We start from the raw sequence: 72089 nt of genomic DNA, 5'->3' as shown, positions 1-72089 counted from the left end.
TCATTCACTCCGCATACTCAATCCTATAGACACCCTTTTAATTCTTCAATCATAGACGTAACTCGATTTCACAAAACAGTCAAGAATAATCAAACCCACTTCATTAAAAATCTCGATTCACCATTACAACACTGACTTCAGCAACGATTGCCTCAGTCTTCCCAAAATCCTATAAAGAAAAAAATCCAATTCTTTGTCTTTTTTCCCCTTCCCGAAGCATGAAGCTAACTCTTCGATCCTTCAAAACCCCATAAAAACTTCCTCTCTCCCCTCTCATTTCTTAACCTTAATTCTGAATTTCTTCAATCTTCCGTCTTGAATCCAAAATTGGCTCCGGCCGTCAGAGCTTAGATCCGAAACTGGCTCTCGTCGTCAGAGCTTTCTTCTCTGTTTTTACCTTTAAGAAATCTTTTTATCAAAAAGACGTTCTCGAAACGGCACAAAGGACGGAACAGCGTGAAACGGAATCAAAGCGTCATAATCGGGACCACATTGAGTCGCCTGACCAAGTCAGATCTCATATTGGATAAGAGTCTAGTAGTAAGACCTGAATATTCCCGAAATTCGATTAAATTGGTCCTTCGCATCAAATTGACTGAGGCCCATAGTAAAATCTGGATTTTCCTGTAATTAGACTGCATTGGGTTGCCCAACCAATTCAGGTCTAATATTGGGTAAGAGGACCAAGATTGGATGTCTTGAAATTGGATCCAATTGGCTCTTCGAACCAGGCTCATCCGTCGTTGAATTGGTCCTTTCCCTTTTTTGCTGACTCTCGTTATTGGAATCGAACAAAGCATTTCAGTATGCCCCGGCTGACTATAACGGGGTGACTGATCCTAACCTCCCAGTATTTGCACTGGAATTGGTCATTGCTCCCAATATTTGAGGTAACTAAACATTAATAAAAGTCCTCTCTCTTTATATTTTCACAGTATACTCATATTATAACACGACATCTACCCCCTCTGAACCTGTGCATCCTTTGGTATGCACCAATTTACCCAATTGTTGTTTGATTTAGAATATATTATCTACGTCTTTGTCCAGTTCGTCTTCGTCACCTTCATTATCCAAATCACTTTCATCTTCTTGCTGCGAAATCTCTATACCTTCATTAAGGTCTTCTATATTCATCTCTGCGTGTCTTCATTTAAATATTTTAACTCGCTTCCCTACAATTGGTATTTTCAATTTTGTACCATCTAACTCCCGTAATGAGTAAGTCGCATTATCATGAATAATTATTACCACATACGGTCTAAACCAACAATTTGAAAACTTCCATAAAGTGCTATATTAGTTGTCTAGACTACTATCATAAATAAGTACCCAATCACCTTCTTCAATTGCTTTAGGTCTCAATCGATGTTGCTTATCGAATCGCGCCTTGTTTTGTAACCTTGCTCTTTTTAACCTTTCCAATGCTATTTGTATATCTTCCGATCTTTGCTCCAATTGTCGAATCCTAATAGCCAGAAGTTCTTCTCTTGTCAATCCATCTTCCCATAGTAGCATACTCCAAGTAAGTACCTTTTCTTCAATCGGCATAATTGGTTATCGACCTGTCATAATTGGTTTTCGACCTGTTCTCACCCATGGGAAGATATAATACCTTGTTCAGCACCACCTCATCTATACCAATAATTCTGCCATGTGCCACACTGTTCCCGTCTTCCGGATCATAATTCGTCACATATTCCGTTACCAATGTTATGTCAATTGGTGGTAGCCTCTGCAAAAACTTCAGAAACCCATACATCTGTGCCGTGCAAAACTCTCTCTATCTCTTCTGCGACCAAAAGATGTCCATAGCTATCGGCCCCATATTAGTCACTATAACACACTCTATTGGTGGCATTTCGTCCTTCGACCTGATTGAACGCTATCTCTCATCTCTCGTAGCTGTCTTCTTCTTACGAATCACCATCTCTTCTACTCACAACAATACTCTAAACTCACACTCGGGAATACGGCTCACAAAAATTGCAATGTAAACAATGCAAAAATAGAGTCCCACTCCTAACTTCTACCATGTTTCTCCTCCTGAATTGATGTACTCTGACATGCTCTTGATGCCTAGCCTATTAGGATCTTCGTAACGGCCTCTGTATTGCACTTCCTGTCTTAATCGCATTATAACTCATGTTACAATTCCCATCATAACACTTGCGCCATCACTTCAGCACGTAATGACCACTCGTTCCTCCTCCCCACCAATATAGAAAAAATCTGTCCCGGGTTTATGTATTATACAGGCGTAATCAATTTCCTAAATTGCCGCATCATTGGCTTCTTCCGTTGATATTGGTGTGCCAGGCTTCAAATTGGTAACCTCCTCCTCCACTTCTTCATCTTCTATTTCAGTATTCAAGTCTTGATACTGGTGCATTGGTCTTCCCAATAATTGGAATTGGTTCTGGAATTGGCTTGATCCCATTTGTAAAATTGGTTCTCTTACGGGTTAAGACTGGCCACCCAAATTGGTTGAAATTGGCTCCTTAAAATTGGTGAATAATCCAATATACTGGTCGAATTGGTTAATAAAATTGAACCTGCTATTGGTTCTGGTATCGGACTTTCTTTTTTAAACAGTATTGGAGTACCTTCGCCATGTATTGGTTCTTGCTGATTTTCAATAATTGAGTCTGTTCCAATATTTGAATTGGTCCTTCGTCTTTCAATATTTAAATTAGGTCTTTTCCAATCTGAAATTGGGTATTTTCCAATTTAATTGGGTCATTTCCATCTTTGAATTGGGTCATTTCTAATCTAAATTGGATCTTTATCAATCTGAATTGGCTTGTTGATTACCATTAGACTAGATTTCCCATTTATAAACTGATTTATATCTTTATTTTTTTCAGCGCATGAATTTCTTTCCTTTCAAATATGCCAGGATCCCATATTTTTTCATTACTTGACACTTGTAGAAACAAATTCTTCAAACTGCCATTTGATGCAATAATATTGCTTGAAAATAATATATGATAATACTTTGAATTCATTGCACACATACTTTGCTTAATGTTTGGAAAACATCCTTCATAAGATTTTGTAAATCTTAAACCACCAATATTGAGTATAGTCGTACAGTTATCAATTAAACATGTCATAGATCCATAATTATTTTATTAATTTTGAGATTAAAGGTTTGAGAATATAAAATTTCCTTCACACCTTCCAAATTTGAATGAAAATTCTCATAAAGAAACGCTGATATTTTAGTTTTCACAATTGATTTTTGAGTTGCAAAAGTTTTTCTTTTCCACATGTTGAAATCCATTGTCCTTTTTAAAATAATTTTTTTCAACAGCTTTGGTTCTTGCTTATCTACTTTAAGCAAATTTGACATGGTTTCATTCTTCAATTTAAAATTTGGTAAATAATGATGCCTCCAAGTACTAAAGATTGTAAATTTGTTGAATTTGACTTCAAAATATTTTATTAAGCAACCTTCATTGGCTTGATTGCAAAATAATGGCTTAACTTTTAATTTTGCTAAAGCTTCAACTCTTTGTCTAGCTAGAAATAAAATTTCTTTATTCTTTAAAATCTTTGATTGCAAATTTTCTTCAACTCCTTTTGACAAAACTTTGTTTGCAATGGCCTCAACTTCCTTAATTTTGAATCTTGATTTTTCTTCATTTACTTGTGAAACTAAATTACTATTATTATCAATTAATATAGTAATCTCAATTTCTAATTTTATATTCTTATCTTTATATTCCAAATTGTCATAATTCATATCCTCATGCAATTGTTTGAATGTTGCTTCTTTCCTTTCCATACATTCAAGGTTTCTTTCTTCTAATTGTTGAAATTTTTCATGCTCATGTTACAATTTACTTTTCAAATTATAAATAATCTTTTTTTGATTTGAAGTTTCTTCCAATAAATCATCTTTTTCTTCTAATGAATTGATCAAGTCATTTGTTTTTGTGCATAATTCAGTTTTTTAAAGATTCAATACACAATTCATAATTCTTTTTATTTTTCTGCGCATTATGACTAAATTTGGTAAGATTATCCTCAGCCATATCACGTTGTGCTGTAATTGTATCACAAGAACTTTGAAGCATTTCCAAATTTTTTTCCATAACTTCAATATTTAATTGATAATTTTGCTTCTTGTAGTCATTATCAAGGTTAATTTTTTTCATTTCTTCCAATTGACTACTTAATTCTTCATTTTGTTGAGTCAATTTTGAAATATCAGTTTTCAATTGTAAAGTTTTACTTTCAAATGTAGAATATACCTTTAACAATTCTTCTCTTTGATATTTCATATCGAACTCTTGTTGTTTCATATCACTAAATATCCTTTCTTCTTGCAATTGATTTTCCCGAATTTGAAAAGTTTCATGTTCTTCTCACAATTCCAATTTCTAAATCATTGATCATTTCATCTCTTATTAAAATTTGATCAATTAAATCTTTTCTTTCACCTTGGAATTTTTCAAGTTCATACAAAAATTGCAAGCTATTTTCATGGAGATAACTTTCTCTTCATGACCTTGGCCAAAAATTCTCAAAGTCTAAATCAAACATTCTTATAATCTTTTTATTCAACTTCCAATATTTTTATTATTAGAATTATTTTCTTTTTCCATTTTACATTCAATTTTTAATACTTCGTACTGTTGTTCTTTTTCCGGCAGCGGCGCCAAAAATGTAATCGTCGTTTGACTCGGACTCAAAACACCAAGATATTTGATCAGTATAGGTGGGTTCGATCTCGGGGAAAGACTCGTTGTATGAATTGGATATGTTATGTCACAATTGATTATGTATTAATTATCTAAAACTTCCAAAGTTCTCTTCCTCATCTCAATTCAATCCCTTCACAATCTCTATAATTGTTCACTGCCCTGCAGCTACTAAATATCACTGACATTCCTGACATCTACAGGATGTTTAATCTCTTTCCACAGTACTTCAATTCTCAATTCCTTTACTTTTACTCAATCTTCCAGTGCTACTAACACAATGCAATAATCTCTATTATCACAATCACACTTTCTTTCTCCAAATTAATTAATTCGAATTCATAATTTTCAATATCTCAATCACAGTTTTAGCAATCCTTTTCTTAAATCCAATACTAAAGAAAAACACAAAAGTAAAGAAAACAAAAGGGTAGCTCCAAGCTTTACCCTGACTCACGACTATCACAGTCTGGCCCGGAGGTCATCTTCCTCAACCCACTTATCCTACTCAACTGACATGGCAGTTAACAGATTCCAAAAGGTACGTATTTTGGCTTGTTAACCGCTTTTTCCGCTAACTACCAATTCCTACCAATACCAATTGGTAACCATCCGACCAATTCCAGATTTTACCAACAAAGAATTGGTACGGGGTTTCGAAGACCAATTACCAATTCTACAATTCTATTCAAGTCTTGCCAATTTGATTTGAAGATCTCGCATTCCTCGTATAATTTCTTCCATCCCCATATCTGCTTTCTTTGATAAGGATGTCGAAGGTTGAACTGTAGGCATTGTTGGTGGTCTTTTACGTACTCAAGCTTTGGATGCTTATACTATTTTCGGAATATTGCTCCTATCCTTCCTCCTTTTTCTTTTTGTAAGCAACCCCACCGCATCTTCAATGTTCTTCAACTTTGTTGTCAATCCTTCATCTTCTTCTTTATCTTCAAGAAAGAATTCTAATTTTCCTTGCAATTCTCCATCAGCAGCTTGAAGAAATAGATCAACTTTGTTCGGCTCCAATGTCAATTTTTCTACCTTCAACAATTGAGAGTACTGCCTCTCAAATTCCCTTAGTAGCTCTGTTGCTTGCAAATTCTTATTGGGCCGTTCAATCCATTCCAGAAACAACTTCTTAGTAACGCGATCAGCATCTTCTAAGAAATATTCGTCTTTTAATGCATGTGAAAAAACCTCCCATGAATTCCCATAACGATCCATAATCGATATAATTTGGTCTCTTATCTCCGATATCGTGGCAAGTCCAAATAATTCAACCATTTTCTTCTCAAAAACCCGATTTAATTCCATTTCACGAACATAACATCTTAAATACCTTGAAATATTCCTCCCATCAAATTGATCAATTTTATTGACCACTGCTTGCAATGCTTTGGTTGCCAAAGCTTCCTTTCGATAATTACATTGTTGTTGCTGCATTGATAATGAGAAGGCTTGAAACATACTAGCAATAGATGGATCCATGTGCATACCTTGTCCTTTAGAAGAACCTCCACCAGAAACTCCTCCCAAAGATCCTTCAAAATTTTTATTTTTGTTCTCCATAAAAATAAAAATAAAATCAAACGAAATCCAATACCTTCCACCTCAAGCTTTCATGTCGGATTCACCACTTTTGTTGTATTACGTGCTTTCCTGCTCGAGAACGTGTCGGGCGTCTATATGTAGAAGGTAGTATGGAGATTCGCCAATAGTCAAGAAATCTATCTATTTTTGACTGATGGAATATAAACGACTGCAAGAATACACCGTAAATCTATACGAATGCCCTTCGACTGCTCGCCAAAGTCCTTTTTGTCCCAGCCGGTAGGTCTCTAGACATTACAGAGAACCCCGAACAACCCAATTTGCTAATCTCCGATACCGCTTTATATTCACAATCTTGTATCCACTGACTTTCTTGTTAGATTAACTCAAAAAAATTTATTCACTGTGCATATTCAATCCTATAGACACCCTTTTAATTCTTCAATCACAGACGTAACTCGATTTTATAAAACAGGCAAGAGTAATCAAACCCACTTCATTAAAAATCCCGATTCACCATTACAACACTGACTTCAGCAATGATTGCCTCAGTCTTTCCAAAACCCTATGAAGAAAAAAGTCCAATTCTTTGTCTTTTTTCCCCTTCCCGAAGCATGAAGCTAGCTCTCCAATCCTTCAAAACCCCATAAAAACTTCCTCTCTCCCCTCTCATTTCTTAACCTTAATTCTGATTTTCTTCAATCTTCCGTCTTGGATCCAAAATTGGCTCCCGCCGTCAGAGCTTAGATCCGAAACTGGCTCTCGCCATCAGAGCTTTCTCCTCCATTTTTACCTTTAAGAAATCCTTTTATCGAAAGGACGTTCCCGGAATGGCACAAAGGATGGAACAACCTGAAACGGAATTAGGGCCCCGTAATCAGGACCACATTGAGTCGCCCGACCAATTTAGATCTCATATTGGGTAAGAGTCCAGTAGTAAGACCTGGATGTTCCCATAATTGGATCAAATTGGCCCTTCGCATCAAATTGACTAAGGCCCGTAGTTAGACCTAGATTTTCCCGTAATTGGACTGCATTGGGTTGCCCAACCAATTCAGGTCTCATATTGGATAAGAGGACCAGGATTGGATGTCTTGAAATTGGATCCAATTGGCTCTTCGAACCAGGCTCACCCGTCGTTGAATTGGTCCTTTTCCTTTTTTGCTGACTCCCATTATTGGAATCGAACGGAGCATTTCAGTATGCCCCGACTGACTATAACGGGGTGACTACCCTGGCCTCCCAGTATTTGCACTGGAATTGGTCGTTGCTCTCAATATTCGAGGTAATTGAATATTAATAAAAGTTCTCTATCTTAATATTTTCACAATATACTCGTGTTACAACACGACAACGTTTCAAATCTATTACTTAGCAAGAAAAGACTTATCGTCGTTAGAAAAGATTATGCTTATATCTTGGAAAACCTAAGCATACTGTTCAATATTCATTAAAGAAGCGACGCAACCATAAAATGAAGAGTACGGCTATCAAAGAAGTTAGTATGTTGGAAAATAAGTTTATCCAGCTAGAATAGGGACTGTGCGGGTAGAACCTTATACAATACCTAGTGAAGGTCCTATTCTCTCCTCAAAACCCTCTCCTGGTTTTACAATAAATGTTATTCTAGAACCTAAACATCACAAAGCCTCTGCCTTATTACATTCAGGAGCCTCAACATGTTTCTTAGATGAAAAATTTGCTAAAAGATATAGCATTCTTTTAGTAAAGAAAACTAAACCTGTTCATATAGAAGTCATAGATGGTCATCCATTGTCTTCAAGAGATGTTACTCATGAAACCCATCCTATAGAAATAGTAACTAATGGTCATAGTAGCTTTGTAATATTTAATATAATTAGATCTCTTTCTAATCCAGTCATTTTAAGTTTATCATGGTTAAAAAAATATAATCCTAAAATAGATTAAACTTCTCGTAGTCTTGACTTTTTTGAAAGTATAACTAAGAGTGTAGTTAATCAAGTAGAAAGTCATAAGTCTAGTATAATTAAACCTATATTTGTAAGTGCAAGAGCTTTCTTGCATGCTACAAAAGGAAGATCACCTTGTGTCATTTATGCCACACCTATTTCTATTGATGGAAAGACTTCAAGTGGCATTCCAAGCCAATATCAAGATTTTTAAGATATATTTGAGAAGAAGAATGTGGATACTCTTTCGGAATATCATTTCTATGACTGCTCAATTGACCTTCAAGGAGCACAACCGCCATTTGGACCAATTTACAATTTATCTCAAAATGAGTTGGCTGAACTCAAGGAGTATATTGAAGAGAATATGGCCAAGAACTTCATACGCCATTCCAAATCTCTAGCAGGAGCTCTAATTTTATTTGTAAAGAAAAAAGATGAATCTTTGTAGATAAGTGTCGATTATCAAAGACTCAATAAAATCACCATTTAGAACAGGTACCTATTACTTTTGATATTGGACTCCTTCATCAATTGGATCAAGCTTAGATCTATAAAAAAATAGATCTATGAGGAGCATACAATCTGATACGCATCAAAGAAAGAGATGAATAGAAGACTGCATTGTTGTAATACGTGAAGTCTTGCTTGAGAATGCTCTGGGTACCTGGCTGTGGAAGGTAGAATGGAAATTGCAACAATAAAATCCTAACTATAATAAAATACTAACTAAACTCTAATTAGACTATAATTATCGAAGAAAAGAAGTGTAAAAGCTACAAGTACTTAGCATCAGCAAGGATTGTAGTCTAAGAGAAGTGAGGAGAAAGATAATTCTTACTTCCAACAGTCTTTACTTATAGGTGGTGGTTTGCTCACCAATGAGGCAACTTCCATCGTTTTGATACTACATCCATTTCTACCTCATCCAACTAAATCCTTGATGCCACCACAATAACTTACTTTAACTCTTTGCTATTTTTCTATTATTAGTAATATATTATGCTTAATTTCTATGTGATTGTAATTAAGCAAGTACTTACTCATCTTCAATACTCTCACTTTGCTAATATTCAAAAGGCTTTTAATCCTAATCTCTGAATCAAGTCATGATGTCTATCCTTCACTAATGCCTTTGTAAGTACATCAACAAGCATGTCATTTGTAGCACAATACTTCATACCTATTACTCCTTATCAATCTTCTCTTGTATGAAATGATGTTGAACAACAATGTGTTTGGTCCTTGAGTGGTATTTTGGATTCTTAGCAAATGCAAGACATCCTTGATTGTCACACATAATTAGAGTTGTTTCTAATTATACTAGACCAATGTCTTCTAAGAGTTGTCTTATCCAACATGCGTCCATTGTATAATGACTTGCTGCCATGTACTCTGCCTCCATTGTTGATCTTGCAATCATAGGTTGTCTCTTGAAATTCCGTGAAATAGCTCCCACTCCAATGAAGAACATTTATCATGTTGTGAATCTTCTATCATTTGCATCTCCAATCCAATCCGCATCACAATAACCTTGTAAATCAATATTCTTACCACCAAGGCACAATTTGAAGTCTTTTGTACCTTTTAAGTACTTCAATATCCTCTTTACTATTTTCCAATGCATTGGTCCAGTCTTAGACATGTGTTGGCTAACAACACTCACCGCATATGTAAGATCCACTCTTGTAGCCACCATTGCATACATGAGTGAGCCTATTGCTGTCTTGTATGGAACACTTTGCATCTCACCTTTAACTTGTACAAATTCCTCATCCATGAGCTTTATCAACTTCAAATTTGCCTCCAAGGGTGTTCCAATAGGCTTACACTCCTCTATGTTCAATCGTTTCAAGACTTCTTTAATGTACTTGGTTTGGCTCATTGTAATGGTCTTGTTACCACGATCTCTTACAAATTCCACTCCCATGCAATAGTGCAACTCTCTCCCATCACTCATCTCATATTCTTTCTCTAATTTGGCCTTCATCCAATCCATCTTTTCCATATTGTTAGCCAAGATGATCAAATCATCAACATAAAGGATTACAATCAGCAAGAACTCTCTAGATTGCATCACGTACAATGAATGATCAGCTTCACTCCTCACAAATCCTTCATTGACAAAGAAGGTGTCAATTCATTGGTACCATGCCTTTGGTGATTGTTTCAATCCATACAAGGATTTCTTCAATTTGCACACAAGATGTTCTTTGCTTTGTTGTACAAATCCTTGAGGTTGATCTAAGTAGATGTCTTCTTACAATTTTCCATTCAAAAAGGCCGTCTTCACATCCACTTGTTGTATTTCCAAATCCATTGCTATCCCAATTACTACAATCGTCCTAATGGTGGTGAATTTGGCAACAGATGCATAAATCTCATTGAAATAAACTCTAACAACTTGTGAGTATCCTTTTGCAACTAATCTTGTCTTGTGCCTCACCACAACACCCATTGCATCTCTTTTAGTCCTAAACACCCACTTACAACAAACACTAGATTGATTTATTGGAAGAAGTGCCAATTTCCATGTACCATTGTCTATAAGAAATTGATATTCTTCTTTCATAGCCTTCTCCCACTTGATTACATCTTCATACTTCATAGCATCACACAAAGATAATGGATCAACAAGAAGAGCAACATTTGCATGTTCTTCACTTACTTGAAGAAAGATGTGATCTTTTCACCATTCGCCATGTTGCCTTCTTTCTCTCAAAGGATATTTCTTTTCACTTGTAGAAGAACATTCACCTTCTTACACTCCTTGTTCTTTTCCAACTCTTAAACCTTGTCGTTTTTCATTCAATGGTTGGTACTCTTCATCATTATCATCATTCCAATCTTCAACATCTTCATTTCTTTCATTGCTGGTCCCAGAAAATGTAGAAGCCTTCATCTTTTCAACCTTCTTTGGCTTTTCATCTTCATCATCTTCATTGTCTTCATCTTCTTGTTTCTTTGCTGAATTCAAAGATGTATTCAAAAACACACCATTACTCCTACTTCGATACATTTCCAAGTGCTCAAAAGCCCTCTTGTACTCCAAAAACTCAACATCAAGACTTTTGATGATCTTCTTGGTTTCTAAGCACATTAGCCTATATGTCCAAGTACCTTGACAATAACCAAGAAACACACACTGTGTACCTTTTGCATCAAGTTTGGACTTCATACAATCTGGTGTTTTTGCACATACAATGCAATCAAAGGTCCTCATATGGAAAATACAAGATTGTCTCTCACTCCAAGCTTCTTGTGGTGTCATAGATGCAAGAGCACTTGTTGGATACCTATTTCTTATATACACTGCATTCACCATAGCTTCTACCCAAAACTCATAGCCAAGGTTTTGAGCATAAAACATGCTCCTTGCCATCTCTACAATGGTTCGATTTGCCCTTTCAGCAACACCATTTTGTTGTAGAATGTATGGAGTTGTGATTTGTCTAGCAATTCCTTCATTCTTCAAATAAATATCAAATTGCTTAGAGATGTACTCACTTCTATTGTCCGTATGCAGCACCTTGATCTTGCATTTACTTTATTTTTCAACAAGTGCTTTAAACTCCTTAAACCTCCAAAAGCATTCACTCTTGACTTTAAGAATGTAGAACCAAATCTTTCTTAAATAATCATCAATGAAGGTAAGAAAATACCTTGATCCTCCAATTCTTGTGTTCTTCATAGGTCCACATACATCCGAATGGACAATCTCCAACAACTTGGTAGCACGTGTTGCTACACTCCTTGGAAATGAGGCCCTTTGTTGTTTGCCTTGTATGCATCCTTCACATCTAAGTTGTTTTGCATTATGGCTAATATTGCCAAGATCTAAGCCAGTTACCATGGTCTTGAGTTCTCTCATGGTCTTCACATTCAAATGGCTAAGGTGACGATGCTGTATATTCAACTTGTCTTGGTTTGATGTAAACTCAGTAAATGCGGCTACCTCTACTCCATTCACCTTCTTACAAATGAGGTAGTATAAATTTTCTTCTTTTAAGCTTTTGAAGATCTTGTCTCCACTCAATGTTCTTACAAAACATCCATTCATGTCAAATTGAACTTTAAAACCTTCTATTACAAGTTTACTCACTGAAAGCAGGTTTTGCTTCATCTTAGGCATATGAAGGACGTTTTTGAGTCTGATCCTATTGATTTCTCCATTCACAACCACCTCAACTATAATAGAACCAATTCCAATGGCTTCACATATACCACTATTTGCCAACACCACGTTTGATGCTAGAATAGCCTCATAAGTGTAAAATAAATACTTATAAGGTATCATATGCTTGGAACAATATGAATCCACAATCCATCTTGACATTGCAGCCATAGAGGTCCCATTTGTTGCCGTGAATACATAATCTTGTCCTCCAAACTCATCTTACATACTATTTGTATTTTCCTTCTTCATCTTTTTGCCTTTCTAGCAATTTCGAGCAAAATGGCCTACTTTGCCACAAATGAAGCAAGATTTAACATTACCTTGTTGATTTGAATAGTTGCCTTTGCCTTGATGTGAATAGAGTACTGAATCTTCACTTTGAGGCTCCTTTTCTTTCTTCTTGGTTACTTCAAAGATAAGTCTTGCCATCACATAATCCATTGTAACCTCTTTTAACTTGATGGACTCCAATGCCACAATAAGGTAGTTGTAGGATTCGAGAAGGCTCATTAGCAAGGTCATGATAATATCACTTTCTTCTAAAGGCTTGTCAACAATTGTTAGTTGGTTTGCAAGAGCCTTTACCTTATTGACATGAGCCATGAGGTCTTCACCTTCTTCCATCTTGCAAGTGAAGAACTTCTTCCTTATATAGATGATGTTGGATAAGTTTTTACTCTCATAGATGTTACAAAGAGTCTTCCATGCTTCCGCTGTTATGATGTAACATAATTAATAGGTGAAAGAGTGTGGAGATTATTATAATTTAGGAGATCTTAGTTCAAAGTATTAGAACAAATTATCTTAGAAATATAATTAATAGTCAAAGGGGTAGAAAAATTAAAAGGTACCAATGCAGCCTTTTAGAAAGGTGACTTCTACTTACTTTGTAGTACCATAAGTAAGGCAAATCAAAGTAGATTTGGAAAATAAATGATATAGGAATCTTTAGAAGAAAGTTAAGAGTAAATTCTAGAAAAGAGTTACTTAGAAAAATTAGATATTAATCCCCGGAGAGGGCCGGTTATGAACCTGGGTTGAAATTAGACCTTGGGGTACAAAACCTAGTCTCAACGACGACTCGGGGGTTTTTTTGGAGTTCGAAGAATGAGGTTTGAAAGCAGACTGAATAAGATTTCTAAGAGCATTGAGTTTGGGTGATTTGGAGTTGATATGACTTTGTAAGAGCTTTGCAAAGTCAAGGTTTATTTTGGATGACTTAGATTTTATGAAATAAAATAGGTTTTACGTTTTGGATGATTTCAAATGTTTGGTAATAGATCTATAAGTGAAAAATTTTGGATTTATGGTTATAGTTGTGTTTAATATGTATCATGAATTTGAGCTTGATTCAACGGTTGAATTAAGGAATATTGAGGTTTAAGTGGGTCAAGGTCTCAGAAAGTAGAATTTTTTATTTAGTAGGATTTTTTGGGATTTCTTGCAATGTATTGGTTGGATTGGAGTGAAACTTATATGAGGGGATATAAGACTTGTTTTCTATGTGTATGAGAATTTTGAGATCAATCTAATAGTGCAAAGGAGAGATATTGGCTCTGGAAGATTGGCATCAAGATTGGAGAAGAAGGCCAGCCAATACTTGAGCACATTTTTGAAGATATTGTCAACTTGATAACTCAGATCCTTATCAATTTTTTTGTGCTTGTTTTTAACTTATATGATTAGAAGTATGCAAAATTTGAGTTAAGATCAACGGTTTATTCATTAGTTATTGAGGTTTAAATCTGTTGTACGAATTATTAGGGTTTGGTTTAGGATTTGGTTAGGATTTGGTTTGGGGTTTAGGATTTGGATTAGGGTTTCATTTAGGATTTAGGATTTGGTTTAATGTTTGGTTAGGATTTGATTTAGGATTTAGTTGGGATTTGATTTAGGATTTAGGATATTATTAAGATTTAAGATTCAATTAGTTTTGGCCTTAAGTTTGAATGAAGTTCAATAAGATTTTAACTATCCTAAACAGTCAAGAGTACTAGCCTTTAGATTATTGCAAAAATCCAATTCACCAATACAAATGTTGACTTTGAGCAATGATTGCAAAGTCCTCCCAAACCTTATGAAATCCAATTCTATACCTTTCGAAGGAGCTTGAAGGTAGCTCTTCGATCCCAAAATTCCGATCTCCAAATGCCTTCTTCTTTTTCCTCTCCTTTCCTTTAACTCTGTGAGGCCCCCTATTCTTCTACCTTGAATTCTGAATTGGAACAGCAGACCCGCCTCCATGGAATTTCCATCTCTAAAAGGATCTTTCCACAGAAAGGACGTTTTCTTGAAATGGCAGAGAACGGAACAGCTAGAAATGGAACTGAAGCCTCCATATTCGGGACCTCATTGTGTTGCCAAACCGAGTCAGGTCTCATATTGGATAAGATTCCTATACTAGGACCTGAATTTGGATGTCCCCGTAATTGGGTCAAATTAGCCCTTCGCATTAAACTCACCTGAATATGAAATTAGTCCTTTCCTCTTTTGCCGACTTTTGCTAAGAACGGCTCGGACTCATTTCACCTGATTTACCGTAGAATCTTGAGGACCTTGATTTATCCCCTCAATTTTTTCGTGGCTTTGGATCTGCTGATCCTGATTATTGAAATTGAATGGAGCATTACATTGCTAATAAGTATGCCCCGACTGCTTCTTATTCCCACACATTGGAGCGTAATTGTCACTAGCTTTGGGATTGGGACATTTACTAGCATAATGATCAATCTCTCTACAACAAAAACAACGAAGTGGTCTTCTTGTACCTCCATCAGACATATTGGGTGTCTCTACCGATATATATGTACTAGGCTTGTTCCATGTAGGGTTTGAAAATGATCCTGGTCATCCCGTTGGTATGGAGGGTACTTGGTTTGATGATGCCGGTGGAACATACATTGTTTTCATGTTCGGTGGTACAGCTTGCAATGGGGTGATATTAACTGGCCTCTGAATATTGGCAATGGAATTGGCCACTACTTCTAACATCCAAGATGACTAAATATTAATAAATCTTTTCTATTTATATTTTCACCATATAGTCATGTTGCAACACGACAATGGGACTTGTACACCTTCCTTCCTACAAGGACTAGACTAGCTGCTAGTCCTCCTATTTTCTACTAATAAAACTCATTTTTTTGAATTTTTGACTATACTATGGTATTTAAAAATACCTTAGTAGCTTAGGAACTTAATGTGGCCTTCAAATCTTACTCCTTTTCTTCATAATGGCTTCCAAAGTGGTAAAACTCATCTTTATCAAGATCTTAAATATTGCTCTAAAAAATCCTAAAAAATTATAAATAAATTCTAAATAAATTTTAGAAAATCCTATATTATTTCTATAATTCTAATATCTATATAAGGCTATATTTTCTTACCTTTGTGATTTTTGATAATAATAAACATCAATTAAAATCTACTATAAATCCTATTTTTTATATCAATAACTAAAATCACATGAGGTTCTTTTTTATGCCTCTTCTAACTACTGGTATTTATATTTTTTATAAATAGTACATATAGATAGTAGACCAATATAAATATTGGTCTTATTAAATAATCCTTAATACTCAATGATGAATAAAAATACTAAATCAAAAAAGATAATTGCCTCCAAGACTTACTAAGACTCCATTTCCACCACTAACATTCTAATTTTTTATTTCTCAAAGGATTTGTATGCTACTTACTATATATTATGATTTAAAGTATTCTAAATACATATTTTTATCCTAAAATAATAAGCGAGTCAATTTGATGACTCTCAAGATCTACCACCAAATTTACAAAATTCTCCAAAATATAATATCTTTTTTATTTTATAAATTTTAGAATCATCCAAAATAATTGTGATGTTGCAAAGCTCTTACAATGTCATTACACTTTTAAATCACTCAAAATCAATGCTCAAAGAAATCCTATCAAGTCTACTCTAAAATTTTGCTTTCTAATGAGCAAAAAAATCCAAAGTTGTAGTAGGTGCCTTATTTTGTGCCTTATGGTCTGATTTCGACTTAAGTTAATAACTTTTTTCTTAAAGCATCAAATTTTACCCTTTTAAGTTAGTTTTTACTAAAATCAACTCTTTATTTTTTCTTACATATGTTTATATTTTTTATGTCTTTAATTTATCTTATTTTGCTTTATTTATGGTCTTTCAAATTAAATAGAAGCCTACTTTGTAAAAAAGATAGCATTTATATTTTTAGTTTTATTTTCTTTTGGATTATTTTCTATTTTTTAAGATAATTTGCTAGAATATTTGAAATAAGATCTTCTATAATATAATAATTTCTTCACCATTTTTACCCATTAGTTGTGTTATATCATTACAACATAGATGACAAGGTATAGTTACTTTATTGCAATATCAAGACTATCCATCCTTATTACAAATTGAATTACCATAAGCTTGGATCTTTTTCTATTAGTGAATAAGTCAATCTTGTTGCTTATCAATTATATCTACCAAAGTCTATGAAGATCTATCTCATATTTCATGAGTCTTTTTTTGAGCCATATAAGATAGTAAATATCTTGAAAAGAAAACAAATAAAACATCTTCATATAGAAGTAGATAATAATCAAGATAGAAGAAGTCTTAAATTCAAGGCGATGCCAAAATAAGTTAAAATATCTTATTTATTAGTATAGATATGATCTTAATAAATACACATGGAAGCCAGCAAAAAATCTTGTAAATATAGCAAAGAGAGTTGAAGCTTTTCATTGATGACATCTATCAAAACTAAGATGAAGAATAGCAAATCTTTACTCTAAAAGAAATAAAATCAAAAATACATAACACTCTATCTTCTATCTTTTTTGTAGCTTTTGTGTATTTGTGCCCTCATAGAAATGGAGAATTAACAACTAGCAGATTTAACTTAAGAGCTTTCATTTATTGTCTTATCAGATAAAATATTGCAATTGTCACAACCTTCAAGATGATGTAATCGAGATGAAGATTTTCATGAACGACATGTCTTTCTTTAAATGAATGATTAGATACAATGTGTTTGATATGACAACTTTGGAAGAGAGTCTCAATGTTTGGTGATTTTATTCGAATTATGAACAATTCTTGATGATGTTCTAAATATTTTATTCAAAAAAAATTATAAAGACCTCAAAAACAATCAAATAATAGGGTGGTCTTTTTACTTTGGTATGTGATGGTATCAATGGTTGAGAGGACCTATCAACCATCTTTGAAGAGAACAAAAATTAATATATATAACAAATATAATTTTTTTCATCTTGAATTTCATCAATACATGATGACCACTTCTCATAAAATTCATTCCTTAAAAGAGGGATAATGTCACATATATACATAGATATTTAAGTAAATACCTATATAATTAGATAGAAATAAGTAAAAGTACATAAAAGTAGGTTAATTTCACAATACCTTCTAAAAAAGCTTTTTAGAAGCTTCATAAATATTGCTTTGACTTTACATGTATTTGTAATTGATTGATAGGTTTGAAACTTAGTCAACAAGTTAATCTCGTGTTAGTAGCTTACGGAACAAGCTAACTATGTAGTACACATATAAAAAACTTATCTTGTAAATTAAGATACATGTCTTGCAAAGTCAATATGTTTTGGAGGTCCTACAAGACATTGCTACATAGCTCCTAATTAAGAGTATATATAGAGGCAAAAGTGAAGCCTTTTTTATTCTTGTCAATGCCTTTCTAGTCCTTAGTCTTATTTCTAAACTTTCTATTTTTTTTTTTTTGACAATAGCCATTCTAATTCAATAGTATATCATCTTTCAGTGACTTTTTAGTTCTTTTTAGTGTCAAAAGAGTGTATTGAGGATTTCTTTCTTTAAAATTTATATCCTTGATAATCATAGATATTGCACCAATTGCATAAATTAGCAAAGAGTGTTATCTCTAATTTTATTGTATAAATTTTAGATCACCAATATAAACCCTGATTTTGAATAATGATTACAAAGTTTTTCTAATATCTAAGAAAATAAGCCTTATGCCTCTAAAACAAACTTGTTGCTAGTTCTTGAATTTGCCAATTTACCTTCTATTAATATTTTAATAACTAGAGGTTTGATTTTAATTTGAATTCACAAATGGTCATCTTTTGGATATCAATTCAATCTATCTTAAGGATTTTCAAATACAATCCTATCTTCATTTTTATCTTAATAGAAACCATATTAATTATTTATTTCATCTATCTTATTTTTACTAATTTATGGCTTTTTTAAGATAATAAAAGAGTTTTTATAGCCTAAAAGAAAAAATTGATAATTAAATTTTATCTACTAGCTATTAAAATAAGAAAATAATCTAAGAAACTTTCATAAAGTATTTTTTAATTGTCTTGAGTTCTTATTGAACTAAGATGGTTGAATATTAATTAAAAACAAATTTTATTTATATTTTCACCAAATAGTTGTATTTCAATATAATATCACCATGATTATATAGAACTATCTAATATCTTTCAAAATAAATAAAAGAAAGAACTAGAAAATAAAAGAAATTCTAAGAAGAATATTAAGTTAGAAGTAGGTAATCTACAACTTTTAATATGCTTTTATCTTATAAAAAAATCAATAATCCATTGTTAATGTCAAAGACAAGAACATGATAAAGACAAATAAACAAGTGAAACTTCTCTCAAAGAAAGATGACAAAATAGAAATAACTTGATATGTATATTAACAAAGAAATTGAAATGGCTATTGCCAAAAGCAAAGAAAACTAGAGACCTTTGAAACTAGACTGGAAGCAAGAGAGGATTTGATAAGAGTGAAGAAGGCTTCACTCTTATCTCTATATATACAATCTAACTAGGGGCTATGTGGCGACATTCTATAGGACCTCCAATATGTATTGTCTTTGTAGGACACATGCCTTGACTTACAAGGCAAGTTTTTCTACATGTGGGCCATACAGTTAGCTTGGTCTTCAAGCTAACAACATGTGTGGCACATGGCCAACTTTATGACCATGTTTCTAATCCAAAAAATCAATTAAAGACACACATAAAGTCAAAGCAATGTCTGTAAAGCTTCTAAGAAGCTTTCAGACTAAATAATATAGAATTAACTTACTTTTATCTACTTTTACTTACTTCTACCTATTTATACATATAATTATTGACTTACATGTGTATGTCCCTATTATTACCCCCCTCCCTTCTACAAACGAGTTCCACAAAGAGCGGTAATCATATGTTGAGGAAATCTATGATGCAACAAATTGTATTCACCACATACTTTGATCTTTGTTCTCTTCGAAGATGATTGATAGGGCCTCTCAACCATTGATAGTGTCCCATACCAAGGCAGGAAGACCATCCAATTATTTGATCATTGTTGAGGCCTTCATAACTTCCTTTGAATAAAACATTTGGAACACCATCAAGAGTTGTTCTTACCTCTAGTAAATCACCAAACATTGAGAGTTCTTTCAAGGTCGTGATACCAAACACGTTGTCATACTTTATTTGTTTATAGTATATAAAAATTAATTAAAACATATAATATGTTTGTAAGTCTTGATGTAGATTAGAGTGGTTAGTAAATAAATTTAAAGAGAATTGATATAAGAAAATTTATTTGGAAATTTATCTATTTTGATTATAGTGTTTATATTATGTAGGATTTAGATATTTTGTATAAAGCTTAAGAGAAGGTTGGGGCCTAAAGAAAAAAATCTTTACTAATAGGAGGGTTATTGGAAGGGATGAAAGCAAGGTATGGTTGGATGAAGGCAAAGAATAGAAAACTTCATTTCTATTGGTCGAAGGCCATGCCCAATGGACTTCAAGGAGGCTGCCCAAGGCCTTATTAGGGATTAGGATTTTTCTTTCGAATTCATTTGAACTTTGGAGGCTAACATCAATAAGTTTAGGATTTTGGGTATAATTTGGATGAAGAGTTTGTATAATTTCAAGTTTTTGTAAAAGAGATATAGGTGTTCAAAGTTAAGGTGTTAATTTAAGATATATTGTTACTCTTTTGAGGATACAAGGAGCTATACGATAGCTTTTGAAGATCAAAAGATGAAATTAGAACGGCGATTTTAAGGCCTATATCTTTTATAAAAGAATTGTTGCTTTTGAAGTTTATGTAAATGAGTTATAAGGAGTTAAAGGCGGCACTTCCAAATCAAAGGTAGTAAGTGAGTGGTTTTATTTATAGTAATGGTTGGAGCCATAACTTGAGTTTTCGGACAAATTTTTGGCTCAAACATTTTTGGAAAATATAAAATTTTGTGTTAAGAAGCTATACATATAAATTTCGTAGCATTTAAGCTTATATTTTGTGCAATATAAAAAAAATTGCACGTGGATGTATAAAGACAAGGGTTTGAAGCGATTGTTAGGGTTTTCAAGATATCTCAAGATCCGCAACAAATTTGTAGTTGAAATTTGTTGTAGAAGTTAATAAGAATACATCAGTATCTCATGTAAAATTTGAATTTGTTTGGACGGTCGGATTAAGAGATATGAAGTGTTGAAGTTTGAAAAAACTTCCATATAAGGATATACAAGGTTTTAGAGGATTTTAGCATATTTTGGATGTTGTTGGTTACTTGAAGCTTCTGAATTTGGTATAATTGCTCAAAAAAGAAAATTTATATGTAAAATTAGAGCTTCCCTTATTTTGAAGCTTGATTGAATGATTAGTAATAGCCAGAAGCTCATCGTTTTCTTGAGGCAAATTTTCTCTACCCTGACAGCATTATATCTCGCCATCTAATCGAGGAAGAACATATCATTCTTGAAGATCTTCATCTCGATTGCATTGTCTTGAAGGTTGTGACAATATTCCAATTTATTTTGGCACCAACTTAAATCTAAGACTTCTTCCACTTCAAACTCTTTATTATTGTCCACTTCTATAGGAAGAGGTGGAACTTATCTTCTCTTTGGTATATCCACTGTCTTGTATGGTTCAAGGAGAGACACATGGAATACTGGATGGATTTTCATTGAATCCGATAGGTGTAAATGATATACAATTGGATTGATTTGTACAGAAATAGAAAATGGTCGAAGCCTTTGATAGTGCAACTTGTCACAAGGATAAGTGATCTTGATATTGCGATAAAGTAACTATACCTTATCACCCATATAGAATGGTAGTTGTTCTTTTCAATAGACATCCGCATTGATCTTTTGTTGTTTTTGAGCTTCTTTTAACTGCACCTTCATCGTTGCATGTAGCTCTGACAAATGAATTGCGATATCTTTTGCAGTAGGATTATCAACTTTTGAAAAGTCAAAAGTATCAAGTCATGGATGATAACCATAATTAGCAAAGAAAGGTGTTTTTTTTATAGAAGAATGTACCATGTTATTGTAAGGAAATTCTGCCAATGGTAAAAGAGTTGTCCAATCATCTTATTGGTAGTTAATAGTATATCTTAAATACTACTCCAAAACTTGATTAATATGCTCTGTTTGTCCATCAGTTTGAGGATGGAATGCCAAAGATAGTTTTATATCCACTTTTAGAATCTTGAAAATAATCTGCCAAAATCTTGATACAAATTGAGTTCTCTTATCTGATATAATATCCTTGGATAATCCATGATAGCGATAAATATTATCAAGAAAGAACTTAGCTGTTTCTTCACCTATGATAGATTTTGTACATGATACAAAATATGCCATCTTAGTAAAACGATCTACTATCACGAATATAAAGTCATAAGAACTTGAGATTGGAAGATCTGTGATGAAATCCATAGAAATAGAAGACCATGGTTGTTTTGGAATGAGTAATGGCTGAAGAAGTCCGTAAGGTCGATGACGAGGATTTTTTAATCTCGAGCAAACATCACAAGATTGTACAAAATCTTTGATTGCTTTCCACATTTGAGGCCACCAAAAGTCCTTAGATATTAGTTCCAAAGTTTTATTGTACCCAAAATGTCTTGCTGCTGGAAAGTCATGATGAACTTGAAGAATACGTAATCAAGCTTCACCTTTTGAAACATATAGGCGTCCCTCAAAATATACTATATTCTTCTTGAGTTCAAACTTGGAAGTATCATGAGACTTTGAAGGATTTTCCTTAATATCATGAATAAGAGGATCAGAAGACACACTTGACTGAACTTGCTTAATAAAAGTTGAATCAATAGTTAGTGTTGATTTCATTACTCAAAGATGAAGATGCTCTAGCTTCAAGAGAATTATTGGTTGTTGATCAAAAGAAGCATTTCCTTCCTTTGGTACAAAGTAAGATCGTCTAGAGAGTGCATCTCATAAATCTTGTTGTTTTTTTAGTGAATAAGTAATCTTGAATTCGAATCTTGACAAAAATATACTCCAATGAGCTTGGCAACAATTACAAATACATACTGACATAAAATATTCAAGGTTCTTATGATCCATATACACTATGAGTAGACTAGAAGCACCTTCTCGATAATGGCACTATTCTTGAAACAAATCCACGATTGCAAGAAGTTCTTTATCGTGGATCTCATAATTCATCTCGGCTGTTGAAAACTTTTTCAAATGAAAAGCTATTGGGTGAAGTTTATTATCTATTTCCATTTGTGACAATACGACATCCAAAGCAAAGTTTAATGCGTCTATTTTCATAAAAAATGGCTTAAAAAAATTGATGCGATATAAGTTTGGTGCAAAAACAAAGATTGTCTTCAAAGCTTCAAATGCTACTTCTGCTTCTTAATTCTATTGAAGTTTGTCTTTGCAAGACAAACGTGTAAGTAGATCTGGAACTTGAGAAAAGTCTTTGATGAAGATTTCATAATAGTTGACAAATCCCAAAAACCATTAGACATCTCTTACCATTTTTGAGATCTTCCAATCCATAATAGTTTGAACTTTCTTAGGGTCCATCATAAGTCCATCATTTGAAATGATGTATCCTAAGAAGTCGACTTGAGTAGTATAAAATACACACTTTTTTATCTTGGCATAGAGTCTCGCATCTCTTAGTTTTTGCAATACATGGCAAACATGAAGTTCATGTTCTTTTGAGTTCTTAGAATAGATTAAGATGTTGTCTAGGTAACAGACAACAAAATCATCTAAAAACTCCTGGAAGTCATCATTCATTAGATGTTGGAATGCTGCAAGTGCATTCGTAAGTCCAAAAGGCATGACGTTGTATTTGAAATTTCCATTCTTTGTTCGAAACGCAATCTTCCATTCATCTCCTTCTTTGATGCGTACCAAATTATATGCTCTCTATATATCTATTTTTGTGTAGATCTTAGCTTGATTCAACTGATCAAGAAGTCCATATATCAAAGGTAGTGGGTATCTATTTTTGATAGTGATTTTGTTGAGTCCTCGATAATCAACACACATCTATAATGATCAATCTTTTTTCTTCACAAATAAAATTGGAGCTTCTTCTAGTGATTTGGAATGGCATATGAAGTTCTTGGCCAAATTCTCTTCAATATACTCCTTGAGTTCAGCCAACTCATTTTAAAATAAATTGTAGTTGATCCAAATGGTAGTTGTGCTCCTTCTTGAAGGTCAATTGAGTAGTCATAGGAACAATGTTCTGAAAGAGTATCCGCATTCTTTTTTTCAAATACATCTTAAAAATCTTGATATTAGCTTGGAATGCGACTTGAAGTCTTTCCACCAGTAGAAACTGGTATGGCATAAATGACACAAGGTTATCCTTCTTTTGCAGCATCCAAGAAAGCACTTGCACCTACAAATATAGGTTTAATTAGACTAGACTTATGACTTTCTACTTGATTAACTACACTCTTAGTTATATTTTCAAAAAAGTCAAGACTATAAGAAATCCAATCTATTTTAGGGCTATATTTTTCTAGCCATGATAAACCTAAAATGATTGGATTAAAAAGAGAGTTAATGATATTAAATATTATAAAGATACTATGACCATTAGTTGTTATTTCTATAAGAAGGGTTTCATGAGTAACATCTCGTGAAGACAACAAACGACCATCTATGACTTCTACATGAACAGGTTTAGTTTTCTTTACTGAAAATATGCTATGTCTTTTAGCAAATTTTTCATCTAAGAAACATGCTGAGGCTCCTAAATGTAGCAATATAGAGGCTTTGTGATATTTAGGTCTTAGAATAATATTTATCGTAAAACATGGAGAGGGTTCTAAGGAGAGGATAGGACCTTCACTAGACGTTGTACAAGATTCCAGCCACATAATACATATTGTAGGTGGACAAATTTGTTTTCCAACATACTATCTCCTTTGATCGCCGTACTCCTCATTTTATGGTTGCATCACTTCTATGGACAATGTTGAGTAGTGTGTTTAGATTCTCTACAATATAAGCACAATCCTTCCTGATGATGACGAGTCTTTTCTTGCTTAGTAAGAGATTTGAAATGTACTACATCAATTTGCATATCCTCTACTTCCAAATGTATGTGTTGAAGAGATATTGGTGTTGCTATTGAATTATAGTAACGTTGAGGTTTACTTGTACGATTCTTAGATCGAAATTCAAAAAGGCGATTGTTGCACTTTATATCAAAGTCAATTGCTTGACTCAATGTTTGAGGATCACATAAGTTAAGCATTAATTTTTTTACCTCATATTATAATCTATAGAGAAAATGGCTTATAAATGTAGTATCATCCTACTTGATATCAGTTGTAAGTTATCAAAATTATGAAGCATACAACGTTACTGATCGATTACCTTGTCATAAAATATGGATCTTATTGGTTGCAACACAAATTACATCATGTTCTCCATACATGGATCGAAACTCCACTAAAAAAGCTTCTAGATTATCTAATATTGGATCTCGTCATTCAAGAAAAGATGAAAACCATGATAATGCTGAACCTGAAAGAAGCGTAACAATGAATCTAACTTGCAATCCTTGAGTTGAATAGCTTTGGGATTGAAGTTCAATCAGAAGTTGTACTTGATTGATAAATCCTCTAAACTTTGATCTGGTACCATCAAACTTCTCGAGTAGGGCAATTCTTGATTCTCTACCACTGGAAGGACGTTCCACCATAGGAGAAGGGACATAATTTGGTATAGATATTGAAGCAGCTCCAATCATTTCTATATCTTCACTTCTTGCTAATCTTTTTTCTCCTTGTGGTAGTAAATTGAGTTTATGCATCGCAAGCATTAATTTCCTCAATTGCTCTTGCATTTGTACCATTACACTCTTCATATCAGGAAGTTCTGCCATGATAACACTTAAAAAAGAGAAGATGTCTAATATCACTCAAGACAAATAGAAGAGAAGACTTGAGAACAAAGAAAATACTAAGGACAATATTAGTTTAGAAGAGGGTAATCCGCAACTTCTAATATGCTTATGTCTTATCAAGAGAAAGGAATAATCCACTCTTAATCAAGATTAGACAAAGCTTTGATATTGTAAATATACTCTTGTCAATCTGTCAAGGACAAGAACATTATAAAAATAAATAAACAAGTGAGACTTCTCTCAAAGAAAGATGAAAAAATAGAACTTGATATGTATATTAATAAAGAAACTGGAATGGCTATTGCCAAAAGCCAAGAAAACTAGAGATCCTTGAAACTAGACTCGAAGCAAGAAATGAGTTGACAAGAGTGAAGAAGGCTTCACTCTTGTCTCTATATATACTATCTAACTAGGGGCTATGTGGTGACATTCTATAAGACCTCTAATATGTGTTGACTTTGTAAGACACATGTCTTGACTTACAAGGTAAGTTTTTCTACGTGTGGGCTACATAGTTAGCTTGGTCTTCAAGCTAACAACATGTGTGGCACATGGCCAACTTTATGACCATGTTTCTAATCCAAAAAGTCAATTAAAGACACCTATAAAGTCAAAACAGTGTCTATGAAGCTTCTAAGAAGCTTTCGTACTAAATACTATAGAATTAATTTACTTTTACTTATTTTTACTTACTTCTACCTATTTATACATGTAATTACTAACTTACATGCATATGTCCGTGACAGTTAATCAAATAGAGATAAAATTCTAATATTATAAATGTAATCCTATTAATTTATTTAGAACAAGAACTTGATGAAAGTGAAAAAATAAGTAAGATTTTTTTCAAAGAAGGATGAAAAAATAGAAATAAATAAAAAAAAATCATGTATATTCAAAAGAAATTAAAATGGTTATTGCCAAAAGATGAAAAAATTAGAGATCCTTAAAACCAAACTAGAAGCAAAAAAAGAATTGATAAGAGTGAAGAAGGCTTCATTCTTGCTTCTATATATACTATCTATTTAAGAACTTCATGGCAATGTTCTACATGACCTCCTACACATGTCCAATTTGCAAGACATGTGGTTTAACTTACAAGACAAGCTTTTTATATATATGCCACATTATTAGCTTATACCACAAGCTACCAACACATGTGACATGTCATGAACTTGTTGACCAAGTTTCTAATCTATTAATAACTTGTAGATATGTATGAAAATGAAATTGCATCCATATAGCTTCTTGAAAGCTTTTCTATAAGATATTATCAAATTAACCTATTTTTATCTATTCATATTACTTAAGTAACCATTGGAATAAATATGTATGTCTATGATACTCATAGTAGCCCAACTGTAATATGCCACATTGTTAGCTTAATCAATTTAGAGTATGTACAGAATATTATACAAGGCATTGTATCCATGTAATTGTAGTTGAATTGTGCTCACTCAAGTGTATCGAACTTTGATTTAATTCATAGAAACGGTTTTTTGATCGTTCATGCAATGGGTTAGTCCAACCTGTAGGTAGCATGTGAAAAAACGAGATGGTTGAAAGTTAAAGAATTCCGATTGAAGTTCATGAAGTAGCCTTCTAGCTTTGACAGAACTTACGGATTTTCTGGCCAGGGCGTGGGTCCTGAGTCGGAGAGAAGAGTAGGAAGTCCTCAGTGCGGCCTCATTGAGGCGAAGAAGTGGCTGCTGAAGCTGTGGGTCCGAATGTGGATGCTAGCGCATCGACAGTGTTCGACAGGAGTTTGAGTAAAGAAATCCCTGCAATGATCGAGAATGAGAATGAGAAGGTAGTGGCGTTCAAGGATATTAATTCACAAGTTTTGCACGGAGACCAGCTATGCGCTCAATTGCCAAAGCCTCTCCTCATGAGTGTGGATTTTCTGGCGGCGTCGACTTGGAACAACCTTATCGTAGATGATCTGTAGCTTTCGTCCTCACAAATGTGCTCGTACAGCAACTTCTTTCGGCCATTCAACCATGTTTCTCTCACCCCGAGCTGCAGCACTACGACCAAGCTAGCATCATCTTCAAAAGACAGATTCACTGCCCGTCTCGAAGTAACATTGCACATACGCATCAGCTCTGCCACGATCTATTTAAGACCCAGACTGCAGCGCTCCTGCCGCTTCGTCGCTCACCGTTAGTGGAGATTCTTCACAAGCTCCGCAAGTGTGGTTGGAAATGCCCTCACAAACTGAAAAAAGTTTGCCACTACACTCGTGAACGTATACTGTCAAAGAAGAATTTTGATTTTAGCAATGTGGAACTTTTTGTTCATAAAGTCCTCTTGTTCATAAAGTCCTCCTGTAGGCATAGGATCTTTTCAATTCTATCTACATTGACATCCGTCATGTTATGAAAACTGTCAAATATCTCAATACTTAGACATGTAGTGAATCTAGTTCTTATTGAAAATGTTTTTAGATTATCGAAGTTTCTTTACGTAATCTGGTTTCGATTTTATGAAATTCATTAAATTCATTAACATTTGCGCACTTGAAGTTACTTAAGTCACGTTGTTCTTTGATGAAGTTTATTTTAAGAAATGCAATTTACATGTACCAGTGTTGGATTACAACTGTGATATATAGATACCTAATTGGACATACCACCTAAAAAAGAAGTTGCACCATGGCAATAGCTACAAGTCGATTTACATATTATAAAAATTGTTTTGTATATATTTTTTTAGTATAAGATAGTCACTTTCCTCAATGCTCTAAATTTATTAATCCATCCCATTCTTTGTTCTTAACCTTCTCAAGGCTTGTAAGTTACTTTAGTTTCAACTTGACAAGCAAAGGATAATGCAACACCACTGTAATATCTATCAAGAAACATCAATGAGGACTGTTGAGCAGACAAAACACAACCCACGTCAGAAATCCCCCAAGAGAAAGTTACGAAAAAGAGAAAGGTGAGCAGAAAGGCCTTTTTCACTGGACGAAGCACGGGGTAACCAATCTGCGAGGGAGTGGTGCCACAGTGTGAATGGGGCCAGGGCATGGCGGGGGAGCACGCCTCGTGGAGTGAGTGGGCTCTAGAAACGGTCTCTGATTCCGAGCCATTGCCAGAGTACTGGCTATGGCGACTGACTGACTGCGTGAGTGCGTATGTGCGTGCGTCTCTTGGCACAGTGCTCCTGGCTCCGCCGCTGCACGCCCCATCTGAGCGCTCGACTCAATCCCCTGCTCTGCCTTCGCTCCCACAGGACCCGTACCCGCGATCCATTCCCATGGTGGAGTCCTTGTCGTCCCTTTTGAAATCTGTGAGGTCTGTTTCTGTCCTGATTCGGCTAAGTTCGTAATTTGAAGCTGTTCTTGGCTCGTAGTGGCGTTGGTGACGGGAATTGCAATTGGCGGGAATTGTGTTTGGATTCTTGCTCTTGATTTTTTTTGTTCAAGGAGCGCTTGATTGTGCGCTGAAGTGAAGTCGATGATCAGAGGGAGTGTCGATTTGGTTGTAGGTTGCGGGGAGCGTAGTGTTTTGGAGAGGGGATATTTGGCTTAAAAGTGGAGGGTATGGAGGCTGCTAATCGCAGGACATGTGGTTCGATCGGCCTCGATGATCGATTCGATCGTGGCGTTTTCACGGGAGGCGTGGCGTAGATTACATAGTTTAGTAATTGAGGGAGTTTTGCAGTAATGCTCTTGGAATACAGGCCAAATGAATCAACGTTTCCAAAAGGTGCTTGTTTCAATAAAATCTTTCACCAAATTCGAGGGAATAAAACTCCTCCAAGTCGCACAACCGTGTAATGCTTTCCGGATGGCATGGACAGGACAGACCGTGCGGAATTATTAATGTTGCGTTTGAGTTCTTGACCTTTGCACGAGTGATAACTCACTTAATTGATGAAGGTCTAGCTCTTTATCAGGGTTAATGTTTTGGACTTACCGATCATGGAAAAGATGCCCATAGAAAATTGGATCAGCTCTAGACTGCGTGCAGCAGAGGCCATGATCAGGAGCATGGAAACGCATGTGCGCCTTCTTGAGAAACAGAGGGATTATCTGAAGGTGTGGAAAAACGATCAGCTCCAAATTTTGGAAGAGCAAGTGAAACACTTGGAACGTCAACGTTGCTTCTTGACCCTCTGGAAGCCGGATGTGCATTTTGGCCTGGACTCCAAGAGTTCACATGTTGATGTCCAGCTGGTGGCAAAGGATGAGGGGCGTGTCCATGCACACAAGGCTATCCTGGTTAGGCTTGTCTGCTCCTGTTTGTTAGGCTTCAGTTGCAGTTTGTTTTTCTCGCATTTGTCTATCGTGGTACGATCGCATTGGTGTGATTGTCGAGGCCTTTGTTTTGAATTTTACATTTTAATATGCTTGTGTTAAACTTATTATATTTGAGCTTGGTAGAGGGATTGCCAAATTCCTATGCTCTAGTGTAAGCATTAAATGGGATCTCTGCGGCGACCAATTCTTGATGTATGCTTGTAAACTCGGTTTGGTTGTCTCTGAAGATTCAGCTGCGTGTTTTGTGCAGGCGGCTAGATCTCAAGAGTTTGAAAAGCTCTTTCGTGCTGAAATCAAAGACGGCATTATTGAAATTGCTGATATGTCCTATGAGGAGCTGAGCGCATTTGTTAGGTTTTTCTACACAGCTTCAATTGATTCTAAGTTATTGGTGAAGCATTCTTCATCCCTTCTGCAAGCAGCTGATAGATATAAGGTTAATTTTCTTCGGACAGTCTGCGAGGAGGCTTTAGTGACCAATATTTGCAAGGAAAATGCTATCTCTATATTTGTAGTTGCAAAGAAACATTGCTCTGAGGCCACCTTAGAAGCCCTGCTAAACGAAGCGACAAGCATGGGGGAGTTATCAACGTTCAACGAGTATAAACAGTACTGTCAAACGGATGCCAAATTGTTGTTGGAGCTATACGAGAAGTTCTTAGAAGTGAAGAAGGCCAGTAGTTCCAAAAAACGCCGCACCGCTGTTGCCAAAGGGTGTTCAGAAGCGAATGCAGGTGTTTATTTACCTTCCCGCAAGTCTGGTGAAGTGTCACGACCTGCCGAGAACGTCGCCGGGGAGCCTTATGTTGAGATATTTGGGTCCAATATATTTGAGACAATGAATGAAAAAGTGGAGGCAGATGGACCAGTAGAAGACAACGAGAAGGGTAAGGACAAAGTAAAGGGATCTAATTCGGATGGTGGGAGGAAGAAAATGAAAGATAACAGAATCCCTGGTACGTTGAAGTACGAACACGGCATGTCTTTTACGAATGTATTATACTGAAGCAGGTTATAATCTTGTACGGAACTTGATAATATTTATGTTCGATGAATATCATGCTTAGAGGGTTACATTGCCTGACTTTGGTTATGTATTTCTTAAATTTTGAATTGATATGGCGCATTCTTGGGACAGGGAGGACACCTATGCCTTTTGATACGCCCATGGTGCAAGGCTCGCCTTATGGATCACCCCACTTCATGCCTTTCTTCATGCCTCCTTGTATGCCAGCTATGTACCCAGGCAATCCAATGCTTGCGTGAGTACATGATTTCCTCCTGGTTGTGGGCCAATTTTTTTTGAGTTTTTTTCCTGATTGATGTGAATCTATGCAGGTTACATATGTTTCTGTACATTAATGTTGTTCTTTCTACTTTGTCAAAATAGTTTGTGGTGCCTTGACACTTCGTGCAAAGTATGTACTTTCAATCGTTATTCGTATCTTCACTTTCCTCACACCAAACCTGGCGACGAATTATCATCTTGTTCCAGGTTTTTCAGTGGGCAGAGGCCTCCAATGTTAATGCCTTCAGAACCATCTAGCAATTTTCTAAAGCCATTAGCGTTGAAAAAAGGTATGCTGTATCGATGCTGTTTTTTCTGAGTTTACGATGCTTTTTTTAGTAACACGGTTGAATTGGTTTAATCTGCAATTTTACATTTGTACTGTAGAGTGTTTCATCATTTGTTGATCACTGTTTGGATGAGTTTAAAAAAACGCTATTACCGTACACATCTAGTAGATTCTTTTGTTTTCACATCGCACATTCTAACACAATTTCAACAGAGTATCAAACTAAGAAGGTGCCATCACTAAATAAGAAGTCGAAGGAAGCCAACGTCGTATCCACTCTACCACAGGGGATCGTCTGGAAGAAGAAACAATACAGAGCTTCAATAGTTGTGAATGGGAAAACTCATGTCTTAGGCAATAGCAAGAGTTTAGAAGAGGCAACACACATGTATGACCGGTAATCTTCTCTTTCATCATCATTCTTTCACCTTGTTTTAGGAAAACTGCCAAACATTAGATTCCTAGATTTTTATTATGACTTGTTCATGTTTCGGAGTATCAAGTTAATTGGTTCAATCATCTATCTGGTTTCTGGAGATGGAGATGAACTGCAATATTCTGCTCTGAGCGTATGCTGTCAAGATGGGAGTGCGGATTTCGTCATGTTCTTGGTTTCACTCAATCTCTATTCGTTCTGTTTTGTTTAGTTTTGTTTTTCTTCCTCCTGATGTCAGGGCTGCATATGTGTGCGGAAGGGGAACGAATCACGAACTTCCAGAGAAAGAAAAACAAGAGCTGGAGGGATTATTATGGGAGGAGTTTTTGGATTTTCCCAGAGAGTCACAGAGTAAGCTGGGTGTCCTAGGCTCCCTCTGAATTTCTCTTCCGAAATCTTACCATTTTAATGAACGTGGTCTGGTATCATGATATGAGGTAGGAGTACCTATTCCCTGACTTTTCCTAGTTCCGTCACATGTACTGATCGCATTCCTCCTAGGATGCAAAGCTAGGCATCCACATGTATAGGAATTGGGAGGGTAACACTTTTGCTAATGCCTACCTTGTGTGTAATTTTGAGTTCTCATTTTCAATGAAGGGAATTAGTCGAGGTTGTGCCGGAATAGCTGTCTCTATCCTTGTGAATGTCGTCAGATTCTAGTGGCTCTGTATATCCTGTGGCGAGTACAACTCATTTGTAGAACGTACATCTTGCAGATGAGCAAAAGCAGGGTAACTCTGGCGTTGGTGAACTATCGTCAATTCTACCTCAATCCTGGTTAGAGGAATACTAGCTACACTCCATTTCAAGCATGGTAATCGGCACTGTTTTTCAGGTAATTTAGTTATAAAATGCCTTTTCATTTCAGATTTTTTTGGTTTTTTCAATACTGGATCAAGGTAGTAGAATCAATGTTGATGAGATTGTATGCCTCAATATGCTCTTTGAGAGAGGAAGCTGTCTTGGTTGCATTTTGTCCATCTAGGTCAATTTCCTGATCAATTTTGGTTCACTGAACATATTTTAAGAGCATGTTCTACCTCTAGAACAATTTGCCCTTCGGAACAATCTTGTCAGCATTCATTCAATCATTTTGATAAGATTGCGTTGATTTAGCGTCCAATTCGCATTTATTGTGTAAGGTGCACCTGCTGTGATGTTTTTGTTGAGCTCTTTGCTTCAAGTATTTCTTGTACTCGCCAGCTATAATCTTGAGTCAAGTCTTTCCTTTTGTCTGTATGCACCCAATTATCCTGAACGGAAACACAAAATGTTCCCGTGGAAAAGCCAGAGAATTTGAGCTCCCAAATGGTTCTCTGAAACTTTTGCAGAATTGTTTTGGCGGAGATATTGTACTTGGACAATGGGGGACTATCATGACAAGGGGGCCTGCAAAATACGAAAGCTGTAAATGCCCTTGACAGGTGTTGTAACATCACCCACTAAGTAAGATTGCATTTCTGATGCATTATCTGCAAACAAATGTGAAATGTTGATGCGATTCTCCTCGGGGTGTTGCACTGGCATGGTTGGTGGCAGGCACTGTACCAATATTGCACTCTTTATCCGTAGAGATGAAATGAAGAGCTTTACAGGAAAAGCATGGATAGAAACAAGCGGGTAAGATGCTCCTTAAACAAATTGATCATTTCTGGTAATTTTTTTTTGCGATTTTATAGTGTTGTCGCATTTTGAGTACATGTTAATAGAGACAAAGTTCTCCGTATTCTCCACGATTAACTCCTGCAAAGGTTCTTTAGTATTTTTTCTTCATGAATTCTGTGAGATTAAATTGAAAGGTGATGCATTTAAGGACTAACATCCCCCAATGTCGTTACACTAATGTTTTGTTGGATAGACTCAAATAAAAACTGCTCTCTATTCACTATTCTTTTATCGGATGCAAACTGTGAAGAAGAATTTGAAAAGGTCCTTATTTTCCAGACTTTGGCTGTGGGTTCAAGAAGAGCGTAGCCTGAAAATTCTGTGAGGAAAATGAAAGCATTGTGTCGAATATCCAATGGTGTGAGAGTTTCAGTCTCATGAATCCAACCTCTGTAGACTTCAGCTATCTTGCGGAATGTTTAATTGTGCACAATGTTGCATTTAATTTTTCTCAATCTGTTCGGACTTGAGGATGTTGCACGTGCTATCTGATCATCTTCATTGTCAAAAATGCGCTTTTTCTTTCTTTTTTCTTTTTTTTTTTTTTTTTTTTTTCTTACGATGGATTTCCGTTCTGAATGCAGAGCTTATTTTGTCCTCTCTAGAATCAAAATGTATTGTTGGTTCTAAACGGATACGAAGAATATTTTGTTGAAGGGCAAAATTCTATCAATTCGTGGTTCTAAGGTTTTGCACCCTTTCATATTTAGATTTAACATTAAGACTCCTTTATATGTGTAGAGGTGCACAATGAGGTGTTTCAGACCTTGGGATGTCAAGTTAACCCACTAACGGCATTTAGGAGCTGGATTGGGGTAACAGATATTGACCTTGAAGCATTGTCTTAATCAATGTATTATACACAGTTTTGGATGTATAGCATTTAGATGTTTCATTTCCTTATTGTTGTAAAGTTATTAAAAGCTTTCGTTGTATCAAAAGCAGTATTATTGTTCTTCTATAAAGATTATAATTATAAACAATGACTTTTGTAAAATTCATAACATAGTTTGAATTTAAGATTGGGAGATTAGAGTCATTTGGTAGTATTTTTAATAAAAATGATTTTAGATTTTTCTTAGAATAACATCTTTAAAAATATGATTTTAAAAGTAATAATAAAAAAAAAAGTATGCTTTTATTTGTAATAAAAATTTTATGAAACAATTTCCAGGTGAAAGACATTATGCAGTTTCAAACCTATATAGTAATATACTAATTATATATCACTGCTCATAGTCAAAAATCAGTGATGTTTGTTTACACTCACATATTTATTTGAGTTTTGATAAGATGATAGAGTTTTGATATATATATATATATATATATATATATATATATGATCATGAATTTATGAGAATTTTTAATCCTAATTAAAAAAATATATTTAATAATTAATAAACCTATTTATTAGTATAATTAACATATGACTATGATCAGTGATATATAATTTTAAACATTGTTAGGATTTAAAATTATAGGATACATTTTGATATGACCGACGATTCATCTACATTTCATCCACGATTTTTGACCGACGACCTCAATTCTGTATTCATTCATTCAAAGCTACAAACGAAGTTTGTGCCTAACAGAGGGTGAAACAACATTCATTCATTCTTAAGCTTTAATTTGCGATGCTGCCATCGTGCAAGCTCTCCTCAAGTTTGGTTGCTTCAACGTCGGCTTGATTGAATGCTGGGCGACGTCGCGAGGGAGAGCGAGCGGGAAGTTGGAGATTTTCTAGAGCTCGTACATTGTGAAAGATGGGCAAATCAGAATTTTATTGGTTGTCATGTACAGATTAGGAATTGATTTGCGGCGTTAAGTTGAGGATTTGTTTTTTGTTTTTTTTTTTTTTTTTTTTGATGTTGTTGTAGTTGTTGTTGTTGTTGTTTGTTTGTTTGTTTGTTTGTTTTGTTTTTTTTTTTTTTTTTTTTTTTTCTGCTGAGGTTTCACTTTCAATTGGAGTGGATCTTGCTTTGCAGACGGTGTTTCATAAGAAATCTGCAGCAATTGGAATGACATGTATTCTTTGGCAGGGTGTATTGATATTAGCTTTAGTTTTGGCTGAAAACCTTCAAATCGTCTCTCTCAAATTATTACCAGTTTTGGACAGGTTTACAGCCGAGCGAAGTGCATGATTGATTGGATTCTTTAGAATTATATGTTGCGGGGTGTCCTAATTCTATGGAAAATGCACATCATTATGAATAAATCGACATCACGGTGACATGAAATGCTCGGAACTTGCGTGAATTGATGGTAAAGAACTCAATACAGCCAACTCATTCACTGCTGAATACATCTGAACGAATCGATTGTAAAATAATACATGGTGGTTTGTAAGAACCTATTAGTCAAGCCTAGAATCTAGTTCATATCCTCTCTTGGTGCAACGCACATATAAGCTTGGTAATCATTACAGTTTTAAGCATTTTACCTGGAAGGTGTATCTCTCCAAGCTAATTGTGTACTTGTCTCTACCGTTGGAGCAGTCTCGTAGTTGTTGCTGCATCTGTACCGTTTTGTTTTCTGTCTAATCACGGGCGATTAATCTCTTCCTCTTTGTTACCATCCTGATTCATTGTATCTCTATATTGCTCAGACAATGAATCAGGATGGTAACAAAGAGGAAGACATGATTCTTGTATTGCCCGATTTTCGCACCATGGTCAGGATGGCGCTCACCGCCTCTTTGATATCGCTGATTCTTGTCGTGGCGCTACTCTGTGTTCAGGTCAGTTCTTTCTCCACTCTCTTACTGTTCGCTAATGGTTGTTTTCGATATGATTAAATCCTGTTTTTATAATTCAGAACTTTTATATTAGTAGCTAGGGGGTGAACACATTGTTCTGAAGTATGAATTGAGGATAATTTTGCCTTAGGTAGGTGAGCTCTGGATTCTTGACTTTTAAATGTGTCTGTTTGAAGTTACTGTATTGGTTTGATTTTGCAAGTCATGGAAGATTTTACTTAATGTACCTTGATTTTGTGAGATTCGGCACATGATTTTCATTGTCATGCTTAGATTTTTGTGTTTCTATGTACCATCTAGTAAGAGTTCTGGTGATGAAATTCTTGCTGGACTTTCAAAACTTATCCAGTCTTTGAGATGCTGTGCGCTATTGCTTAAAGCTTTGAATTTAAGAGGTTTTTGATGTCATGTTGAATTGGGATTCGTTCACAGTCCCCATATTTTACAAGGACAACCTCCTAGTACGCCTAACAGACTATAGGTAGCTCATTCGGTTCAAGTAGCTGATATGAATCTGAAACGAATTATATAATTGCATGAAATGGAGAGGTGGCTCGTGATGGAAAACCATGTTTGCAGTGCGGATTGCATTTTGACATGCATTATGCGCACGCTGGCAGGCTATGTCCCCGAAGGAGTTGGACGAGGTCACACACAAGGTTTACTTTAATATCGAGGTTGATACTGTACCAGTTGGTCGAGTGGTGATTGGTCTTTATGGCAAGGCTGCTCCCAAGACAGTTGAGAACTTCCGCGCGCTTTGCACTGGGGAGAAGGGAAATGGTCAGGGCGGAAAGCCTCTAGACTTCAAGGGCAGCATCTTTCACCGCATTATCCCCGGCTTCATGATTCAAGGTGGAGATATTACTCATGGCAATGGTTATGGAGGAGAGTCAATCTATGGAGCTAAGTTTGCCGACGAAAAATTTACCTTGAAGCATTCCGGTCCAGGCATTGTGTCAATGGCAAATGCTGGACCGAACACTAACGGATCGCAGTTTTTCATCTATACTGTGAAAACCAGCCGGTTGGGCGGCAAGCATGTCGTCTTTGGGAAGGTATTAAGAGGTCTTGATGTCGTGTATAAAGTAGAGGCCGAAGGATCATCAAGCGGAACACCCGAAAGGAAAGTAGTTATTGCTGATAGTGGTGGGATTCCTGTTTGATGTGGCTTCTTTTATTTTTGATCGTGAGAGTAGGGTAGTGGTACTGTGATGCATACAAGATTTGTAAAACCAAAATGGATGCCCATCCTGGGTCACAAAGACACATGTTACAAAAACAGTGAATTGAAACTTTCATGATTCTAACTTTTTGTCTCTATGTCATTGATTTTCTCATCTGAAGGTACAAAACAAAGTGCCTGTGCAAGTTTATTCTAACTTTCTATAACCTTTTCCATGTTTGCAAAATAGGATGCTAAATGTGACTCCCGCGAAGCTACACCTGATAGGTTCTTAAAATTCTGACTTTGACATCCATTACCGCTTGGGTTTTAGTGGCTAGCTGTGTTAAGATTTTCCTTCCTTCCCATCAAATCAAGGAGCTTATAGACGATAGGTCACGATTAGAAGTTGGGCATAGGTATCCTCGGTAGGAACGTGCTCTGATGGTGGAAGTAGGACGTTCTGCGATTATTAAACTGAAGGACCTTGACCAGTGCGTGCAAAGGTGCTCTCTGTTGCCATCCGGCATCGCAGCTACTATCAAAGATTCAACAAAGACAAGAATAGTTACAGCAGCATCAGTAAACCAGGCTCGAGAGAAAATCCATTGCTGGAGACCTCTGACGTCCAAGGGGTTACCCGAGCAAATTGAGGGATGACGCGGCGAGCAGTGCTCCAAATTGAGCAGTCACTCACAGGACCCACCTTCACCTTTCGTCTCTCTTTATGGAACACAGTTAGGCAATCACAAATATGTTTTTTCTGAACATTTGACCACCCTTGATTTGATATTTTTTTTCGAGATCCTTTCTATTCACAAAAGAAATCAATGAGCAAAAACTGCTTTCTTCTCTCTGCACTATTTTTTTTGTTATTGTGCTACAAAAGTGGCGATAAAACCATGTATAATTTCCAATGCAGCTTTTTCTTCCTCAAAGTGAGACAAAATTAGAGGACAGTATATGTAAAATTTATCCGTTTGACACTTGAAACTTCCTTTGCTTATTGTTGTGGTGGTTCTCCTCTACGACTACATGAAGCAAGTAACTCTCTGCTACTATTGAACTTATTTCTCAAGTCCATACCTTCATCGTACGCTGAATAGCGATAGTTCATAGCTTCTTGGGCCGGATATGAAATACGTATTATATGCACAGAAATGCTTCATGGTCGACAAGTTACCGCAACAAAGCCCTTGATGCGGGAGCTTGAGTTTATCACATCATTCAAACCACTTAGTGGCTCGCCAGGCTGGCCATTATTGACACCATGAGGCAAAAGCATCATATCCCGCCTCGAGGAGTTGGGCGTAAATACCTTCACGACTAGGACATGGGCAGAAAATTCCCGCTAATAAGTGGTTTACAATGCGCATAGAGAAGGCGCTCGGAATGTGAAGACAAGTATCCCCCCTCAAGAAAGGCTACCGTACTCTAAAATAATATGCCAATGTCTAGAGATAGCGCGAAAAAAGAACCATATCCCGCCCCGAGAAGTTACAACCGGACAAAAATCCCCCATCGAGGAGGGGAAACTCGGCATCTGCCCAAGTTCCAGGAGTAAACCATCTTCTACAAGTAAACCATTCTCAACTACTGGAACTAACATCTACCGCTATATGCGCTCTTTGAGATACTTGTTACGCTGTGTTCTCACTCCTCCTGAATGTTACGCATTCCAGCTTCTGTCCTGGAAGAATTGGTTTCGGGTGCTACCAGCAGCTCGCACAGCCGTGCTCAGCTAAATGATCGACAGACCAGATGTGGGAAACCCAGCTGCTAATAAACGTTCATTGGGTATCCCCCAAGTGAGGGAAAGTGGACCAATGGCACAGTGGGGCTTTGTCATGGTTTCTAACAAAACGAAGCTCTAGTACATGCGCGGCAGTTAATCAATACAACTCGGGAATTCCTCTACTTTCTCATGCGCTGGGGATGTAGATTCCGAATGCTGATCAGTAACATTCTTCCATCAAGCTATTTGGCAAGACTGCCATCGAATATTCACACCCAAGTGGTCGCTGTAGCTGCATGATGAATTGCTGGAGAATGATGACTGTCGAAATTCGATCTGTGGTAGAAACGATTCTCACAACTCTGTTACTGCGGAGCTTCGCATGGTGAACTGGAAAATGCTCTGTTTGGGCCTCCACAATATATAATGGGCTGCTACTGGGTCTTCATCTTCAGTTTTCTACGTTCTTCTTCGTCTTAGTGGTCTGGGCTTCTCCAGTTCTTTTCTTTATTTCCTTTATCGAGGCTCTTCTTCAGCACGCCGGGTTCTTTCCCAGAGGTGAGTGGCGAATCACGTTTCCGAGGCTTTCATCTCGCGGAGAAACTTTCGGTCACGGTAGGATGCTTGCTAGAATTCTCATCCTTTGTTGCACCAACAGCCGCCGGTGACGGTGGCGGTGACGTTGAAGACATGTACCGAGCAAAATGCATGGTTTGTTTGTTCTGAAACCATATCGTTGTGGACACTTTTGATGTGGAGATTTTGTGGTGCAGGACTATCACGATGGGTTACCCATCTGCAGGTACGAACGCTACGCCGAAGGAGCTGGGCTACACCATGCCAGGTGAACTCGGTCACCTTCACATATGGCTTTCTGGTACCGACGGTGGACGCAAAGATCACTGAAGATGGTTTAAGCTGTGTAGAAGGAGAATCTGGCGCTAATTTGGGTTGAAATTGTGGGAGGTGCAGGCGAGTTTGAAAAGCATGCAGGATGCTGGATGGGATGGCCTTACGACGGCAACCTGTGGCGGGAGAATGCCAAGCCCGCCCAGGCACAGTACGCCGCCATCGCAAAGGCCATCTCGGAATTCGAACCGCTGACAATGTTCGCACACCCTGGCGAGGTGAGGAGCTCGTTGCCACCTTAACCATCTCTCAAATCTCTTTCAATCTGCCATGCGCCTGATATAATTCTCTTATCGGGAATTTCACCGACTAGTTCTGCATTGGTACCCTTGTTGTGCGATCGTGCAGCCTGCAGAAGTAGCGCGCGAGTATTTCGAGGACGCACCTAACGTGACGGTTGTGGAGCTGGAAATCGAGGACGGCTGGACTCGCGACTGGGGACCATCGGTGAGAAAACCAAATTATCGTGACCATAGCTTTAGTTTTGAAAACTCCTACTTAGTTGCAATGATTAATTGCAATGATTCGTTTCCGGTGCAGTGTGTCGCTAAGGACGATCCCGTAACTGGCAAGCGGATTGTGGCCGGAGTACACTGGGACTACGATTGTTATGGCGGCCTTCTCAAGCGCAAGCTGGGATTACCCACCATGATGCCCAGCTGGGACAAAGATTACGCTGCGGGGCGAGCGTTACTAGAGATGAACGGGCTGGAGGTTTTCGAGGCTCCGATCCATCTGGAGGGTGGGTCTATCCACTCTGACGGCGAAGGAACACTCATGTGTACCGAAGAGTGCCTCCTCCATCCTTCCCGTAACCCTCACCTGGGCAAAGAGGGCATTGAGAAGGTGCTCAAGGACTACCTTGGCTTGGAGAAGATTATTTGGTTCTGGCGAGGGATCATGGGCGACGACGGTGTCGTGAACGGGCATGTGGATAATTTCTGCTGCTTCGTACGCCCTGGTGTAGTCCTCTTGGCCTGGACCGACGACAAGGACGATCCTCAGTATGAAGTTTCCATGAATGCTTACGAGCGGTTGTCGAACACCACAGATGCGAAGGGGCGCAAGCTGGAAATCATCAAGCTTCCCCGCCCTCCTCCCCTCTTCAGGACCTTCAATGAAGCCAACGGCCTGGCTGTTAGCCCCTTGAACCGACCTTAAATCTGCATCTTTTTCCGTGTACTAGACATTGCGTCGGCAATGTAGTGAGCAGAAAGATTTCGAGTTTGTGAGTTCATTCGCAAGTATCTGTTTGGTGTTCATTTTCTTCTTCGTGGAACTTACACAACGGAGCTGGCTTGTGATGATGATGCGTGCAGGAGGGTTATGTTGAGAAGGGCTACGTGCCGCGTATTGCAGGAGAGAGGTTACCCTCGACTTACATCAACCACTACTGCGCCAACGGTGGCGTGGTGGTACCCCAGTTCGGAGGTGTTGCGGCGGAAGCTGATAAGAAAGCGTTGGAAATAATTCAGGAAGCATATGGTCCCGACTACAAAGTGGTGGGCGTGAGCTCGCGGGAGGTGGTATTAAATGCGGGGAACATCCACTGCATCACTCAGCAACATCCGGCAGCGTGGTGATTGTTGACAGGGACTCTACCTACAATGGTCGTTAACACGAAACTATCAAGCTTTGCGCATCACCTAATATATCGCACAAATCAGGGCCTCGGAGATGTAGATGTCTGTTGTAATTCGATTTGGATGAATCGTACCATGTTTATGATTAATAATATATTTAGCTCATAATGACCTGTTTTTGGGCACTTCGTGATCCACTTCCCAAGTCTGGTTGCGATAAATATTCTGGGTGTTCTGCAAAAAGCTCGAAAGCAAGGTCCCCGTTTTAATAACTCCTTTGTAACAGGTTAGACCGGTTAATTTCCACGCAGCAGAGTGCTTCCCTTGCAATACAAAGCCATTCATGTCAAACTGGTACCTCAACATCACAAAACCTTTGTTGCCTCCCAGACAGCCTGCTGACGGGGAAGGAAAATGATCCACTGAAAGGTATTGGAGAGGAGCATCGCCTAATCAAAGAAACTTGGCAGGTTCACATTTATTTCATTGGGCTGAGAAGAATAATTGGCTGCATCGGACTTTAAGACCAGCAAGGTTATATCCAACGTTGATATGGTCACCCTTTCCTACTGCAAGGACAAGATACAGCACGTGTTTCCTCTTCACTCGCACAGCAATTCTACATCACCACTGCAGGTGCACCTCGGCAAGTCACCACAGGGATCCACTCACTTAGGCTGATAAAACTAAAAATCTATCAATTTAGCTCGTACGTTCATCCAACCGCTGCAGCCATCCCTCTCAGCAATGTCCTCATCCTCGTCGACGATCTCATGCAAATTCGTGTGCCCTCGGAAATAGACCAAATAAACTCCAGGACCCTTCATTCTACAGGGATACTTCTGTTCCTCAATCCTATGTTGAATATATGTAATACAATTCTTTACATGTCACCACTTTTTTTTAGTAGTCTTGGCAGTCTATCATCGATTGTGAATAAGATGCACATGGATTGATAGTAACCCTTCAAATCATGGGTCGCATAGGATTCAGCTTCAAACAGGCGTAATCCAATCGCTGAGATCGATTTACAGGAGCGCATAAAACGGGAAAGGTGGCCACATGAATCCTTGGGAAACAGTAAGGAATGCACTGCTGGGATCACCTTGACTGGCGCTCTCGATCAATCGCAAGCTCGGTGCAGTGGAGGCACACTAAGGGGCTGTGCAATCACCAAGTAAAAATAATATAAGAGAGAAACTATGATTCAAGAGAGAAGTCTGGCTCAGCTGGTTTAGGAATGTTGGAGATTCTCGCAAGCTCGGCTGCTTGCATGCTGCGCAGCCGCTGCACTCCCCGCATTGCATTCTTAGCAAACTTTCCGGCCAAAATGGTTGCGCCCAAGCTGTGCCCGTCTTGATTCCGTCCAGGTTCGTCTCGCAATGCTTCGTCTAAGAACTGCTCCCCAGGACTATGACGAAGCTCCGCCAATTTTCGTCGCTGGTACCTTCGCCAAGCCGCTTGAATGTAAGACGACGCCCAGGTTCGCCAGTGATGGGAATAGTATCGAAACGTGTGTTGTAGCTCCTTGCTGTGAAGACGTCGGAACTGACTGGCAACGAACTTGAGGTCTTCTGAGGAGAGAGAAAAGGCTTCAACTTCCGTTATGGCCTTCACGGTATGGGTGGAGATGGGCAGATGGTTCTGTGGCTTAGGATCTAACGCCCATGTGAGAAGCTCCTCGCCGCAGAAGGCACCAGCTTTTAGGACGCCGTAGTTGATGAAGCCGGAGCGCCCTCCATTCGTAGTCATGCTCTCGAGGGTGCCGCGGATGATGAAGAGCATTTCATTGACGGGATCGCCCTCGCGGAGGATGATGGTGCTCTCGGTGCAGAGGGCAGTCTTGAGCCGCTCACACATGGCGTCCAGCAAGCTCTCGTCCATTTGGTCGAAAAATGGCACCTAACGAGGAAATATAAACAAACAAATAAATAACCACTTGGTTTCAGCCATTGCAGTGGGTGTGGCAAACTTGTAGTCCTAAACGCACCATTGGCGTGAAGAGTTTGATGATAAAGCTTACATTGCGGACAAGGTTCAGACAGAGATGGCGTTTGATGTCCCTGCGAAGATCTGATGGCAAGCTTTGAACGAGCACCTCCTCATTAACGCCTCGCGTTGCCACCCACTTGTATTGGTCATAACGTCGGACTCGCTGCACAATATCCTGGGGCAAGTTGCGGTGGCGCATCCACTGCTCTGAATCACGACGCTTCACTCTCATCTCCTCTAACCTCAACGTGAGAGATTGAAGGTACGTCTGATAAACCCACCCAAGAAGGCCATCGATGGTGAGTGAGCTCTTGAAAACCCTGAACTTTTCATAAGAGTAATTCTAAAGATGGGAAGAATATTAGAAATGGAACCTTACTTGCATGTTACCGATCAGGATGGCGAAGAGTAGCAAGCCTGCAATGATGATGAGGATGTCGAAAATGATTTCCCACACGTACGTGCTCACTTGCAGGGTTTGCGTCAACGAACTGAAACACAATAGACGCGAATCAGACTGTGATAATCACCTCAAAAGAATACATAATGTCCTCATACATCCTAAACCTAAACTCAACACTAAACGTAGAGCTTGGTACAAAACCTACCATGTGCTGTGCAAAGCAATCGTTATAAAAAAACCTGGCTACATAGACGACCATACATCTAGTTTTAGAAGCCAACCATAGGGTTTGGGGTTTGAAGGGCAAACCACTTACCTCAAAGCTAGCAAGCCAAGCCACAAACTGTAAAAGTATCTCGTAATGAATTTTGTGGAAGTGATATCGTTATCAATCGCATTAGAGTAAATTCCATAATTAAACTGAGCACTGGTACAGTTTGAAGCTAGAGTAGTGCTTTGAGACCATGTGTTACGGTCAGGGTTTGTGAGAGAGAAGCAGTCCAGAAAAACTCTTTGACAAGAAGGTTCGCTGTTACACACTCCTGCCCAACACTTTTGCTGCTGCTCAACCGCCAGCATGTACCAGCAAGCGCCCACAACCTGCAAGCGAGTGATCACAATTTCCAAAAAATAACTGAGCGATTCTCCCACGATCATCTCTGGATAACAATCAATCAAGATTTTTAACATGGTGGACTTGAGGGTAGAGAGGAACTTACATGGCTCGCAAGCATGTAGAGGAGGAGGTTGAAAGCGGCTCCAGCCCAAGCCGTTTCCATGAACACCCCAGTTGTGTTGATGATCTTGGACGTCAATGGAAAGAGACGAAATAGGCGAGGAAGGTACTGGAGGAATACAATAAATCGAAGAGCTTTCTTCGTGGCGAGTGACGGCGTTGAGCTGTTCATGCTTGGAATTACAACCCATATCACAAACTGCCATGGCCAAATGAAGGAAATGCTCAGAAGGGTGAGCAATGGACAAACCCCTAAAGCCTCAAAGCCACAAGTATAGATGACCATGGTGAGAGACTAACCTGCGGGATTGGCAACACGGCCAAAAGATCGAGCCAGAAATCTTTTCTTAAGTAACGGATGGCGATCTTCTTAGGATCCGTGACAAGGTCACCACGTCCAAAAACACGAGAAGAAGGGGCAATGTAGGCTGTTTTGAACTGAAGAAACATATGGATCATGTACAAGAAATCAGTAATCGTCCGGAATACGGTGACAGATTTTTTGAGGCCAACTGATATTCCAATGCAGTTCTGCTCGTTGTTGACGTAAGGGAGGTAATAAAAGAGCGGATCCACGAAGATGGCCACCAAGCAGGAGAACACGAAGAAGGTGTTCCATCGGTGGAGGGACTGGCTCGCGGGGTCCAAGTATGTCTTTTTTCCAGGCTTGGGATCGCTTTCGTCGTAAGCTTGAAAGTAGCTTTTGAACTTCAAGCTGTTGCCTAGACGGAAAATGCCCAGGGAACCCTTCTCCCACCCCCGCCCACCCGAGGAACCGCGTGCATTCACTGTAAATTTTTGGTTGCTCTGGTTGAGTGGTACATTGCTGTCGGAATTGTATCCATCGTTTGAGTCAAGGTCAGCCCGAAACCTGGCAAAGACGATCCACAGTTTTGTAAATCCTTCACAGACAAGACCAGGTCCAAGAGTACCCTAGATTCAAAACTGTGCTTACCTCACGAATCTCTTTGTCTGGCCATCCATTTTCAGCACCTTTGTCGTCAAACTACGCATTTTCAAACGCACTGAGACCTAAAGTAATGCTCGCCACGCATCGATTGGCTGCTCTTCAAAGGTTCATACGCAATCTCCATCAAAACGCTGAAGGATAAACGCCACTCTAGCTCTGCACACGTACAGCACACCTGAGACTAAGAATTGCGTGCTTGTGCCGACCAAACATTCAACAACACAGTCGGAAGCCCAGTATCACACACTGCAATTCTCCCAACTTGATCGAAAGCGCTAAAGAATATGTGAAGAACTGAAAGACAAGAACAGCAATAGCCTGAAGCTGTCCTGTGTTGCGCCAGTCAGTGACGAAGGACCTTTTCATAGCTGTCATTTGCGCAATCAAAAACATAACTGCTACCGATTTTCTGAAACTCATCCAACTCCGTCAGCACTTGTCTTCTGCACTTCAACCAAGAGAATACACCTCGCTAGTACAACACAATTACTGAAATACACGACTGATTCGTCTCTCAGCCACGTGTTGCCATGCTCAACCTTTCTAAGAATTTGGAACTAGAAATCCCTGCACGCATTGTGAGGTCACCAATTTCAAGCTCACCACACGACCTTAAAGATCGACAGTAGTCTTTTTCTCAACCTGTTTTTGAATTTGAAATCGGTCATCCTTAGGTCGATACTCCCAAAACCTAGCATGTTCAATCCCAACCTTCACCACCTCAACAAAACAACCGAAAGGGCTTGTTCACAAATAATCCCAAACTACAACGTAATTCCAACCGAGCGAACTTGTTCAAAGCCTAAAAAAAACCCCCTCCTCTGCCATCCTCTAACTAATAACTCCCCTCACCCGAATCTGTCCACACAAATACACATTTTGTTCATGAAATAGGGTACAGCTTACTGCAAATGGGAGGCGCGGTTGGATTCCACGCCTGTGGGGATGGCAAGACGAAAGCAGCAAAACCCCGGCAACCACAGAAATCAGCGACAACCGAGCATGTGGGGAATCGACTCACTCACTCACTCACTCACTGGATCCGCCCTCTCCGGCGAGAACCCACAAAGCCGACCTCCTTCCTTCCTTCCGCATTCACAATGCAACCACAGATCGCGCACCCGTCGTGGGTTCACAACGCAATGCAATGCAGGAGGATGATTTCTACACAATACATACACCCATAAATAAAAATAGATCTGAGCATGGGTCGCCACCAGCGAGTTAGCTAGCTACGTTAGTGGAGGTGGGATCGGGATCAGCAGCTCCGACAATGACTCGCTCATTCACACACTCACACATTCACTCCAAGGATCTGGGTTGCAGTGAGTGCGAGCGGCGTCGACACTGCCATCGTCGCATCACAAAAAACACTGCATTCCGGAGTCAACGATAGAAAACTATGCGAGACGTGAAGCTCGTCCGTTCGTCCGTTCGTCCGCCAGTTTCTGCGCGACTGACGGAGCTGAACGAGGGAGAGCCATCGAACAGAATCGTCGACGAACGAAAATTTCCCGAGGCGCGGAAAGGCTCGTTCGTTAGTTAGTGGTGGAAGTTTCGGCTATAGGTTCACCTTTTGAGCGCTTTGTATTGTAGCCACAAAGACAGCATCCGGTCACCGTCACGCAAACCGCGTCCACGGTGCGTGGGCCAGCCCTATCACCGGCGAAATAAGTTGGAACTGCCATGGATTGCTCAATTGTGATTCAACTTTCGGTATCTATTTAATGGAAAGAAAAAAATAATTTTTAAATCCATAGAAAAAATATATAAAAAATACATACATACATACATACATACATACATACATACATATGTTTCCTATAATTCAATGTTTTTGTATTTACAATGATTATAATTTTTTTATTTTTTTATAAATGTAACATTAATTGTCTTTATTCTTAATTACTTTAGCTAGTGATGTCTTGTCATTGTAAAAGTGTTGCACTTACTCCAAAATTAAATATATTTTTCAGAATTATTTATTTTTTATAAATAATATACTTATGATTATATTTTAAATGATCAACTAAATATCTATATTTGTAAAAAAATGATTAGATATTACTAAATAATTTATGAAAAGATATTACTAAAGAAGAAGGAAAACAAAAAGTAATTAAAAATAAAAAATAAAAAATCATAGATATTAAACCAAGATTAGAAAAAAAAATTGATAAGATTAAACATGGTTTTATTCTTGCTTCTACACACACTAGTTAATGAAAAAGCTTTCCAAAAACTTCTTTAAAATTATGAAATTTGCAGTACAAGTACCTAAATTATGAGGCTCTACTATAATGGCTTTTTGCATTTATATGTCTTTATAGAAAGAAAGTTTTTATAACCCTATTACACATCTACAACTAATTATAAATCCAATCTATATCTAAGAAGCTTATTTAATCTTTTGTGACAGATATAATATCCATCCAATTTATTTCTATTAATTATTTTTTCTATCTAATTTTGATAGTTTAAATAATATAAATACATATACATATATCATAAAAGATGTTATTTGTTTTGAAGAATATTTATTTTCTATATAATATTTATAAAAAATTTAGAAATATTTTATAATCATTTTTTTAATTATATACATAATTAACTATATATATGTTATTATTATCATTGTTCTTATGTAAAAATATAATATATATTTTATTTCAAGTTTATAAATATATATATATATATATATATATATATATTTTATCAGATCTAAAAAAATTAAATTTATAAGATATTTTAAATTCAATAAAAAATTATATACAATAATAATGACAATAATATATCACAAACATACATATTTATTCCAATAATTACTTTGATAATATGAATAGGTAGAAGTAGATTAAAGTAGATAAATTTGATAATATTTTGTAGAAAAGCTTTTGTCAAGGACATGAACCTCAAAGTAAGAAATCTTCAATACACTCTTATGCCACTGTCGTGTTGTAACACGAGTATACTGTGAAAATATAAAAAAAGAGGACTTTTATTAATGTTCAGTTACCTCGAATATTGGGAGCAACGACCGATTCTAGTACCAATATTCAGGGGCCAATTTCAGACACCCCATCACAGTCGGTCAGGGCATACTTACCAATAACGAAATGCTCCATTCGAGTCCAATAGTGGGAGTCAACAGAATCGAAAGGATTAAATCGATGACTGAGCGAGCCTGATGCAAAGGACTAATTTGACCCAATTACGGGAACATCCAAGTCTTACTATGGGCCTCTTAGCCAATATGAGACCTGATTTGGTCGGGCGACTCAATGTGGTCCCGATTACGGGGGTTTCGATTCCGTTTCAGGCTGTCCTATTCTCTATGCCATTTCAGGGAACGTTGTTTCCGAAAAAAGAACCTTTTAAAAGGCAAAAAATGGAGGAGAAAGCTCTGACGGTGGAGCCAATTTCAGATCCAAGATGGAAGATTGAAGAAATTCGGGGAATCTAAGGTGGGAGAATAGGATCTTCTCAGGGTTAAAGGGGAGGATAGGTTAAGAAATGAAGGGAGGAGAATTAGGGTTTTAAGGGTCAGAGAACTAGCTTCATGCTTCGAGGGGAGGAGGAAAAAGAAAGTGAATTAGAGTTTTTTTTTTTCTCATAGGGTTTTGAAGAAGACGGAGGCAATCGTTGCTAAAAGTCAGTGTTGTACTGGTGAATCGGGGTTTTAATGAAGTGGGTGTGATTATTCTTGACTGTTTTATGAAATCGAAGTTACGTCTGTGATTGAAGAATTAAAAGGATGTCTATAGGATTGTGTATGCAGAGTGAATGAAAATTTTTGGATTAATCTAACAAGACAATCAATGGATATAAGGTCGTGAGTATAAAGCGGTATCGGAGATTAGCAGATTGGGTTGTTCGGGGTTCTCTGTAACATCTATAGACCTACCGGCTGGGGCAAAAAGGATTTTGGCGAGCAGTTGAAGGACATCCGTATAGATTTACGATATATTCTTATAATTTTTTATATTCCAACACCCAAAAACCGATAGACTGCTTGAATATTAGCGAATCTCCATACTACCTTCTACAGCCAGACGTCCAGTACGTTCTCGAGTAGGAAAGCACGTAATACGACATAAGTGGTGAACCCGACGTGAAAGCTTGAGGTGGAAGGTATTGGATTTCATTTGATTTTATTTTTATTTTTATGGAGAATGAAAATAAAAATTTTGAGGGATTTTTGGGAGGAGTTTCTAGTACGGGTTCTTCTAAAGGACAAGGTATGCATATGGATCCATCTATTGCTAGTATGTTTCAAGCCTTCTCATTATCAATGCAGCAATAGCAAAGCAATGATCGAAAGGAAGCTTTGGCAACTAAAGCATTGTAAGCAGTGGTCAATAAAATTGATCAATTTGATGGAAAAAATATTTCAAGGTATTTAAGATGTTATGTTTGTGAAATAGAATTAAATCGGATTTCTAAGAAGAAAATGGTTGAATTATTTGGACTTGCCATGATATCGGAGATAAGAGACCATATTACATCGATTACGGATTGTTATGGGAATTCATGGGAGGTTTTTTCACATGCATTGAAAGACGAATATTTCTTGGAAGATGTTGATCGCGTTACTTAGAAGCTGTTTCTAGAATGGATTGAACGACCTAATAAGAATTTGCAAGCAACAGAGCTACTAAGGGAATTTGAGAGGCAGTACTCTCAATTATCGAAGGTAGGAAAATTGACATTGGAGCCAAACAAAGTTGATCTATTTCTTCAAGCTGCTGATAGAGATTTACAAGGGAAATTAGAACTCCTTCTTGAAGACAAAGAAGAAGATGAATGATTGACAACAAAGTGGAAGAACGTTGGAGATGCGGGGGGGTTGCTTACAAAAAGAAAAAAGAGGAAGGATAGGAGCAATATTCTGAAAACAATAAGAGCATCCAAAGCTCCAGTATGTACAACACCACCAACAATGCCTACAGTTCAACCTTCGACATCCTTATCAAAGAAAGCAAATATGGGGATGGAAGAAATTATACGAGGAATGTGAGATCTTCAAATCAAATTGGCAAGACTTGAAGAGAATACTTCTACAAATAATTTGAAGAATGTTTCAAAACAAGGATATATACAAAGATGCATTTAGTGTGATGACGCTTCACACACTAGGAAAGATTGTAATGAATTTAATAATATGATATGGCAATGAATTATTTGCTTGAAAGATGGAAAGATAGCATTAAAAGATAGAGAGGATCTTCTTCAAACCAATTTTGGCAAGGGAGGAATGAGAGCATTGATTCAAGATTACTTAAAAGAGCATAAAACAGCAGTACGAGAAAGTACAAGTTATGGTACTAGAGTAGATGATGACCTTGGTGGAAGTAAGGAAACTAGTGAGTTTTGGGCTTCTGCCATTTCTACAATGCAAGAAGGATAATTACCTCGAGAAGCATTTTTGAGGACTGCAACTACAATACGAGGTACAACAGGTTGGGAGGATCCTATTGAGTCTCTTTCAGTTCATGCATATATTGCTAAGAATCAAAATGAAGCTTTGATGGAAGAAAAGAGACGAGGAAATTTTGATGATACGAGAGAAGAAAATTCTTCTAAAAGGCAAACTCGAGGAGACAAGGCTCGGGAGGCAGCTTCATAGGAATTGCCTGTAAAGAATACCTCAGCATGATTAAAAGAAAAAATAAGGGAGACAAAAGATGAGGGCAAATCAATTGCTTATAAGCTACTTTTTGACATTGAAGTGGCAACAAATTTGAAAGGAGTGTTGGAAGAATGTATATTAAACGCTAAGATGGAATTCACATTGAAAGAAGTTTTGAGAATTGCAAAGAAGGAGTTTCATGGTGTTATCATTGATAGCATTAAGCGAAAGAGGTAATTAATGGGCGAAACTGGAATAAGTCAGGCTATTGATGTAATAATATATAAAAATGAAGAAAAGGTTGATATTGGTTACAAGCAACCAAAAAATGAAAAGAATGGGTATAATCAACGAGTACGTTTTGAAGATTATAGTGATAAGGAAATGAAAACTTTGAATCATTATACTCGAAAGCATTGGACAAGGGCAACTACTGAGGTATTGATGAAAGTAGGAGATATAAAAGAACCAATTTTTGCTTTAGTCGACGATGGTTTTGAAATAAATCTCATGTCTAAAGATCTTTATAAGAAGTAAAAATGGCCAATTGATATGGAATATGGATGGGCAATTCGAGCAGCTAATAATATACAGGGCGAATTATATGAAACTTGTCCAGATGTCAAAATTTGGATTGAGGATGTTGCGACGGAGCAACATTTCTTTGTTCAAGATACAACGACTTATCCATTGATTTTAGGACAACCTTATATTACTGCAACTCGGATGGAAACAAAAGTACTTGACGATGGTTTTGCTTATGCAAGGATACGTAGCAAAGATGGGAGGAAAGTTGTATAATTTCTAACAATACCTCTTAACCATGAACGGAATCGAGATAGGTTGAGGGAGAAACCATTGCCAAAGATTGTTGAAGGATTTAAGGATTTTGGGGAGGTACCAGTATAAAGTAAGATTATAGAGGTACAGAAGAGGAGGTACTCTCCCAAGATGAAGGTACCTTTCATGCAAGTTTTATTGGTATTTTGGAGAATGGAAATATTATGTATAAGAAAGTTGATGATTTTAAAAGAAAAGAAAGAAAAAGATTATATAATATTGAAGGAGAATTACACAAGTTAGGTACATTATAAGATGATGAGAGGATTTTAGATGTTTATGAAGAAAATGGACTGGAAGATTCATTGAAATTGATTACATCTATTGGGTTAGGAGATAATGATAAGATTGTTGAGATTCATTCAAGAGAGGTTTATACCATACTTAAATCTTTTCAAGCACCAAAAGTCATTGTAGAGACGAGATATAAAACGGTAGATAACAAGGTAAAGCCTATTGCTGGACCATTACCAGAAGATTTTAAGGAACAAATAGGAGAAGCATCAAAAGAAGCAAGTTTAAGAGATCCAATAAGTATTGGACATCAGTTTACTAAAGAGACTTTTGAAGAATTGAAGATTGGTTCTAATGGTTCTTTATTGTCGGAGGAAATTACTTTCTTCAAAAAGATGTTGGCTAAACAAGGTAGATCATTTGCCTTCAAATCTTATGAAATTGGGTGTGTAGATCCGAATATTATTACACCTATGGTTATCTTCACTATACCGCATGTACCTTGGAATCTAAGACCAATTCCGGTACCAAGGGCACATTTACCAAAATTGGTGGAACTATTAAAAGAAAAGATGAAGATGAAAATATTGAAACCCTCATTTGTGCCATATTCTAGTCGATGGTTTATGGTACTTAAGAAGAATGGGTCACTACGGTTTATTCAAGATATGCAACCGGTGAATGTAGTAACTGTCAGGAATGCAGGAATTGGACCTATTGTGGATGAATTTAGAGGCATTTGCAGGAAGGGTGATCTATTCAATGGGTGACTTGTATTCAAGTTTTGATCAATTTCAACTTGCCAAAGGAAGTAGAGATATGACGATGATGAGGACACCACTTGGATTGGTTAGAATGTGCACTTTTTTTCAAGGCACGACCAATTCAGTTGCACATATGATAAATGGGATGAATAAGATATTGAGAGATTTTATTCCAGAGAAGACTATGCCTTTTTTGGATGATGTTCCTATAAAAGGGTGTAGAGAAGGAGACAAGGATGAAACTTTAGATAAGAGGGGGTGTCGCAAATATGTTGTTGATCATATACAAGATTGTGAAAAGATTTTAACTTGGCTTAGAGAAGTTCATCTTATATTATCGGGTATGAAGTCCGTATTTGGAGTACGAGAGGTTGTGATTGTTGGACATTAATGTGGATCTTACGAAAGAAAACTAGATCCGACTAAAGTTGATGCAATTGAAAGGATGAAAGAGGATTGTGATTCTTTAACAGAGGTTCACAAGTTTTTAGGTGCATGTATATTTTATCGAATCTGGATCCCTCATTATGCTCACATAGCAGATCCATTATATGAACTGTTATGCAAGGGCTACCGATTTAAATGGGAAGAAAGACATATTCAGGCAATGCAAAGATTGAAGAAATTATTAATGTCACCTCCAATATTGAGGAAGGTTGATTATAAGTGCAATAGATCAACGATTCTTACAATGGACGCTAGTCCAATTGCCATTGGATGGACTGTGGGTCAAGATGATTCCAGTGGAAATAGATTTGCAGTTCGATTTGGAGCTAAAGTTTTAAGTATTTGTCAGCGGGCATATTTGCAAGTCAAAAGAGAACTTTGGGGAGTTGTTTCAGCTATGAAAGCTGAAAAGGACTATTTGATTGGGGCTGTAGTAGTAATTGAAACAGATTGCTTGCCATTGCTTGGAATGATTACTAACTGTTCAACGCCAAATATTGCAATGTTGAGATAGATTGCTTATATTAAGTCACTAAATCTAGAATTTAAGCATGTTACTAGATAGGACAATTTAGTAGCAGACATGCTATCTTGAGCAAGATACGAGAGAGAGAAAAAAATGGTCGAAGACATTAATGACGTCGGATTGAAATTCTATTCAATATCAAATCTCAACAGAAAAGACAAGTTATTTCTTGAAGAATCTTATGAAGGAGAATTATTGGATATTGGTCATTATTTAAATACCTTGACTAAGTAAGAAAATTGGTCTATAGAAAAATTCAAACAAATAAGAAAAAAAGCATATGGATTTTTGCTTCGAGATGGATTCTTATGGAAGAGACCGAAGAAAAGAATTGGGATGCCACAACGAGTGATAGGCAAAAAAGAAGAAAAACTAATATTATTAAAGGAGTTTCATGATAGTTTATGGGTAGGGCATAGAGAAATCTGGGCTACTTTTGCTAAACTCAAGGAACAATATTGGTCGAAAAATATGTATCGAGATGTGCTCTCATTTGTAGAGTCATGTGAAATCTGTCAATCGTATTCTAATATCCGACATCGAGATGGTCTTCATCCTACGTATCCTCTAACTATTCATTTTAAATGGATTGTTGATTTGGTTATTATGGCGGTTGGGTTATGGCAGATGAGATATTTGGTCTTAGCTCATGAAGATTTATCAAATCAAGTAGAAGGAAGAGCATTGAGGACAAAATCTACAGAGGGGATTTGTAGGTTTTTGCTTAAAGATGTCATTTGCCGCTACGGATGCGTAGAAAAAATCACTGCAGATCGTGGAGAATTAAATGCACAAGAAGCTCGAAAGTTCTTTGAAAGATGTGGAGTTAAACTATCATTGACTACTGCTTATAATTCGGAAGGAAATGCAAAAAGCGAACGTGGTCACCCACCGATTGTGAAAGCATTAGTTAAAGCTTGTAATAGGAAAGTTAAAAAGTGGCCATGGCTTTTGTCATTTGCATTATGGACTGATCGAACAACACATAGTTCGGTGACAGGATATATGCCAGTAGAACTTATGACAGGTTGAAAACCAATTATGCCGATTGAAGAAAGGGTACTTACTTGGAGTATGCTACCATGGGAAGATGGATTGACAAGAGAAGAACTTCTGGCTATTAGGATTCGACAATTGGAGCAAAGATCGGAAGATGTACAAATAGCATTGGAAAGGTTAAAAAGAGCAAGGTTATAAAATAAGGCACGATTCAATAAGTAACATCGATTGAGACCTAAAGCAATTGAAGAAGGTGATTGGTTATTTGTTTATGATAGTAGTCTGGACAACCAATATAGCACTTTACGAAAGTTTTTAAAATGTTGGTTTGGACCGTATATGGTAACAACTATTCATGATAATGCGACTTACTCATTGCGGGAGTTAGATGGCACAAGGTTAAAAATACCAATTGCAGGAAAGAGAGTGAAATTGTTTAAATAAAGAAATGCAAAAATGAATATAGAAGACCTTAATAAAGGTATAGAGATTCCTCAACAAGAAGATGAAAGTGATTTGGATAATGAAGGTGACAAAGACGAACTGGAAAAAGACGTAAAGAATATATTATAAATCAAACAGTAATTGGGTAAATTGGTGCATACCGGAGGATGCACAAGTTCAGAAGGGGTGGATGTCGTATTGTAACTCGAGTATATCGTGAAAATATAAAGAAAGGGGATTTTTATTAATATTGAGTTACCTCAAATATTAGGAGCAACGACCGATTCCAGTACCAATATTCAGGGGCCAATTTCAGACACCCCATCACAGTCGGTCAGGGCATACTTACCAATAATGAAATGCTCCATTCGAGTCCAATAGTGGGAGTCAACAGAATCGAAAGGATTAAATCGATGACTGAGCGAGCCTGATGCGAAGGACTAATTTGACCCAATTACGGGAACATCCAAGTCTTACTATGGGCCTCTTAGCCAATATGAGACCTGATTTGGTCGGGCGACTCAATGTGGTCCCGATTACGGGGGTTTCGATTCCGTTTCAGGCTGTCCTATTCTCTATGCCATTTCAGGGAACGTTGTTTCCGAAAAAAGAACCTTTTAAAAGGCAAAAAATGGAGGAGAAAGCTCTGACGATGGAGCCAATTCCAGATCCAAGATGGAAGATTGAAGAAATTTGGGGAGTCTAAGGCGGGAGAATAGGATCTTCTCAGGATTAAAGGAGAGGATAGGTTAAGAAATGAAGGGGGGAGAATTAGGGTTTTAAGGATCAGAGAGCTAGCTTCATGCTTCGAGGGGGGGGGGGGGGGGAGAGGGGGGGGAGAGAAAGAAAGAGAATTGAGATTTTTTTTCATAGGGTTTTGGAGAAGACGGAGGCAATCGTTGCTGAAAGTCAATGTTGTATTAATGAATCAGGGTTTTAATGAAGTGGGTGTGATTACTCTTGACTGTTTTGTGAAATCAAAGTTACGTCTATGATTGAAGAATTAAAAAGATGTCTATAGGATTGTATATGCGGAGTGAATGAAATTTTTTGGATTAATCTAACAAGACAATTAGTGGATATAAGGTCGTGAGTATAAAGCAGTATCGAAGATTAGCAGATTGGGTTGTTCGGGGTTCTCTGTAACGTCTAGAGACCTATCGGCTGGGGCAAAAAGGATTTTGGTGAGCAGTCAAAGGACATCCATATAGATTTATAGTATGTTCTTATAATTATTTATATTCCAACAGTCAAAAACTGATAGACTGCTTGAATATTAGCGAATCTCCATACTACCTTCTACAACTAGACGTCTAGTGCGTTCTCGAGCAGGAAAGGACATAATATGATACTGCTCAAAAAGACTACAAGATCACTCAAAGATAGTAATATATTGAACTAGAATAGCTACTGCCAATGAGAAGAAGACTAAAAAGTCTTGAAAGAAGATTAAAGAGTAGAAAGGTATTGACAAGAGTAAAGAAGGCTTTATTCTTGCTTCTATGTATATTCTTAACTAGGAGCTACATGGCAATGTCCTATTGGACCTCCAAAACATATTGACTTTGCAAGATATATATCTAAATTTGTAGGACAAGTTTTTTATATGTGTGCTACATAGTTAGTTTATTTTACAAGCTACCAACACATGATTAACTTATTGAACAAGTTTTTAATTTATTAATCAACTACAAATATATATAAAGTCAAAGCAACATTAAGAATTATTCCTACCTCTAATAAAATCACCAAACATTGAAAGTCTCTTCTAAGATCATAATACCAAATACATTATATCTTACTATCTATTTGAAGAAAGACATATTATTCTTGAAGATCTTCATCTCTATATTATATTTTTTTTAAAGTTGTAACAATTATAATATCTTATCTAATAAATCAACAAGTGATAGCTCTTAAATTGAATCTGCTAGTTGTTGATTTTCTATCTTCTTAATATTACAAATATATAAAAGTTACATTTATAAGATTCTTTGTTGGCTCTCACATGCATTTGTTATTATTATATCTTTACTAATGAATAAGATATTTTAATCTATTTTGACACCACCTTGAATTTAAAATTTCTTCTATTTTAGATTCTTGATTATTATTCACTTTTAGAAGAAGAAATATTATTTATCTTCTTTCCAAGATATTCACTATCTAATATAGCTCAAGAAGAGATACATGCAATACTGAATGGATCTTCATTGACTCTGATATATGTAATTAATAAGCAACTAGATTGACTTATTCATAAATAGGAAAAGATCCAAGCTTACAATAATTCAAATTTTTACAAGGACAAGTAGTCTTGATATTATGATAAAGTAGCCATAATTTATCATTTATGACAAATTATGGTTGTTTCTTGCAATAGGCATCTGCATTGATTTTTTGTCATTCTTAAATTTTTTTTAATAGTGCCTTTGTAGTTATATGTAGCTCTAACAAATGATTTGCCAAATCTTCTATTGTAAGATTATTAACTTTTGAAAATTTAAAAGTATCAAGCTATAGATAATAATCATAATTGAGAAAGAAAAGTGTTTGTTGAGTAAAAGAATGCATTGAATTATTGTACATAAACTCTTTCAATGGCAAAAGAATTGTCCAATCATCTTAATGATAGTTAATAGTATATCTCAAATACTATTCCAAAATTTAATTCACTTGTTTTGGTTGTCCATCAATTTGAAGATGAAAAGTCAATAAGAATTTTATATCTATCTTTAAAATCTTAAAAAATATTTTTTAAAAGCTTGATACAAATTGAATCCTCCTATTTGATATAATATCTTTCGACAATCCATGTTAGTGATAGATGTTAAAAAAAAGTTAAGCCTTTTTTTTTTTTTTTTCTTGTGATAGATTTTGTACATGGTATAAAATATCTTATCTTAATAAAAATCTATTATCACAAATATAGAATTATAAAAATCTAAGATTAGAAGATTTGTGATAAAATCCATAGAAATAAAAGTCCATAATTGTTCAAAAATAAGTAATGGTTGGAAAAGTCTACAAGGTTGATGACAAGGAGTTTTTGATTTTGAATAAATATCACATGATTGTATAAAGTCTTTGAGTGCCTTCCACATTTGAAGCTACTAAAAATCTCTAGATATTAACTCTAAAATCTTATTATATCCAAAATATCTGATTATTGAAGACTCTTAACAAGCTTAACGAATACATAATTATACTTTTTCTTTTAGAATATATAATCATTCTTCAAAATAAAATAGATTATTTTTAAACTCAAACTTAAAAGTATTATGAAACTTTTGAAGAATTATTTTTGATATCATGAATAAGAAGATCAAAAGACATACTTGATTGAATTTGCTTAAGAAAGATTGAATTAATAGTCAATATTGATTTTATTGCTTGAAGATGAAAATATATCAAAGACATGAATCTCAAGGAAAGAACATCCTTAATATACTCTTGTATCACTAAAAAGAATTAAAAAGTCACTCAAAGATAATATAATATTGAACTAGAATCAAAATTATTAAAATAAAAAAGACTAGAAAGTCTTGAAACAAGACCAAGGACCAGAAAGGCATTGACAAGAGTGAAAAAGGCTTCACTTTTGCCTCTATATATACTCTCTAATTAGGAGCTATATGGCAATATTCTATAGGACCTCCAACATGTGTTCACTTTGCTAGCTATATGTCTTAACTTGCAAGACAAGTTATCCATGTATGCACCACATAGTTAGCTTGTTCCATAAGCTACTACATGGAGTTAACTTATTTTATAAGCTACCAACACATGATTAACTTTTTAACCAAGTTTCTAACCTACAAATACATCTAAAGTCAAAACCACATCTATGAAGATTTTAAAAAGCTTTTCTAAAAGACTTTATGAAATTAATCTATATTTATCTACTTCTACCTAATCATATAAATAACTATTAGAATAAATATATATGTCCATGATATCACCCTCTATTCTAGGGACAAGTTCCACAAGGAGCAGTTATCATCTTTTATGGATCTTACAATTCTTAATCTTGATTTTAATAGGTATCATCAATGAAAGGCCTCAATTTTCTTTGTTGCATTTGCAAGGTTCTTTGTTGGCTCCTATGTACATTCACTAATATCATATCCGTACCAATGAACAAGATATTTTAATCTATTTTAGCACCGCTTTGAATCTAAGATTTCTTCTACCTCAAACTCTTGATTATTATCTACTTTTATAGAAAGAAGTAGTATTTGTCTTCTTTTCAAAATATTCATTGTCTTATATGGCTCAAGAAGAGACACATGAAATATAGGATGGATCTTCATAGACTTTGGTAGATGTAATCAATAAGCAACAAGATTGATTTTTTTACAAATAGGAAAAGGTTTTAGCATATAATAGTCCAACTTATCACAAGAACAAGTAGTCTTAATATTGCGACAAAATAATCATATCTTATCATTCACATTGAATTATGGTTACTTCTTGCAATAGGCATCTATGGTGGTCTTTTATTGTTCTTGAGCTTTCTTTAATTGTATCTTCATTATTGTATGTAGCTCTGACAAATGATTTGCTAAATCTTTCACTATAGGATTATTAACTTTTGAAAAGTCAAAAGTATCAAATTGTGGATGATAACCATAATTGGCAAAGAAAGGTATTTATTGAATAGAAGAGTGTATTGAATTATTGTATGCAAAATTTGCTAATGGCAAAAAAATTGTTCAATCATCTTGATGATAGTTAATGATACACCTCAAATATTACTCAAGAACTTAATTCATCTATTTTTTTTGTCCATCAGTTTAAAGATTAAAAGTCCAAAAAAGCTTTATATCCACCTTTAAAATCTTGAATAGGATTTTCTAGAATCTTGATACATATTGAGTCTCTTATCCAATATAATATCCTTTAGAAATCCATAATAGCGATAGATATTGTTAATAAAAAACTTAGCTATTTTTTTACTTGAAATAGATTTTATAAATAATATAAAATATACTATTTTGATGAAAAAATCTATGATTATAAATATAGAGTCATATGAATTTGAACTTGAAAGATCTATAATAAAATCCATAGAAATGAAAAAAACATAGTTTTTCAAGTACAGGCAATGGTTGGAAAAGTCTATATGATCAATGATAAGGAGTTTTTGATCTTGAACAAATGTCATATGATTTTATAAAGTCTTTTACTACCTTCTATATTTGTAGCTACCAAAAATTTCTAGATATAAGTTCTAAAGTCTTGTTATATCCAAAATGCCATATTATTGGAAAGTCATGACATGTTTGAAGAACATGTAAATGTGCTTCTTTTTTTGAAACATATGGATATCTTTCAAAATAGAATAGATTATTCTTGAACTCAAACTTTAAAACATCATGAGACTTAGAAGAAAGATTCTTCATATCATGAATAAGAGGATCAGAGGATATACTTGATTGAATTTATTTGACAAAGGTCAAATTAACAATCATTATTGATTTCATTACTTGATGATGAAAATGCTTTTGCTTCAAGTTGATTATTCTTTATTAATCAAAAGATATGTCTCCTTCTTTTGGTGCAAGATAAGAGCATCTAGAAAGAGCATCTAATAAACCTTATTATTTTTTAGATCAATATGTGATCTTGAAATCAAATCTTGATAATAATATATTCCAATAGGCTTGGTGATGATTCAAAATACATGTCAACATGAAATATTTGAGGTTCTTATAATCTATATATACTGTGATTAGACTTAAAGTGCCTTCTAAATAATAATGCCATTCTTAAAATGAATCCACAATTATAAGAAGTTCTTTATTGTGGATCTCATAGTTAATCTTGACTATTGAAAATTACTTGGAATAAAAATTTATTGGATGGAGTTTGTCATTTGTTCTCATTTGTATCAATATTATATCTAAAACAAAGTTTGATACATCTATTTCTATAAAAAAATATCTTAAAAAAGTCTAAGTGATATAAAATTGGTGCAAAAGTAAATTTCTTCTTCAAAACAACAAAAAATGCTTTGGCTTCTTTATTCTACTCAAGTTTGTCTTTTCAAGTCAAATGTATAAGTAGAGGTATAACTTGAAAAAAGATCTTGATAAAGATTTGGTAATAATTGGCAAAGCCTAAAAAATATTGTACATCTTTTACTGTTTTTGAGATCTTTCAATCTATGATAGTTTAGACCTTCTTTGGATCCATCATAAGGCCTTCATTAGAAATGATGTATTCCAAAAATTCAGCTTGAGTAGTATAGAATACACACTTTTCTTCTTCTTTGATGTGAACCAGTTTATATGCTCTTTATAGATCTACTTTTGTATAGATCTTTGCTTGATTTAGTTGATTAAGAAGTCTTGAAATGAAATGTAGAGGATATCTATTCTTGATGGTGATCTTATCAAATCCTTGATAGCTCACACACATTCACAAAAATTCATCTTTTTTCTTTTTAAATAAGATAGGAGCCCCAGTTGGAGATTTAGAATGGCGTATGAAGTTCTTAGCCAAGTTCTCATCAATGTACTCTTTGAGTGCAAGTAACTCATTTTGTGATAGGCTATAGATTGATCTAAATAGTGGTTGAGTTCTTTCTTGAAGATCAATGGAATAAACACAAAAACGATGCTTTGGAAGAATATCTACGTTTTTCTTTTCAAAAACGTCTTAGAAATCTTGATACTGGCTAGGAATACTACTTGATATCTTCTCACCATCAGCAATGGATATAGCATATATAGTAAAAGATGGCCCTTCATTTGCAACATGCATGAAAGCTTTTATACCTACCAATAATAGTTTGGATGTATTGGACTTATGGATTTCTATTTGCTTATAGGACCTTTAGTGAAACTATGGAAAAAATCAAGATTGCAAGAAATCCAATCTATCTGAAGGTTATTTCTTTCTAATCATGATAATCCTAAAATAATTGGATTAGAAAGAGATTTAATTACATTAGATATTACTAAACTATTATAACCACTAATTGCTATTTCTATAGGAATAGTTTTATGTATAACATCTCAAGTAGACAGTGAACGTCTATCTATTACTTCTACATGTACATGTTTTATTTTCTTAATTAAAGATATATCTTATTTTTCAACAAAGTCTTCATCTATAAAACAAGTTAAGGCTCTTAAATCCAACAAGGCTAAGACTTTGTAATTTTTTGGTCCTAAATAGACTTCTATTGTAAAACAAGGTGAGGGATTTAAAGAGAAAATAAGACCTCTACTAGATATTGTACATGATTTCAGTCACACAATCCCCATTGTAACTAGAGCAAGTCATTTTTTGACACAGTCTTTTTTTACAATCGTGCTTCTCATTTTGTAATTGCATTATTTTTTTGGATAATATTGAGTAGTGTGCCTAGCTTCTCTACAATATAAGTAGAGACCTTCTTGACAACGTCAAATTTTTTCTTACCTTTTGAGAGATTTAAAATATACCATATTAATTTGCATTGGTTCCAGCCTTGATGAATAAGTTTCAAAAAACTTAAGAATTACTGCCATTACTTGACTTGTTATTCTTTAGACTAGTATTTGTTCTTTACATCTTTTATATAATCTATTATAGCATACAATGGCTTGAGCAATAAATTATTCCAAAGATTCTAGCTATGGCATTGTCAATAATAAATCTTTGATGTTTTCCTTCAATCCATATCAAAATTGATTGATAAGGGCTTTGACATTCCAGTCCACATTGTAAATAAGGTTTTAGAATTCAGCAATATATATGGTGGCTAATCGTGGTTTTTATCATAAAGATAAGAATTTAGTCTCTTCTACTCTTTTTTGATCATTTTTTCCAAATGTACCCATAAATACTTTTAGAAATGAATTCAAATGATAAAAAAGTCACAAATCTTTTTTCATCAAAGGTACAAATAAAAAGAGAGCACTTCTAGATAGAGTACGTTTATAAATCCAACTTGAGTAAATCCATCACGGTATTGGAAGGGATGCAACCTTAGATAGAACTTGACTTGTTGTAGAAATCCTTAAAATTTTGATCTTGTTCTATCAAACTTCTCGAGCATACTAATTCTAGTTCTTGTTGTACTTATAGAAACAAAAATTCTTAGATTTTATTGTAAAGTTGATTTATTTGCTTCCTTTAATTGCAAAACTTCTTGATGTAGACTTTGAATTTCTTCCATAGGTATAAGAATAGTACCTCCATGATTCACGTTGAGAATATGTGAGATTTTTACTCTTGGAATATTAATAAGTTTGTAAAGATCTACAATAGTTATAAATTTATTCTCACTTTTATTGAGAATAGTCTCTATAATCTTTCCTCTATAGATAACTCAAAAAAAAATTCAAAAGTTAAATTAGGAGAGAGTAATCTGCAACCTCTAATATCAAATGAAATTTTCCATTAAGAGGGGTAATTCATTCTCTTTTAAAGAAAAAATCAATATTAGAAAATAAGATTGTTTCTTTAAAGATGGATAGTGCAAAACCTTCAAAATATAATAATAAAAGTGGATTAATTCACTCACTTCTAAAATAAGATAAAAATAGTAAATTAGCTTTCTTATCAAATTAATAAAGACATGAATCTCAAGGAAAGAAAATACTTAATATACTCTTGTATCATTGAAAGGAATTAGAAAGTCAATCAAAGATAATATAATATTGAACTAGAATAGCTATTGCCACAAACAAAAAGACTAGAAAGACTTAGAAGAAGACTAAGGACTAGAAAGATATTGACAAGAGTGAAGAAGGCTTCACCCTTGCCTCCATATATACTCTCTAATTAGGAGCTATGTAGCAATATTCTATAGGACTTTTAATATGTGTTGACTTTGCTAACCACATGTCTTAACTTGCAAGGTAAGTTATCTATGTATGTACTACATAATTATCTTGTTTTATAAGCTATTACATGGAGTTAACTTGTTCTACAAGCTACCAACATGTGATTAACTTGTTGGATAAGTTTCTAATCTATAAACACATCTAAAGTCAAAATTGCATCTATAAAGCTTCTAACAAGCTTCTTTAGAAGACTTTATGAAATTAATCTATATTTACCTATTTCTACCTAATCATATAAGAAACTATTAGAATAAATGTATATGTCCATGACAAAATACCTTGGCTTGAAGAAAATCATTTTTTGTTGATCAAATATTATATCTCTTTCTTTTGATATAAAATAAATATGTCTAAAAAGTGTGTTTGATAAACCTGGTTGTTTTTTAGATTAATAGGTAAACTTGAAATCAAATCTTGATAAAAACATGCTTCAAAAAGCTTGGTAACAATTCAAAATATGTGTTGATATGAAGGACTTGAGGTTTTTGTGATTTGTATATATAATGATTGGATTAGAAGCACCTTTTAGATAATGATGTCATTTTTGAAATGAATCTATGATTACAAAAAGCTCTTTTTTATGGATCACATAATTAATTTTAGTTGATAAAAATTTCTTTAAATAAAAAATTATTAGATATAGCTTGTCATTTACTTCTATTTGTGACTAAATAATATCTATAACAAAGTTTGATGCATTTGTTTCGATGAAAAATACCTTTAAAATGTCAACACAATATAAGATTGGTACAAAAATAAATAATGTCTTGAATGCTTCAAAAGATGCTTTAGCTTCTTTGCTCTATTCAAGTTTACATATACATATCAAGTATATACGAAGAGTTACAACTTGGAAAAAGTTATTGATGAAGATCTAGTAATAATTTATAAATTTCAAAAAATATTATACATCTCTAATTGTTTTTAAGATCTTCTAATTTATGATAGTTTGCATCTTTTTAGGATCCATCATAATACCATTATTAGAATTGATGTATCTTAAGAAGTCAACTTGAATAGTGTAAAATATAAACTTTTCTATCTTGGCATATAATCTTGCATCTCTTAGTTTTTGTAATACACAACAAATATGAATTTCATGCTCATCTGTATTCTTAGAGTAGATTAAGATGTTATTAAAATAATGGATGAAAAAATCATCATGAAATTTACAAAAGACATCATTCATTAGATGTTGAAAAGTAGTTACTACATTCATGAGTCCAAAAAGCATGACATATTCAAAATGTCCATACCTTCTTTGAAATGTAGTTTTTTATTTGTCTTCTTTTTTAATGCGTATCAAATTATATACCTTTTATAGATTTTTTTAATATAAATCTTTGCTTAATTTAATTGATTAAAAAGTCTTTAAATTAGAAATAGAAAATATCTATTTTTAATGGTGATCTTATTGAGTCCTTGATAGTCTATACATATCTATAGAGATCTATCTTTTTTCTTCTTAAATAAGATAGGAACCTAAATTAAAGATTTAAAATGGCATATAAAGTTTTTAGCCATATTATCATCGATATATTCCTTGAGTGTAGCCAACTTTTTTTGTAATAGGCTATAGATTGGTTTGAATAGTGGTTGAGTTCTTTCTTGAAGATCAATAGAACAATCATAAGAATAATGCTTTGAAAGAATATCTATATTTTTTTCAAAGATATCTTGATAATCTTGATATTGGCTTGTAATAATATTTAAAATACTTTTTCCATCAATAATAAGTGTGGCATATATAACAAAAATTGATTCTTTTTTTACAGCATGCATGAAAATTCTCACATCTATTAATAATAGTTTGGATATATTAGTATTATGATGTAACATTGCTAATGAAGGAAAAAAAGAAGAAAATATAATATTATAAAAGATATTATTTTAAAATATTATAGAAAATTATCTTAAAAATATAGATAATAATAAAAAAGATAATAAAATTAAAGGGTGCTAATATTGTCTTTTTGCAAAATAGGCTTCTACTTACTTTGTAGGGCCATAAATAAGGCAAAACAAAGTAGATTAAAAAATTAAATAATATATGCATATATAAGAAAGAACTAAGAATATATTTTAATAAAATTTACTTCAAGAAGCTAAGAATTGATACCTCAAAAAGATTGGTTGTTAATCTTGGTCAAAATCAGATCTTAAGGCACAAAATTGCACATCCATTTTGATTTCAAAGTTCTTTGGTAGATTGTAGAGTAGGATTTGAGAGCAAACTTAAAGACAGATTTTTGGGCATTATTTTATGTCAATTATATCAATATTGAGTTTTTGAAGGATTTTCAAAGTTAGTGATGTTTTTGGTTGCTTTAGATTTTTAAAAATAAAAAGTTATTTATAAATTTGAGGATTTTTTGAGTTTTGTGGTGTATTTATAAGTAAATTTTGGAAAGTATATTGATATATTAATTGTTAACATGTGTGCAAATTTTGAGGTCAATTGAATAGTTGGATCAAGATGTATGAAGATTTTTGTAGGTTGAGGTTTCAAAAATTGGAGTTTGAAGTTTAATGAGTATTTCTAAGATCTTTGGTGATTTGTCAATTGGATTGAAGTGATTTTTTTTTTGTATAGATAATAAAATTGATTTTCAATATTTTAGATGAAATTTGGGAGTAATTCAATAGTTTAAGAAATAGATATTGGCACTGAAAGTTCAAAATTCATATTGAAATAGGAAGCTACCTAATACTTGATTGGATTAGCTTGGATTTTTTTTCAATTGGTATATGAAATTTATTTCATCTTTCTTACGCTTATTTTTAACAAAAATATTAAAAAGTAAAAATTTTGAATTGATATCAATGGTTTTATTATTAGTTATTGAGGTTCCATTTGCTATAAGATTATTAAGAGTTTGTTTAAGATCTGAGGTTTGATTAGGATTTGGTTTTGGATTTGGTCTGGGATTTTTTTAGGATTTGGTTTAGAATTTTTCTAAGATTTTTCTAAAGTTTAAGATTTCATTAGAATTTTATCTAAAATTTGATTAAGATTCAACTAGGATTTTAATTACAATTATATTGTGGTTTTTATTTTTAATAATTCATTAGGATTCTTTGTATTTCTTTTATAACTTCTTTTAAAATTATTTTGAATTGATCAAATTTCAATCAAGATTATTAAGGTCTACATAAGGTAATTTAAGATTCTATTAGACTTGATAGGATTGTTCTTACATTTTTACTTACCCTCCAGAGCTAGGTGCTTGATGCGTTCTCAAGCAAGAATACATGTATTACAACATTGATCTTATGGATTTTTACTTATCTAGAAAAAACTTAAATTGAACTATAGAAAAAATTATGATTGCAATAAATCCATTCTATCTGAAGATTATACCTTTTTAACTACAATAATTCTAAATTAATTATGTTAAAAGGAGATCTAATCATATTAAATATTATTAAATTATTATAGCTACTTTTTTTTGCTTCTACAAAAATAGTTTTATATATAATACCTCCAAAAAATAACAAAAAACTATCTATTATTTTTACATGCATAAGTTTGATTTTTTGAATTAAAAATATATCTTATTTTTTAATAAAGTCTTTATCTATAAAACACGTTAAGGCTCCTAAATCCAACAAGGATGACTTTGTAATTTTTTGATTCTAAATATAATTCTATTATATAGTAAGGTAAAGATTTTGAAGAGAAAATAGGATCTTTAGTAAAAATTGCGTAAGATTTCAGCTGTGTGATTCCTATTGTAGCTAGAAAAACTAGTTTTTCAATATATTATCCTTTTTAACAATCATACTCTTTATTTTATAATTTTATTAATTTTTTAGGTAATGTTGAGTTATGTCCTTGGATTCTCCATAGTATAGGTATAAACCTTCTTGATGACAACAAGTCTTTTTTTACTCAATAAGAGGTTTAAAATGTACCAAATCAATTTGCATTGGTTTTGGCCTTGTTGAATAAGTTTCTAAAAACTTAGGAGCTATTGTCACAATATGACTTATTTTTCTCCAATCAGATCGTTATTTTTGATGTCTTTCAAATAATTAATTATCACATGAAATAACTTGAATAATAAATTTTTTCAAAGATTTTTTTTTGACATTGTCAATAATAAATCTTTAATTTTATCTTTCAATCCATATCAAAATTAATTGATAAGGATTTTTTCATTCCAATCCACGTTACAAGGTTCAAAATAAATAACTTGCATCTCTAATATTAAAAGATGTTTTTGTTTTAAATTCATTTGAAGTAAATCTAAACAGTGGAATAGGAAGAGAAGGATTAAAATCTGACTCTCTAAACTCAATTATAGAAGTAAATCAAGAGAGAGAAGGATCAATGCCTCCTTCTCTAATAGAACATGAAAGAGAATCCACTTCCACTTCCATATCCATTAATTCCTTGGTTCAGCCAAAAGGCTTGCTAATTGTAATTCCTAAGGATTTACAAGCAATTTCAATGTCTTTTAATTTTCCTATATTTAAAAGAACTAGATACAATGACCGATCAGCACTTATGGAGAGATTCATAGAATTCCTTACAAAATATTTAATAATCCATCCAAATTACTATTTACTGTAGTTTTTAAGTATGCTAAAAAATAAGACTAATGAATGGTATAGAAACCACCTTCTTCTCTCTTTCTCAAACCTTAAGAATTGAGACATGTTCATGTAAGCATTTTTAGGAAAATTCAAACTAAAAGAAGGACAAAGTAACATCGTCATGGTTTTTTCATCTTTGAGATAAAGAAAAGGAGAAAAAATCACCAAATATATTGAATAATTTGAGCTTATAATAACTTAATTTATGAAAACTCTCTTCACAGATGATATCTTTATGTTTTTTTTATTTAAGGATTTAATAGTGAGGGAATAATTCAAAAGATTCTTAAAAAAAGACTAACTAATTTAAAAAAGATCAAAAAAATTACTGTAGTAGTTGAAGACATCAACAATCAACAAGAACAAATGTAGAGGAAGAAAGATTATAGAATTTTCAATTTCATCTTTATATATATTGAAAACATGGGGAATTCTCAAGGACATTTGTATGAGGCTATAACAATTCAATTTCAACCTATAAACCACTATCCAACACCTTTAAAGATTACACTACCTTCTAATCATTTTGAATAGACATACCCAAAGGATATTAATAGATAAAATGAGGACTTTAAGAATAAAGTGCTTTAAAATCAAAAAAAATTTGAAAATAAACTTGCCTAGCAAATGAAGGCTATGCAAGAGCAAATGACTTTTTTAATTAATTTATAGATTTAAGCTAGTTTTTTAATTAATTATGACTTTATTTATATTTTGAGATTGTTATTTAGGTAGATACTCTTAATTATTAGATTGAATGATTTTTAAAAATTCTAAAAATAATAAGTTTATAAGGTCTATGATTTTCTTTTCTTGATCTGATTTAATTTCTCTTTTAGTGTTAAAATTAGAATTTTAATAGAATTTTTCTTCTAAATCCTAAAAATTATATCTTGAATTAATCCACAATCTTAATTTTCAATCCCAAGGCTAATCCCTAATTTGACTAGGGTTACAAAATTCCTTAAGTTTAATTGATCTATCTTCTTATTTAATTTTAAGATTTTTTTAAGCTTAAATTTCATGCCATAATTTAAATGGATTCAAAATATAAAGTCTAATTGTTAAATTAATGATGATTTCTAGAAGATAGAAGTGAGCTCATTGTTGTAGTGTAATTTCCTCTCTTAGTGATTTTAATCACTATTTGGAGTTAAAAATTGGAAAAAAAGAAAAAAATCACAAGTATATTAATTCAGGGCTAATTGTGATTGGATCTTAGATATGCGAGGAGTTCATGTTTAAGGGAGTTTAAATTGAAGAATGGTGATTATAATAGCTTTGATGGCAAGAATCCTTATTGATCACTAAGTAGATTGATTAAAATTAAAATTATAGTTGAAACTTATAACTAAATTAATAAATTAATTGATTTTTGTAATTTAGAACTCGGATTTCGGCTTGATTACAATTAACCTTGGCATAAAAATATGTTTTAGAAATATTAGCAATGTTAGTTTTGCCAAAAAGGTATTAGTTTTTGAGTTATAGGCATTTCCAGCCTTAAAATCAGATTTAGGCTAAGATGATTGTAGATCCTTGATCTTGGTTAGGGATTTTTTGATGTAGATGGTAGAGATGTGGCTGCCACCTTTGGACCTCCTCCCACTTGGTTAAGAAGGCTTTGGTGACAGAGTTTCTTCTCTCTTTTCTCCCTTTTGTAAGACGAAGCCGTGCTAAATTGTTTCTAGGCTTTTAATTGAAGGAAATTTTTCTCCACCTTATCACTATCTCGGTATTCTTTTCTTCTCAGTCACTCAATTTTTTATGCTTTTGAGCAATATTTGATATAAATCTTCTTCAATTAACCAACTTTTCAATGACCTAAGCCACAAGTAATTTGAAGCTTGGACAGATTTTTGGCAAATTTCTAAGTGTCATGGGATCAATTGTTGTTAGTAGTGCATGAGTGTTAACTTCAAAAATTTGTAACTTGAAGACCTCTAACTCAATTTTAATATAACTTGCTTTTATAAATAAAATTTAAATTCCATTTTATTATTAAAAAAAAATTAACTTCTAAGTGATAATAAAGTTTTGATGATTTTTAGAATGAAGACAGGTCTGGTACTTCAGTAGTTCAGAATAATTAACTTTGAAAAGACGTAGCTTAATATCTACTAGTGTTTTGTCATTGAATCTTATTTTAAAAAGAAGCTTCCTAAATATATTTTTAGGAAAAATTAAAGTTGTTAACTTTGACTCACTTATCAATTTTTAGTAAATTTTTAAGTAGAAGGGATCTGCTGCAAAGGCAGCCCAAGTGACTCTGTTTGGAAAAAACCATATCTCAAGCATTTTAGGTTGGATCGCCATAAGATTTGAGAAAGTAGAAGCATGCTAGAATAAATCTTAATCAAATCAAAATTCACGTACATTGGAGTCTCAAAGAATTTTCGGTGAATCTTTGAATGACAAGGGTGGTTGCCTATAATTTGACATACTCAAAGTATGTTATTGTTTTCCTCTCTAAACATCCTCTAATTACATTTTTTAACACTTAATTTGCTATGTTAGTTCTCACTTTTCTGATTATCATTAATTAATATTATTTAGTAATTTTTAAGAACTTTTTCCTTATTTCAATAATTAGTAGTAAAGTTTTATCTTTTCATCTATCTTTATCTTTAAAAGATAAAAAAATTTAATCTTATCTTTTTTATTTTTACCTTTTACTTTTAATCTTAGATTATAACTTTTATTTTTTTATCTTCAACTTTTATTTTGATTATTTTAAACTATTCATTCAACTTTTAGTTATTAATTCTAATTTATTTTATTTTATTTTATTTTTTATTCCTAATTTTTAGAGTTTAAGCTTGATCAAGTAAACTTTGGAAGGTAATTAATTTATTAGACAATAAAATTTAAGAAATCATAAAAATTATATACTTAACTTATTGTACTTGAATGAATTAATTGAGATTATTATATCATTTATTTGTTTTTATTTTATTTATTTTTTATTTATTTTTTTATATTTA

The 72089-nt window shown here is 34.9% G+C and overlaps 3 protein-coding genes across 25 annotated transcripts; 2 read left to right on the top strand and 1 right to left on the bottom strand.

Annotated features, from left to right (window-relative positions):
* Positions 1–28690: 28690 nt before the first annotated feature.
* Positions 28691–37600, top strand: LOC112290207 (peptidyl-prolyl cis-trans isomerase CYP19-4). 13 transcript variants are annotated; one of them, XM_090255490.1, is made up of 11 exons: positions 28694–29812; positions 30102–30807; positions 30990–31113; positions 31347–31429; positions 31642–31825; positions 32103–32215; positions 32584–32702; positions 33199–33291; positions 33407–33487; positions 33726–33796; positions 34117–34499. In XM_090255490.1, exons 1-7 carry the CDS (start codon positions 29513–29515, stop codon positions 32658–32660), a joined length of 1587 nt encoding a protein of 528 aa, XP_090111616.1. In that variant the 5' UTR covers positions 28694–29512; the 3' UTR covers positions 32661–32702; positions 33199–33291; positions 33407–33487; positions 33726–33796; positions 34117–34499. The 13 variants fall into 13 exon arrangements, with proteins under 13 accessions (XP_090111617.1, XP_024392041.1, XP_024392042.1 ...); XM_073538109.2 differs by lacking the exon at positions 33726–33796 and having other exon boundaries at positions 34274–34499; XM_024536270.3 differs by lacking the exon at positions 33726–33796.
* A 1600-nt stretch (positions 37601–39200) lies between these two features.
* On the top strand, positions 39201–41875 carry LOC112290209 (agmatine deiminase). Its single transcript, XM_024536278.3, has 8 exons — positions 39201–39305; positions 39483–39594; positions 39646–39748; positions 39964–40034; positions 40163–40317; positions 40448–40546; positions 40640–41236; positions 41419–41875. Exons 1-8 carry the CDS (start codon positions 39201–39203, stop codon positions 41680–41682), a joined length of 1506 nt encoding a protein of 501 aa, XP_024392046.2. The 3' UTR covers positions 41683–41875.
* Positions 41876–42132: 257 nt separating this feature from the next.
* LOC112290206 (protein CNGC15b) lies at positions 42133–47161 on the bottom strand. 11 transcript variants are annotated; one of them, XM_090255486.1, is made up of 9 exons: positions 46690–47161; positions 46395–46494; positions 45769–45939; positions 45114–45684; positions 44797–45012; positions 44394–44677; positions 44054–44165; positions 43706–43942; positions 42133–43584 (listed from the first exon to the last, which is right to left on the bottom strand). In XM_090255486.1, the coding sequence occupies exons 3-9, from the start codon at positions 45825–45827 to the stop codon at positions 42883–42885; spliced, it is 2181 nt and encodes a 726-aa protein (XP_090111612.1). In that variant the 5' UTR covers positions 45828–45939; positions 46395–46494; positions 46690–47161; the 3' UTR covers positions 42133–42882. The 11 variants fall into 11 exon arrangements, with proteins under 11 accessions (XP_090111612.1, XP_024392023.1, XP_024392025.1 ...); XM_024536255.3 differs by having other exon boundaries at positions 46142–46474; XM_024536257.3 differs by having other exon boundaries at positions 46395–46474.
* Between the last annotated feature and the right edge of the window lie 24928 nt (positions 47162–72089).

The sequence above is a fragment of the Physcomitrium patens genome, chromosome 13 (genome assembly GCF_059467195.1).
Source record: "Physcomitrium patens ecotype Gransden chromosome 13, ASM5946719v1, whole genome shotgun sequence".
Lineage (NCBI taxonomy): Eukaryota > Viridiplantae > Streptophyta > Bryopsida > Funariales > Funariaceae > Physcomitrium > Physcomitrium patens.
Note: the sequence above shows the minus strand (reverse complement) of the source record. Positions and strands in the feature narration are given on the sequence as shown.

Bases quoted from the DNA above. Each gene is read 5' to 3' on its own strand.
- LOC112290207 (XM_073538109.2), top strand. From the start codon at position 29,513: ATGGAAAAGATGCCCATAGAAAATTGGATCAGCTCTAGACTGCGTGCA. The intron at 31,114-31,346 runs GTGAGTACATGA...ATCTTGTTCCAG, and splicing joins CCAGGCAATCCAATGCTTGC to GTTTTTCAGTGGGCAGAGGC. The intron at 31,430-31,641 runs GTATGCTGTATC...CAATTTCAACAG, and splicing joins GCCATTAGCGTTGAAAAAAG to AGTATCAAACTAAGAAGGTG.
- LOC112290209 (XM_024536278.3), top strand. From the start codon at position 39,201: ATGATCGACAGACCAGATGTGGGAAACCCAGCTGCTAATAAACGTTCA. The intron at 39,306-39,482 runs GTTTCTAACAAA...TGGTCGCTGTAG, and splicing joins CACAGTGGGGCTTTGTCATG to CTGCATGATGAATTGCTGGA. The intron at 40,318-40,447 runs GTGAGGAGCTCG...GCGATCGTGCAG, and splicing joins TGTTCGCACACCCTGGCGAG to CCTGCAGAAGTAGCGCGCGA.
- LOC112290206 (XM_073538106.2), bottom strand. From the start codon at position 45,827: ATGCGTAGTTTGACGACAAAGGTGCTGAAAATGGATGGCCAGACAAAG. The intron at 44,678-44,796 runs GTAAGTTCCTCT...ACTCGCTTGCAG, and splicing joins TCTACATGCTTGCGAGCCAT to GTTGTGGGCGCTTGCTGGTA. The intron at 43,585-43,705 runs GTAAGCTTTATC...TTTCCTCGTTAG, and splicing joins GTCTGAACCTTGTCCGCAAT to GTGCCATTTTTCGACCAAAT.